General features: G+C 39.7%; 1 protein-coding gene across 1 annotated transcript; it reads left to right on the forward strand.

The window, feature by feature from the left end:
- Positions 1-37,343: 37,343 nt before the first annotated feature.
- On the forward strand, positions 37,344-57,387 carry AADAT (aminoadipate aminotransferase). Its single transcript, XM_066279198.1, has 13 exons — positions 37,344-37,732; positions 38,392-38,560; positions 39,500-39,632; positions 40,708-40,782; positions 45,913-46,122; positions 48,000-48,065; positions 49,380-49,462; positions 50,124-50,220; positions 51,068-51,129; positions 51,386-51,450; positions 53,000-53,106; positions 55,824-55,925; positions 56,894-57,387. The coding sequence occupies exons 1-13, from the start codon at positions 37,666-37,668 to the stop codon at positions 56,933-56,935; spliced, it is 1,278 nt and encodes a 425-aa protein (XP_066135295.1). The 5' UTR covers positions 37,344-37,665; the 3' UTR covers positions 56,936-57,387.
- The last annotated feature ends 14,702 nt before the right edge of the window (positions 57,388-72,089 follow it).

Raw genomic sequence — 72,089 nt, forward strand, 5'->3', positions numbered from 1 at the left:
ACAAGTAGCCAATACAATCTTGAGAAAGAAGAATGAAGTTGAAGACATCGCACTTTCTGATTTCAAATTATATTAACAAGTTATGGAACTAGTCCCTAGTATGGTACTAGCATAAATATAGGACATATAGACCAATGGAATAGAATAGAGAACTCAGAACTAAACCCTCATAAATGCAGTCGAAGGATATTTATAAGAGTGTCAAGAATACTTAATGGAGAAAGAATATTATTTTTAATAGTGCTGGGAAAATTAGATAATCATATGCAGAAAATGAAATTAGACCCCTATCTTACACCACTCACAAAAACAAACATGAAGTGGATCAAAGACTTAAACATGTGACCTGAAATCATAAAACTCTTAGAAGAAAACATAGAGGAAAAAAATTCCTTGACATTAGTCTTGGCAACAATTTTTTAGATATGACAACAAAAGTACCAGCAACAAAAATAAACAAGTGGAACTACATCAGCAAAAAAGCCCCTTCAAAGCAAAAAGAAGAAAAAGAAAAGGCATTCTAAAAGATGATAAAAAATATTGGCAAACCTTATATCTGATAGAGTTAATATCCAAAGTATATTTTTTAAACTTATACAACTCAATAATAAAAAATAATAATAATTAGATTAAAAATGGACAGAAGAACTGAATAGACATTTTTCCAAAGACATACAAATGGTCAATAGCTACATAAAAAGGTGCTTCCTATCACTAATTATTAGGAAAATGCAAGTCAAAACCACAACGACATATCACCTCATACCTGTTTAGAAGGCTACTATCAAAAAGAAAAGATTTCTGGGTTCTCTGTTCTGTTCCATTGAACTGTATGCCTGTTCTTATGCCAGTACCAAGCTGTTTTGAGTACAATGGCCTTGTAGTATAACTTGATATCAGAAAGTGGGATACCACTCACTTTATTCTTCTTTTTCAGGATTACTGAATCTATTTGTCTTCTTTTTTGGTTCCATATAAATTTTTGGAATATTTATTCTATATCTTTGAAGTATGTCATTGGTATTTTCTTTTTTTTTTTAATTTTATTTTATTTATTCATTTTAGAGAGGAGAGAGAAAGGGAGAGAGAGACAGAGACAGGGGGGAGGAGCTGGAAGCATCAACTCCCATATGTGCCTTGACCAGGCAAGCCCAGGGTTTCAAACCGGCGACCTCAGCATTTCTAGGTCGACGCTTTATCCACTGCGCCACCACAGGTCAGGCTGTCATTGGTATTTTCATAGAAATTGCATTGAATTTATAGATTGCTTTGGGTAATATAGACATTTTAATGATGTTTATTCTTTCTATCCATGAACACAGTATATGCTTCCACTTGTTTGTATCTTCCTTGATTTCCTTTATCAATGTTTTATAATTTTCCAAGTACAAGTCTTAATTTCTTTGGTTAAATTTACTCCTAGGTACTTTATTTTTGTTGTTGTTGCAATAGTGAAGGGGATTGTTTTCTTAATTTCTCATTTAAGGCTGATCATTGTTGATGTTTAAAAATGCCACTGATTTCTGAATATTGATTTTATATCCTGCCACCTTGCTGAAATCATTTATCAGGTCCAGTAGTTTTTTTACTGCAATTTTAGGGTTTTCTATGTACAGTATCATATCATCAGCAAATAATGATAGTCTTACTTCTGCTTTTGCAATTTGGATGCCTTTTATCTCTTCTTCTTGTCTGAATGCTGTGGCTAGGACTTCCAGAACTATGTTGAATAAAAGTGGTGAAAGGGGGCACCCCCGTCTTGTTCCTGATCTTAAGGGGATTTCTTTTAATTTTTCCCATAGATTATGTTGTCAGCAGTGGGTTTGTCATAGATGGCCTTTATCATGTTGAGGTATGTTCCCTGTATCTCCACTTTGCTGAGAGTTTTGATCATAAATGGGTGCTGGATTTTATCAAACACTTTTTCTGCATCTTTGATATTATCATGTAATTTTTATCCTTTCTTTTGTTTATGTGTTGAATCACATTGATTGGTTTTCAAATATTGTACCAGCCTTGTCTCCCTTGAATAAATCCCACCTGATCATGATGTATGATTTTTTTATGTATTGCTGGATCCATTTTGCTAATATTTTGTTGAGAATTTTAGCATCTAAGTTCATCGGGGATATAGGTCTATAGTTTTCTTTCTTTGTGTTGTCTTTGCCTGCTTTTGGAATCAGAATTATGCTTGCCCCATAAAAGGAGCTTGGAAGTCTTCCTTCCTTTTGAATTTTTTGAAAAAGCTTGAGAAGGATAGGAGTTAGTTCATCTTTGAATATTTGGTAAAATTTGCCTGTGAAGCCATCTGGCCCAGGACTTTTGTTTGTTGGGAGTTTTTTGATAACTGTTTCAATCTCATTTGATGAAATTGGTCTGTTTAAGTTTTCTGATTCTTCTATATTGACTTTTGAAAGATTGTATGTTTCGAGCAATTTGTCCACTTGGCTTAGGTTGTCCAATTTTATGGCATACAGTTCTTCATAATATGGTCTTACAATCCTTTGTATTTCTGCTGTGTCAGTTGTTACTTCTCGTCTCTCATTTCTAATTTATTTGAGTCCTCTCTCTTTTTTTCTTGGTGAGTCAGGTTAAAGGTTCATCAATCTTGTTTACCTTTTCAAAGAATCAGCTTTTGGTTTTATTGATCCTCTGTATTGTATTTTTAGCCTCTATGCCGTTTATTTCAGCTCTGATCTTTATTTCCTTCCTTTTATTTCCTCTGGGCTTTACTTGCTGTTCTTTCTCTAATTCTTTTAGATGTAGGGTTAAATTATTTATTTGAGCTTTTTATAGCTTCTTAAGGTATGCCTGTAATGCTATGAACTTCCCTCTCAGGACTGCTTTTGCTGTGTCCCATATATTTTGAGTTGTTGTATGTTCATTTTTATTTGTTTCAAAGAAATTTTTTATTTCTTCCTTAATCTCATTGTTAACCCATTCGTTATTTAATAACATGCTATTTAGTTTCCAAGAGTTTGAGTGTTTTTCAGTTTTTCTATGGTAGTTGATTTCTAGTTTCATGCCATTGTGATCCAAGAAGATGCTTGATATGATTTCAATCTTCTTAAATTTGTTGAGACTCATTTTGTGCCAAACATGTGGTGTATCCCAGAGAATATACCATGAGCACTTTAAAAGAATGTGTATTCTGCTGCTTTAGGGTGAAAGGTTCTGAAGACATCTATTAAATCCAGTTGATCTAGTGTGTCATTTGAAGCTGCTGTTTATTTGTTAATTTTCTTTTTTTTTTTTTTAAAGGGATGTATTTTATTTTATTTTATTTTTTTTAATTTTTATTTATTCATTTTTTAGAGAGGAGAGAGAGACAGAGAGGGAGAGAGAGGAGAGATAGACAGGGGGAGGAGCTGGAAGCATCAACTCCCATATGTGCCTTGACCAGGCAAGCCCAGGGTTTCGAACCAGCAACCTCAGCATTTCCAGGTCGACGCTTTATCCACTGCGCCACCACAGGTCAGGCCTATTTGTTAATTTTCTTTCTTGAGGATCTATCCAGTGAAGTTAGTGGGGTATTGAAATCCCCTACCATTATAGTATTGCTGTTGATCTCACCCTTTATGTCCATCAAAGTCTGCTTTATATATTTAGGTGCTCATATATCATATTAGGTGCATAAATATTTCTAATGATTATATCTTCCTGTTGGATTGCTCCCTTTATCATTATGTAGTGACCTTCTTTATCTCTTTATTTTAAAGTCTATTTTGTCAGATATAAGTATTGCTACCCCAGCTTTTTTATCATTTCCATTTGCATGAAATGTTTTTTTCCATCCCTTTACTTTCAGTCTATGTGTATTTTTTGTTTTGAGGTGGATTTCTTGTAGACAGCATATGTATGGGTACTGTTTTCTTATCCATGCAGCTACCCTATATCTTTTGATTGGAGCATTTAATCCATTTACATTTAAGGTTATTATTGATATGTAGTTGTTTATTGCCATTTTATTCTTTAATTCTACATTCCTCTTTTACTAGATTTTTTCCCACTTTGTTCTGTTTACAGTAGGCCCCTTAACATTTCTTGTAGCACTGGTTTGGTTGTATTGAATTCCTTGAGTTTTTTTTTATCTGGGAAGCTTTTTATTTCTCCTTCAATTTTAAATGATAGCCTTGTTGCATAGAGAAGTCTTGGTTGTAGGCTCTTGTTTTGCATTACTTTGAATATTTCTTGCCATTCTCTTCTGGCCTCAAGTGTTTCTGTTGAGAAGTCACATGTCATCCTTATAGGGGCTCCTCTGTAGGTAATTGACTGCTTTTCTCTTGCAGCTATTAATATTCTTTCTTTATCTCTTAATTTTTATATTTTAATTATTATGTGTCTTGGTGTAGACCTCTTTGGGTTCATCCTTAATGGGACTCACTGTGCTTGTTGAACTTGTGTCACTTTTTCATTCATCAATTTAGGGAAGTTTTCAGCTATGATTTCTTCAATCAGAAATAAACCCACAGCTCTATGGACAATTGATATTTGACAAAGGATGAAAGAGCATACAGTGGAGTAAAGACAGACTCTTTAACAAATGGTGTTGGGAAAATTGGACAGGTACTTGCAAAAAAATGAAACTGGATCACCAACTTACATCACTCACAAAAATAAACTCAAAATGAATAAAAGATTTAAATGTAAGTCATGAAACCATAAACATCTTGGAAGAAAACATAGGCAGTAAACTCTCCAATATCTCTTGCAGCAATAGTTTTGCTGATTTATCTCCATGGGCAAGTGAAATAAAGGACAGAATAAACAAATGGGACTGTATCAAACTAAAAAGCTTTTGCACAGCAAAAGACACCATTAAGAAAATAAAAAGACAACCCATACAATGGGAGAATATATTTGCCAATACGTCAAATAAGGGATTAATAACCAAAATTTATAAAGAACTTGTAAAACTCTACACCAGAAAGGTAAACAATCCAATAAAAAAAATGGGCAAAAGAAATGAATAGACACTTCTCCAAAGAGGACATACAGATGACCAATAGGCATATAAAAAACTAGAAAGGCCGGCGGTCATACAAAATGACCACTGTTCTAGATATTATAAATTGTAATTAAAATTATTTGTGCAAAGGTGTCTGCTAATTCAAACTGAATTACCCAGGGCAGGCGGCAAGGACGCCCCTTTGCTTACTGCCCCACGGGGTTTCCCCCTTCTATTTGCTTAATTGCTTAAAGTAGAGTGCAATGAAGGAAACCACTGGTGGTACATTTCTTAAGAGCCACCGCTAGCTCAATAAATAAAGGTGATTTAAATAATAAAATGTTAATTCACATGTCAAAGATCTCTTTGTACACAACATTTCTTGTGTAGATCTTTCCATTATTTTTAAGCTCGCCTTGCAGAGGACCATCAATTATTTTTAATTTTACGTCCTTTCTTTCACAAACTCTTGAACAGGCAACATAAAGTTGACCGTGTCCAAATGCAGGCTCAGGTAAAAAAATGCCAACACACTTAAGCGTTTGGCCCTGAGACTTATTGATGGTCATAGCAAAGGCAAGTTTTACAGGAAATTGTCTACGTCTCAATTGAAACGGCAACCCTGTTTGAGATGGAGCCAAATCGATTCTTGGATTGACATGTATTTCACCTTTAGAAGAGCCAGTCAAAGACTTAGCTATTATGACATTATTTTTCAATTGGAGAACCTCTAGTCTTGTACCATTGCAAAGACTACTTCTGATGTTAAGATTTCTTAACAGCATAATAATTGCTTCAATCTTTAACCTCAATTTATGAGGTGACATGCCAGAAGGCGGGACTATTTGAATGCTGTGGTAACTTCACCCCATTGGCTAGTACAGTTACACAAGCAACCAATAAGCTATCTGTGACAAACAGACACTTAAGCCACATATAATAAAGATGTTCAACATCACTAATCATTAGAGAAATGCAAATTAAAACCACAATGAGATTTCACCTCATACCTGTCAAATGGTGCTCATTAACAAAACAACACATAATAAGTGCTGGTGAGGATGTGGAGAAAAGAGAATCTTCCTGCACTGCTGGTGGGAATGTAGACTGGTGAAGCCACTGTGGAAAACAGTATGGAAATTCCTCAAAAAATTAAAAATGAAACTGCCCTTTGACTCAGCTATCCCACTTTTAGGAATATATCTTATAAATACCAAATTACTGATTCAAAAGAGAAAATGTACCCCCATGTTTATTGCAGCATTGTTTACAATAGCCAAGATCTGGAAACAGCCCAAGTGTCCTTCAGTGGATGAGTGGATTAAGAAGCCATGGTACATATATACAATGGAATACTACGCGGCTGTGAGGAAGAAGGAAATCTTAGCTTTTGCAACAACATGGATGGACCTGGAAACTATCATGCTAAGTGAAATAAGCCAGGCAGAGAAAGAAAAATATCATATGACCTTACTCATTTGAGGAATCTAATGAAATATGTGGAACAGAGGCAGATGTGAGATCAAAGGGTCCAGAGGGAAAGCAGTCAGAGGGAAAGTGGGAGAGAAGATGGGATTGGAGAAGGGAAAGAGATTAGTGAAATTATATATACATAACACAGCATTATAGAGAATAGGACAGCAAATCCTGGAGGGAAGGGGAAAGGCATTGGAGGGAGGTGGCATAGGGGGGCCGAGGGGAACACGGGGGTGGGGGAGATATATTTAGTGGGACACTTGAATTTATGTAAACATAATAAATTAAAATCATAAATATTTATATATATATATTTAGAGAAATGCAAATTAAAACCACAGTGAGATACCACCTCATACCTGTCAGAATGGTGCTCATTAACAAAACAACACATAATAAGTGCTGAAGAGAGTGTGAAGGAAAGAGAACCTTCCTGCACTGCTGGTGGGAATATATATAACGTAAAAAAAAAAAAAAGAAAAGATTAAAAGTACTGGCTTGGATACAGAGAACCTTTGTACTCTGTTAGTAGGAATTTATATTGGTTCAGCTACTATGGAAAACAGTATGGAGGTTCCTCAACAAATCAAATGTAGAGCTACCATGTAATCCCACTTCTGGTTATATATTTAAAGAAAATAAAACTGGGATCTAATAGAGACATATGTACCTTTGTGTTCATTTCAACATTATTTACAATAGCCAAGACATGGAAACAACCTAAGTGTCTGTCAATGAATAAAGTGTGGATATTTTGGAATATTGTTCAGCCATGAGAAAAAGGGAAATCCTGTCATTGTGATATTAAAGGCACTGTGCAAACTGAAAGTCAGGTGGAGAAAGACAAATACTATATTATCTCAGTTGTATGTGGAATCTAAAAATAATAATAATAATAGAACTCATAGAGACAGAATGTATACTGATGGTTGTCAAGGACTAGGGGGTAGAATAAAGGAGAGACATTGGTCAAAGGGTACAAACTTCTAGTTATAAGATGAGTAAGTTCTGGGAATCTGATGTACGCCATGGTGACTACAGTCTACAATACTGTACTACATACTTGAAGATTGCCAAGAGAGTAAATCTGAAAGTTCTCACAGAAAGAAACAGTAATTATGTGGAGGTGATAGAGGTGTTAATTCTCCCATGGTAATAATGGTAATTTTTTTTCTCAATTTATAAATGTATCAGACCATCACATGCTACACTTTAAACTTACACAATGTTACATGTCAATTACAACTCAATAAAACAGGAAAATAAATAAATAAACAAACAAACAAGTCTCTACTGCTGGGGGTTTGGGGGCAGGAGGGGTGGAGACCACTTAGGTTGAAGACAGTAATTGACAAGAGAACAATGTCAATTTTGTGCTCATTTTAAAATTCCCAGTCCAAAATCTTTGTCCTTCATCTTCATTTCTTTTCTAACAACGTCTAGTGGAAGCTCCTTGCCAAGATCTGGGTGATGGGGCACACTGATTATCACATTACCATGTGAGAGACGTTTGCCTGCTTGCTTGAGCATTAACTTTCAGAGAATCTAAATATTTTCTAAATGCTGGATGCATCCTTGGATTTAAAGTGGATAAAAATGTCCTTGTCTCAAATGATTGGCCTTTGAACATGTGAACTCAGCCAAATTATTTTTAAAACTGTAATCTCAAAAGAGTAGCTTCAGTAAGAATATGGACTTCTCTTGCTCTGTGTTATAAAAAACTCCATATTCTCTTTTCACCAAATTGATATAGCCCCTTCTTATATTACAGTGTTTATTAGAACATGCTCAAGGTACATCCTTGAGCATGATTCTAAACACCATTTAGAATCATTCCTATCTTTGCTGATTTTGTAATCCTGATTATTTTTGCCAGGAATTGGTCAAAAATCCCTACGCATTTTTCTCCACCTCTCTATAAAAAGTCTTATTAAACAACTTCTGCCTTTCAAAGAAAATTTCCATTTCTCTTTATCCTCCTCAGGGAACTATTATGCACACTTCTGAGGAAAGAAGCTTTAACTCACCTAATGGCTGCTGTCCGTCAAAACTCTTTTATGCATCTATGCATCTTTTCAAATACAACTCAAATATATATTTATTTTTTCCAAAAGACTGCAGGTTGAATAATCTCTTTTTTGCAATAATGTTTTCAAATCCTATCTTGAAGCCTTTCTAAAAAAAAAAAAAGAGGAAGATAAAACCACCTAATTATAGTTGATCTTTTAAGTAAAAACAAGAATTCTAGCCTGACCTGTGGTGGCACAGTGGATAAAAGTGTCGACCTGGAAATGCTGAGGTTGCCGGTTCGAAACCCTGGGCTTGCCTGGTCAAGGTACATATGGGAGTTGATGCTTCCAGCTCCTCCCCACCTTCTCTCTCTGTCTCTCTCTCCTCTCTCTCCCCCTCTCTGTCTCTCTCTCTCTCCTTTCTCTCTCCTCTCTAAAATGAATAAAATTAAAAATAAAAAACAAGAATTCTAGAATTTTAAAATAAACATCCTTCTTAGTCACATTGTATGAACTACAGGAAAAAAAAAACAGACATCTGAATCAGTAAATGAGTAAGAAACACTCAAAAACATACTTCATTTTATGAGGGCCAGCACCTTTAGAATTCATATCAGTGAATAGCAGTGCTATGGAAGATTTATATATTCAAGTTCGTGCTTCACCTAGAGTTTCACTATATTATCAATTTTAAACAACATCTGTGGTTTTTTGCAACAGCATTTGTCAGCGAGGTCATGACATTTCTCATTTTTAATTTTACTCACACATTATTGTATTATAGTAGACCTCAGTGGCCCTTGCTCCACCTAGCTTTGGCATTCATAACACAGACAAAAATTTGGTTTGAAAGGTAAATCAGAATTATAATCTCCTCACTGATAACAATGATGACATTGACAAAATTATGGCTGGGTAGGTTGCAAAAAGGAGACAAGCTGAAAAGAATCCCTGTTTTAGAATAAAAATGTTGTCTTCTATCTGTCCTCACATCTCTTTGTGCATGTGTTAGTAGATAATGAGGAGATTATATAAATTGCTCCACAAATCAAGATAACTGCAGGGCTATGTCTTTATTTTTCTAATTAATTAACACTTTGAATATCATTTACCATATTAGCAGGAAATCCAGTATTTATTTATTCAACAAATATTGAGTGACTACTATGTGCCAGTCATGGTTCTCTGCTTGGGACACATCCATAAACAAAACATCAGGAATCCCCGCCTACGGTTAACTTACATTCTACCAGGTCTTCCTTTGGAGGCAACTCCCATCCCCAAATCATCAAAAACCTAGAAGCTTTCTTGGTCCGAATGTGAAAATGTCAGTTCAAGTTTTACACCCAAGCATAAAGAATCCACATTCTCCTGAAAATTCTATTACTGCCATAGCTTCTTGCTGGCACATGGTAGCTGATACCCCTGGTCCCAGTTCAATAGATGATACTGAGGCTGACTCTGAGTTTGACGCAGGTAAGATGGGCGGAGGCCCCAAGTAGATCTTAAAGAGAGGATAATCCAACTCCCTGCAAATCAGAACAAGGTTCTCTATTGCCTGAATTCCCTTAGTCACTAATCCTCAGTCTGGCCCATGGGGGCACGTCCAGCAGCACCATGTTTAGCTGTCTATCATCTCCTCGTAGACCTTGAGACAATATCTCACTTCCCTGCTTAGAAAGCCACACCCTCAGACATCAGGCAGAGGCTTCCTTTTCACTTGGGACACCCAAAGTATCTAGTTATGCCTCTCCTTTTAGAAAATAGAAGTATCTTCTTCAACCACTAAAATGTATTATACTCTTCATTCGTTCGTTCATTTGTTCACTCATTTACTTACCAAATAACTTGCTGACTCTGTTGACTTCTCTGTGTCAGGCACTTCTCTCAATCCCAGCTGCCTCCAGAAAGACAATTTGAGGAGGAAGCTGCCTTTCTACCTACAAAGGACAACGAGATGACTTTCTGACCATTCTCTCCCTTGAATAAAAGGGAAAAATAATAATAAATGGCACCTTCAGCTCAGCATATTATTATATATGTGAGTTATTACAAATAATAACAAAAAACTGTCTAGAATTTTAAAATGTCCAGGTGATAATGAACACATAGACCATGGAAATTATTCATTCCTTTACAAATATATTTTTTAATATTTAGAAGTATTTATTAATTTATTTTTTTATAAATAAATTTTTATTTTAATGGGGTGACATCAATAAATCAGGGTATTTAAAGAAATATTCAAAGAAAACATGTCCAGGTTATCTTGTCATTCAATTCTGTTGCATACCCATCACCCAAAGAGAGATTGTCTTCCGTCACCTTCTATCTAGTTTTCTTTGGATCCTTCCCCCTCCCCCTCTCCCTCCTTCCCTCCCCCCACCCCCCATAACCACCACACTCTTGTCCATGTCTCTTAGTCTCATTTTTATGTCCCACCAATGTATGGAATCCTGCAGTTCTTGTTTTTTTCTGATTTACTTATTTCACTCCGTATAATGTTATCAAGATCCGACCATTTTGTTGTAAGTGATCCCATGTCATCATTTCTTATGGCTGAATAGTATACCATGGCATATATGTGCCACATCTTCTTTATCTAGTCTTCTATTTTTTTTTACAGTGATTAAAGCCTTTAAGCAAACTCTTGGCCAATACAGCAAGAATCCATAAAAGAGTAGTGTCCTTAACATGTTCACCAAGTCCAAGATGGCCCCAACACCATGCCAAGTCCCTGAAAAATGCAACCCAACCCCAGTTCAGTCTGTTAGGAGCTGTCACAAGGAGCAGGAGTCCAGGAAAAGTCCACATTCAGGAAAAGTCCGCATGGCACTGGAATTGTCACAATTCTATACTTTGCAGCTCACATCCAAGTCCCAATGACCACTGCTTCTAGCTGGTAATGATTCAGGTAGACTGGAAAAGCCATATGCAGCATGTGTGGAGATGGAGCTTCTGTTCTCCTCTACCTGGAGAGATGAAACCAGGTTGCTTTTCCCTGGAGCTCTGAGACTGTGGCATGGTAAAGAGAACCTTGGGATACACTAAGCTGGGTGGCAAAGGTAGATTCATAATAAAAGTTGGCAAAAGGGGGAAAGAGAGCTCTAAATTAGGAGTAGGTCCCAGCCTGAAATATGAGTGGGGCATTGAGGTAGGAGGAATAAAGGAAACACTATATATTAAACAAAGCAGCAGAAAATAGGACTATCAACACCCACAACAGAGATCTTTGAGGGAAGAATAAAAAACCTGACTATTAAGGCAAGACATAGTTAAGTGGCCCTTGTGCAAATGAGATCAGTTTACCTGCTTCTTGGAAGAAATACCCTAGGCTCATTCACAGTGTTGTAGATGGGGCTGACAGCCCTGGGCACCTTCAGCCTTCAGTGGCAAACCCCAGCATTCTGGGCAAGGTTAGGTCATAGGTGGCTGGAGCAGGGCTGGAAGAGACTGAACCCTCCCTTAGAGGAGCAAGGGGGAAGCCTACCTTCCAGTGTCCCTGTTTCCTCACAGCAGAGGCATGTAAGTCTGGCAGGCTTTGGCTCAAAGACCTTCCTTTCCACTACTGAAGCAGGACCCAGATGGCATCCTATGAGACCCCTTTGGGGTGCTGGAGCCTTTAAGGGCGTATCCTAAAAGCTGGTAGTTCCCCTAATCTCTATTGGGCTTTTTCTGCCTCTAGGTATCTTAAAAGCCATGCTGAGGAGATCTCGCTGAGGGGTTTGAGGATCCCCATCCACCTATATAAATCTTTTCCATATATCTGGAGCTATTTGGAAAAAGACAAAACAGTGTTATTAGCTGGATCAAATAAAGAAGGTAGTAGTTTGCAGGCAAAAAAGATTTGGTGTCTCCTGTTCATCAGCATTCAAAAGAAATTTTTAAAAAAATTTTAAGTAAAAAGCATGATATGGTAGACCCATAGGAGTTCCAGGATATGACTACCCCCTTTAAAAATTTTTTTTACCCCCTTTAAAATTTTTTTAATTGACCTTAAAATATTTTCTGGGTACACTTTAATAATACCTCAACTTTAAAGATTATAAGAATGACAAAATACAGTAAATGCTTTTGCTCCATATGCAGGAGCATTTTCAGTTTAACCAGTTTAGGAAATCCAATAATAGAACAATGCATACAGACAATGAGCTATAACATGCTTAGCAGCCTCTCCTGTTCTGACAGAGGTTACTATAAATCCAGAATATGTATCTACTGTAACGTGGACATAGGACTGTTTGCCAAATGAAGGTATATGAGTAACATCCATTTGCCAAAGTTGTCCTGGTAGGGGTCCTTGAGGGTTAATTCCAAATTAAGGGGCAGATTGTAGTATAGAACCCCTTGGACAGGATTTCCCAATCTGCCATGCTGCTTCCCGAGAAAATTGAAACTGTTTACACAGGGCTGCAGCGTACTGGTGATGAATAGTATGAGACTGAATTGCTCGATCTGTCATGGTTGCTCCACATAATTTTCTTGTGGGTAGCTTGATCAAGAAGGGCATTCCTAGGTGCTGGCTGGTTGGCTCAGTGGTAGAGCATTGGCCTGGTGTGCAGGATTCCTGGATTCGATTCCCGGCCAGAGCACATAGAAGACTCACCCATCTGCCTCTCCATCCCTCCCCCTTTCCTTCCTTTCTGTCTCTCTCTTCCCCTCCCGCAGCCAAGGCTCCACCGAAGCAAAGCCACCCCAGGCGCTAAGGGTGGCCCCGTGGCCTCTGCCTCAGGCACTAGAATGGCTCTGGTTGCAACAGAGCAACACCCCAGATGGGCAGAGCATTCCCCCCTGGTAGGCGTGCCAGGTGGATCCCGGTCGGGCGCATGCGGAGTCTGTCTGACTGCCTCCCCATTTCCAACTTCAGAAAAATACAAAAAAGAAAAGAAAAGAAAAAAAAGAGAAAAAAAGAAAACAAAAGAAGAAAAGAAAAAAAAGAAAAGGGTATTCCCTTGTGCTAAAGCTCCAGGGAGTATGGAGTGAGCAAGAGTATGTCCTATGAAACATGGAGCTCTATGTTGACATACAATTCTTTGAAGAAGGAGGAACTGCTGAAATAGTTCATCAGCATTTGTCCCTAAGACCGCAGTCTTTATAGTAGAAACACCATAAGTAAATATTTGCTGTCTGTATATAGATTAAAGGGGGAATATGGCAAATGCTGAAAAGCCATGATAATGGCATATAATTCTAGACTTTGAGCTGATTTTAAGTTGACAGTTTCAGTATAAAGTTGTACATTGATTTGCAAGAGCAATTTGCCATTTAGTGGAAGTTTCCCAGAGCCATTGTTGTTGATCCTTTGAAAAAGGAACAACAATAATTTTGAGGCTCAAAACCTATAAGCTGTAAGGGACGCCTATGTCCCTTGATAATCCAGAAGGCAACAAGATCCAAATATGGAAGTGTATTCCATGGGCTATTAGATGGTTCAATGTGCCCAAGCTGTAGCTGCTCTTGTACCAATTGAGCAGCTGCCCTAAGTTTCTCCTGAGAAAGGGGCCATTGGTCTACCCATACAGGATTATCTGATTTCCAAGTAATTGGGTCTGCACAATGCATTATTGAGGTAGCAGGAGCTACCAAGGCCCCTATGCTAAATTTTCATATTCTAATCCACATCTTCTGGTATTGGGTGCCACTTCTATGGGAGTGAGAATTCCTCACTGTTCGTTCCCTTGTCCCTTGGTGGGCAAAAATGCCTGATCAAGCATCTGAGTACTGACTAAACCATTAGGACTGACAAGCAACACTCCCATATTTTTCAAAACATCTCTACCTCACAAATTAACTGGTCATCCAGGGAGCACATAAGGCTTAAAAAATCCAGAATGACCTTCTTAATCTTCCCAATGTAGAAAACCAGAACTTTGTTGAGGGGATTTACTCTGCCCTATACCTTGTAATTCTGTGGCTGCTGCATGAGTGGGCCAGGAAGGAGGCCAATGTAGCTTAGCAATAACAGATACATCAGCTCCAGTATCTAAAAGTCCTTTAAATTTATGCTCATGTATCATTAGTTCCATTTCAGGGCGTTCCTGGCCTTTTTTTTTTTTAAATCCAATTTTGGCAAAATCAGAGGAGCCAAATCACCAATTTCCTTGTGGCCCCTTTTGCAGGATGTGGCCTGAGAAGCAGAATTAGCATCCTTATACTATTCTTCTAACTGTCTGAATTAGCTGTGAGACACATACTTTTTTTCTTTTTGATTAATTTTGATGGGGTGACATTGATAAAATTGTCTTCTGTCACCTTCTAACTGGTTTTCTTTGTGCCCCTCCCCCAACCCCCTCCCTCCCCTCCCCCCACCCTGTAACCCCAACACTGTTGTCCATGTCTCTGAGTTTCATTTTTATGTCCCACCTATGTGTGGAATCATATAGTTCTTAGTTCTTTCTGATTTACTTATTTTGCTCAGTATAATGTTATCAAGGCCCATCCATGTTGTTGTAAATGATCCGATGTCATCATTTCTTATGGCTGAGTAGTATTCCATAGTATATATGTACCAAAGCTTTTTTATCCACTCATCCTCTGATGGACACTTGGGCTGTTTCCAGATCTTTGCTATTGTGAACAATGCTGCCATAAACATGAGGGTGCATTTCTTCTTTTCAAACAGTGCTATGGTGTTCTTGGGGTATATTCCTAACAGTGGTATAACTGGGTCAAATGGCAGTTCGATTTTTAATTTCTTGAGGAATCTCCATACTGTTTTCCACAGTGGCTGCACCAGTCTGCATTCCCACCAGCAGTACAGGAGGGTTCCCTTTTCTCCACATCCCCGCCAGCATTTATTCTGTGTTGTTTTATTGATGAACGCCATTCTGACTGGTGTGAGGTGATATCTCATTGTGGTTTTAATTTGCATTTCTCTAATCATTAGTGATGTTGAGCATTTTTTCATATGCCTATTGGCCATCTGTGTGTCTTCTTTGGAGAAGTGTCTATTCATTTCTTTTGCCCATTTTTGGATTGGATTGTTTGTCTTCCTGGTATTAAGTTTTATAAGTTCTTTATAAATTTTGGTTATTAACCCCTTATCAGATGCATTGTCAAATAATCTCCATTGTGTAGTTTGTCTTTTTATTCTGTTCTTATTGTCTTTAGCTGTGCAGAAGCTTTTTAGTTTGATAAAGTCCCATTTGTTTATCCTGTCTTTTATTTCACTTGCTTGTGGAGACAAATCAGCAAATATATTGCTGCAAGAGATGTCAGAGAGCTTACTGCCTATGTTTTCTTCTAAGATGCTTATGGTTTTACTGCTTACGTTTAAGTCTTTTATCCATCTTGAGTTTATTTTGGTGAGTGGTGTAAGTTGGTGGTCTAGTTTCATTTTTTGCAGGTAGCTGTCCAATTTTCCCAACACCATTTGTTGAAGAGGCTTTATCGAAATTATTTTAGGAAGAAAATACACATGAATTCTGAAATAAGACAGTTTTGCAATTTGATTTTTTTTTTGTTGCTGCTGCTGTTGTTTTTTGTCAAAACCCTGTGTAAGTTAATTTCTATAAACATAAAAAAAAACAAATATTACCTAATCGGGTGTTCTTTTATTACAAAAAGTTTCTGCTTAAGACAAATCATTGACTCAGAAGGCTGGAAGGGTCCAATCATTTTCAGCCCTGAAGACCCTCAACCACGTTCCCCTGTAAGTGACCATGCATTTGTGCCTGTGCCTCCGAGTTCAGGCCACTCTTTGCCTGAGTCACTCTTGTCTGAGTTTCTGTAGCCCTGGCAGTGACAAGTGCTTCTGCATAAACACCGTCTCTCTGTAACTTAAAACCATGGACACAAAATAGTGTGTCTGTAAAGTCATGGTGCACTTTTGACTGGTCACAGGAAAGCAACAAAAGATGATAGAAATGTGAAATCTGCACCAAATAAGAGGAAAACTCTCCCAGTTTCATACCTATTCAGTGCAGTTCGATGTGGGCTCACACACAGATTTTTTAGGGCTCCTTAGGTAGCTATCCCGTATAGCCTCTACAGACTCGTCACTGACTGATGGCCTACCAGACGGAGTTTCTCCACCAAACTGCTGGTGTCCTTCAACTGCTTATCCCACCGAATAATGTTATTCCTATGTGGTGGCGCTTCGTATAAATGTGCCGATATTCACATTGCACTTTGGTCACGGATTCTAATTTAGCGAGCCACAGAACACACTGAACTTTCCTCTGTACTGTTCACATCTCGACTGGCATGGCCGTGGGCTGCTCCACTGTATACAGTGTTACATCATCATCTGCGCATGCGCACATGCTGCCACATCATCCTACAGAAACTGGGAGCGTTTCCTTTTACTTGGTGCAGCTTTCACATTTCTATCGTCTTTTGTTGCTTTCCTGTGACTGGTCAAAAGTGCACCATGACTTTACGGACACACTGTATTATATTTTTGTGGCATATAATTCCTCTTCTTTTTATGGCTGGCCTGAAAATATGTGAAGAAGCTTTAACTCCCACTTTTTCTCCTTCAAATATTTTCTTGTAATGTTCTCAAATGAAACAGTTTCTAGTCCCTTCATAAAATAAAATAAAGCCACTCTCTTCTGAACATATTTTATTTGTCCATGTACCTCTTAAAGAATAATACCAAACACTGGGGAACAATTTTTTTTTCATTCTCTGTTGCATGAGGTTTTAGAACATTTTTTAATATATTCCTGCATCACTGATTCCAAATCTAAAATCTGATTTTTGGTGCATGCTCTAGTTTTGATGCAATTTTAATTTCTTTTTGTTACAGTTAATGGCATGCATTGGTTTTTAAACTGGAGTTAAAGGGCAATGACTCTTGGATTGAACATAAAACCACAAGGCAATTAATGTTTTACAAACATCACTTTTACATAATTGTAGTTGTTTTTAAATGTAAAAAATTATTATCTGATAAAAACACCTTCTCATTTGTTTTAAGATTGAATCATGGCTTCTTCGAGTAGGTATAAATGTAAGAATAGTCCTGACACCTTCTGTTATATATGTGGCTGTTACACACTTCAACGTCAAAGGCACAATATTTCATCATTTGTGACACGTGCATATATTGCCTATTTTCAAGTTCCCCTTGGCAATCAAGACAAGTATTGGGCTCCTCATATTGTGTGTCATAATTGTGAGGAAATGCTTCGTGACTGGACAAAAGGAAAATGCAAAGGAATGCCTTTTGGTATTCCCATGGTTTGGTGTGAACCTAAGGACCATACCAGTGACTGTCATTTCTGTCTGATCCATACAAAGGGCATTGGCCAGAAAAAACGGCATATGACCACATATCCTAATATTTCTTCAGCAATATGACCTATCCCACACTCTGAGTTCCAGTTGTCAATGGATTTATTTCTTCTAAGAATGAAGAAAGTGAACATGGTGATCAAATGTATTTTTATAAGATGCATGAGGAAATGGTTGTAGAATCTCAAGGGTCTTCTTCTAATGCCAAGCAGTCATTAACCCCTCAGCAGTTTAGCCAACCCGAATTGAATGACTTAGTAAAAGATTTAGGCTTATCAAAGAAAGCAGCTGAGGCCCTGGCCGGTTGGCTCAGTGGTAGAGCGTCGGCCTGGCGTGCAGAAGTCCCGGGTTCGATTCCCAGCCAGGGCACACAGGAGAAGCGCCCATTTGCTTCTCCACCCCTCCCCCTCTCCTTCCTCTCTGTCTCTTTCTTCCCCTCCCACAGCGAGGCTCCAATGCAGCAAAGATGGCCCGGGCGCTGGGGATGGCTCCTTGGCCTCTGCCCCAGGCGCTAGAGTGGCTCTGGTCGTGACAGAGCGACGCCCCGGAGGGGCAGAGCATCGCCCCCTGGTGGGCAGAGCGTCACCCCCTGATGGGCGTGCCGGGTCGATCCCGGTCGGGCGCATGCGGGGGTCTGTCTGACTGTCTCTCCCTGTTTCCAGCTTCAGAAAAATACAAAAAAAAAAAGAAAGAAAGAAAAAAAAGAAAGCAGCTGAGTTATTAGCCTCCAGGCTTCAAGAAAAGAATGTACTTCACCAGTCAGCTAGAGTATCCCATTTCAGGAAGCGTAAACAAATTTTTGTGGACTTTTTTTCCAAAAACAAACACTTTGTTAACTGTCATGATATCAGTGGTCTTCTCAGCCAGCTAGGTGTTACCACTTACAGTCCAACAGAATGGCGGCTATTTCTTGACAGCTCTAAGTGGAGTCTGAAATGTGTTCTCCTACACTATGGTAATGTTTATGCAGCAGTTCCAACTGGTTATTCAACTCATCTGCGAGATGATTAAAATGACATAAAAATTGTCCTCAACTTACTGAAGTATGAGGAGCATAACTGGATCATTTGTGTGGATCTTAAAGTGGTAAATTTCCTGCTAGGACAACAGAGAGGTTTCATGAAGTATCCTTGCTTTCTGTGTTTGTGGGACAGCCAAGCTCGGGAGAAACCCTGGACACAGAAGGAGTGGCCAGAACGTAAAGCTCTGGAAGTAACGAAGCAAAATATTGTGAATGAACCTGTAGTTAATCGAGACAGGATCATTTTTCCCCCACTTCACTTCAAACTTGGCTTAATAAAGCAGTTTGTTCAGGCTTTGGATAGAGAAAGTGAATGCTTTCAACATATTCTTTCTGCTTTTCCTACCTTGTCTTTCAAGAAGATAAAAGCAGGTGTATTCGATGGACCTCAAATTTGAACCCTCATACGTGGTGAAGAATTTGCCAAGAAGATGAATAAGGAGGAGAAAGCAACATGGTAGTCTTTTGTGGCACTAACAAAGAACTTCCTTGGCAAAAAAAAAGCAGAAAACTATAAACTTCTGGTTCAAAGGATGCTGTAGGCTTTTCACAACATTGGATATAACATGAGCGTTAAGATTCACTTCCTGAACAGTCACTTTCATAAGTTTCCCAAAAATCTTGGAGCTATTAGTGATTAGCAGACTACTGCTGGAACATCAAACAAGATTGTCCTCAACAAGTACACAAATGCAAGAGCTACAAATGCAAATTTTTGCCTGAATAGAATTTAAATACGTTTTGTGCAAAGTTTATGACTGAAATAAGTGTTTTAATATGTTCCATTTTGAAATTGTAGACAAATTCTGAAGCAATCATATCTTTTAGTGTATTAGTGTATTTACTGTATTATATATATTATATAAATTATTATATTTTCACAAAGATGATGCCCAAGAAGACATTCTACTTCATTATGTTAAACTAAATGTTGAAAATTTTACAATACGATGGAAACCTAAAATCTTGAATTGCAAAAAATACTATAGCTTATAGAGAAACACTAATGTCAGATTTGAAATCAGCACACTCAAATTAGGTAAGAACAAATGTTTTTGTGGGTGCAACAAAAATTTTTTTCTGGCCCTGGCCAATTGGCTCAGCGGTAGAGTGTCGGCCTGGCGTGCAGGGGACCCGGGTTCGATTCCCGGCCAGGGCACATAGGAGAAGCGCCCATTTGCTTCTCCACCCCCAACCCCCTCCTTCCTCTCTGTCTCTCTCTTCCCCTCCCGCAGCCGAGGCTCCATTGGAGCAAAGATGGCCCGGGCACTGGGGATGGCTCCTTGGCCTGTGCCCCAGGCGCTAGAGTGGCTCTGGTCGCGGCAGAGCAACGCCCCTGAGGGGCAGAGCATCACCCCCTGGTGGGCAGAGCGTCGCCCCTGGTGGGCGTGCCGGGTGGATCCCAGTCGGGTGCATGCGGGAGTCTGTCTGACTGTCTCTCCCCGTTTCCAGCTTCAGAAAAGAAAAAAAAAAATTTTTTTTCTCCAGTGTAAAACTTTTATTCAGAATTTACACTTCTAAGAACTTTCTTTAAATAAATAATCAGGACTATGAGCAAATATTTATCTGTCATAATATTCATCACAGCAGCACTTACAGTATTTAAAAATAACAGGATTGTATAGTATACTTACATGACAAAAATTAAAAAGTATGTTGAAAAGTAATTGAATGGCATTAAAATGTTTACTATATGTTGTCAAGTGTGAGAAAAAGGAGACTACAAGATATGTATAAGATCGTTTATGTGTATGTATTTGTGTATGTGTGTAAACCTGAAAAAATATAATACAAAGTATAACAGTAATTCTCTCCAGTCAATTGGATTATATACAATCTTTCCTTGATGTATTTTTTTTAAATTTCAGATTTTCTGCAGTGAAAACCCATTATTTTGTAATGAAAACAGATAATAACTGTTTTAAAGAAAATTGTTTTGCTATAAACTGAAAGCAAAAAATGAAAGATGGAAATGGATTGCCACCCCTCACTCCGCATAACACATTGATGGGTTTGCAGCCACACTCCACAGTTGATTCATTCTGAGGATACTCTTAACTAGAACCTCTAAAACATTTTCACAAATATGACTGCTAAGCCATCTCATCCTAGCATCCTAGGTGGTCCTTTGGGGGGGGGGGGGTGTTGTGTGTGTTTTGTTTTGGTTTTTTTGTAAATAATAAAATGTTTATTCTTAAAATAAGTGACTTCCATTCTCTTCCTTGCACCCTCACCAACTCAACTGAGCCTCACCATACCCAATGTGGTAGGATTTGGTAGCAGCTTACTTCAGGACCTGTCCCAGAAATGAGGAAAGAGATGGGCTTGGGTCTCAGCAAGGTGATCATCAAGAAGTTCAGCAATCAGGACATTCAAGTTGAGCCAAAGCGTAAGAGAGAAAGCTGTCTATATCATAGAGAGTGATTGAGAAGAAATTTAGGATAACGCAGTGGAAACTATCATCATGATCATCACTAGCAAAGTTGTATTGTCATCCAAAAGGATGCTTCCATATGCCCAACAAGATAAAAAACAAACAAACAACAACACAGACACATACATACAAAACAAACAAAAAACAGGAAAACAGGAGCCAAGCTTAAATTTCTGCAACACTTGTAACCAATACAGTTTTGGTAACTAGGGAAAATACACACTTCTCAAATACACATATCTCAGACACAAAGTTGTGGGTTTTTAAAAAATATTTCTGTGGATAGTTATAGGCAGAATCTACAGACTACAGTAGATTCAAGAAAATGTTGCAGAGTGCAAAAACTGTATCATTACTTCCCCTCATGCAAGTGGTTCCAAAAGCGGTACCTACCTACAGGTAAACAGATTCAGTGCTGGATGTACTTTGATTCACAAGAGAGAAAGACAGTCAGTGATATAGAAAGGGTGGTTTTGTTTGGTGATGTCAAAAACTGTGTGAAGCTCTAGCCAGTTGGCTCAGAAGTAGCGTATCAGCAAGGCATGTAGATGTCCTGAGTTCGATTTCCGGCCAGGGCACACAAGAGAAGCGCCCTTCCTCTTCTCCACACCTCCCCCTCTCAGTTTTCTCTCTCTCTCTCTTTCTCTCTCTGTCTTGCCTGCCTGAAGCCATGGCTCGAAGTGAGTTGGCCCCAGGCTCTGAGGATGGCTCCATGGCCTCTCCCTTAGGTGCTAAGAAGAGCTCAGTTGTTGAGCAACACCCCAGATGGGCAGAGCATCACCCCCTAGTGGGCTTGCTGGGTGGATACCAGTGAGGGAACATGTAAAAGTCTGTCTCTTCCATTACTCCTTTCATGGATTAAAAAAAAAAAAATTTAAGTGTGCTTAGTAACCTTGTGAATGACAAGAGTGATCTTGCAGCCAATATGCCACAATGTAGATAATACTCCTGACTGGAATAGAGCAAGTTGAAGATATTCTGACTCATGGAATCTTCACTTGCCAGCTATTTCCAGAGTAAATAAGGCTGACTTTGAGAATATTATTGTCAAAAATAAAGTTCCCAAAGAGGACAAAATGAAACAGTCTCCCAAGATCCAGGCTGTTGCTATTTTAGTGATGTTGGTGAGGAGACCTAGAACACACAAGGAGAATCTATGTATTACCTACTTAGTCATGTCTCATAGTACATGATGCGTTTTGAACTATTTTACTAATATAATAACAATATTAAATGTGTTTTATTCATATAATCATGTCTTTATAAATACATATGTTTTGAACTAATGTACTCTGCTATGTTTTGCTTGTTTTTGTTTTGTTATGCTTCTAATGTTAAGACTCAATAACACTCAAGGAAAAAAATATTATATAATGCTTGCTATTTATCCCTGTCAACTGTTTTTAAAGTTTGGTTCATCTCTATACCATGTTACGACCTCTTTCATCTGCTTCTGTCACTTAGTTTCTTTTTTATTAATCCTCTTTACTCTGCATCACTCACAAATTTGATGAGTGTGCCCCTCAAACCTTTATTAAATCCCTGATGAATATATCAAACAGAGTACAGGTCCAGATAAAGCCATGACATCCACAGAAAGCTGTCATCAGATTTAATACCTTCTAGTTGCAGGTGTTCAACCAGAGACGCATCAAGTTAGCAATATTATGATTCAGAATATAATTCTTCTTCTGTGTAATATCATATATCAACAAAAGACTTTATATTTGACTTTTTCAGGAAATTTAGAAAGTGACCATTTTTTTTCCACACATATACCAATGACATCAGGTCAAAAGTGTATTAAAATATAGTTGAGACCTACCAGAAGAGAGAAAAGACGACAAAATCTCGGTTGCGATAATTGTCTCAAGTAGGCAAATATTTCACCTAATGCATTCACTTCCTGACCTGACATTTCATCAGGGACCCACAGTATTTCTTCTGCCCCATACATATGATTTGGAAAGAAGGACCAAGTCTTAATCATCTCCATTTATTCCACAATGCCTAAACACAGCTTCATACACGGTAGCGTGGAATCTACTCCCTGTCTTTCTCACGTCAGAGGGCTCCTGCCCCAACAGAAACTCCTGCTACTACCCATCCCACTAGTGGTCCAGGAGTCACTCAAGCTTTCTGTTCTCACGGCATTGCAGAGAGAAGCACATATGTAGGTTACCCAAATATGTGTCATACTTGACATATGGGGCATAACACTAATGCTCTCCCTACTTAACAGTCATGAGATAACTCCCTGTGTAAGCAGGGAGATGTTGCTACTGCTATCTACTTAACATCTTAGTTGTTGATATTAGCTGTAGGAGACTCTGAATGAAGCACAAGAATGCGCCCATTAAATAAAATAATAACCCTTTACCCGAGATGGTCACCACAGCCAGGTCATCCCAGAACCACAAGGCTTGGACACAAGAATGGCATGTCCATTTCAAGTAACCAGTCACTATCAGACCACGCAGGGGTACACGTCCAGGATCTGCCTAGCCAAGCCCATTCCTCTGCCTACTCCCCCTCCCCTTTGGTGGTCTCTTCTTGCTCTGTCCAAACTCTCATTATCCCTCCCACAGAAAAGTTCTCCTTCTGTTACTTTTTTCCCCCATGGTAGAATTCAGTGTTCCCACTTCCCAAAGCATTAGCAGTACAGAATGTTTCTTCTTTTCTAAGGTAGAGAATAAATATTATAAAGAAAAAATGTCCAATCTACACATTCTGGTGGATAAAGAGATCATTTACTATGGCTTGTAGAGTTTTCATTTTCCCCAAAAATTCTTCTTAGTGCACGAGGAACAAAATCCGTGTTTTCACATCAAAATATAAGATGAGTTGGACCTGGGGGATATTATGCCAAGTGAAATAAGCCATACAGTGAAAGACAAATGCCATATGAGTTTACTTATACTTGGAATCTAAACAACAAAATAAAGAAGGAAAATAGAAATAGACTCATAGATACAGAGCACAGACTGACAGCTGTGAGAGGGAAGGAAGTGGGGGGGGTGAAAAAAGGATAGGGTCACATTGGCAGTTACAGAATAGTCACAAAAATGTAAGTACAGTATAGGGAATATAGTCAATAATATTGTGATAACTATGTATGCTGCCAGGTATCCAAAGCATGGTGGAAGGAGGAACCACTCTGTAAAGTATATCATTTTCTAACCACTTTGCTGTACATCTAAATTGAAAATCTTTAATTCATTAAAATTATTTAAAAATATATTCACATATTAAAAGATTCAGACAAAGGGGGAAAAAGGATGAGCCTATGCTGCACACAAAACACAAACTTAGTAAATGCTCTGTGACTGAATCAATGATGCAATATACTTCTTTTTTTAAAGAGAGGGACAAACAGGAACAGAAAGAGATGAGAAGCATCAATCATCAGTTTTTCGTTGCAACACCTTAGTTGTTCATTGATTGCTTTCTCATATGTGCCTTGACTACGGGCCTTCAGCAGACCGAGTAGCCTCTTGCTTGAGCCAGCAACCTTGGGCTCAAGCTGGTGAGCTTTTTGCTCAAGGCAGATGAGCCCGCGCTCAAGCTGGTAACCTCGTGGCCTTGAACCTGGGTCTTCTGCATCCCAGTCCGATGCCCTATCCACTGCACCACCGCCTGGTCAGGCGCAATATACTTTTTTCATGATATTTTGGACCTAGTCATTTAAAAGAACTATGAATGGAAGTCTAGGCATGTTATATGGACTGATACTTCTTAGAAGTGAAATAGGGAAAATAAAGGAGTTCTCTCCTTCAATAGGCCACGGAGTTGAGAGAATAGAATGGGATTTAAGCAGGAAACTGGCACAAATGTCAGAGAAGAATGTTTAAGTGCAGAGGGGGAAATTCAGCACATTATGAACCAGACTAGCTGAATGCTACCCCTAAAAGCAAGTGCGGAGAGACACCTAGTGGTCTAGTGCATTAAGTGCAACTCGGTCTCAATGGTTCTTTTCCACATAGGAGCACATCAGTATACAAAAGATACGAATTAATGGATTAGAATTTAAGGCGTCAGACGTGTCTTGAACCCGTCCCATTTCATAGCCTAATCACTCTCATTAGATATGGGAAGCAATCCAAAAGAGAAAACAACTGTCCTGGTGTTAGTTAAACATCGTCCCCCTTCACAAAGGTTGCCAATTCGATCTCCAGTCAGGATATCAATGAGAGAGAGATAAAGAGAGAGAGAACAACTTGCTAGATAGAAGTGAGACAAGAAAACCGCAGGACCAGCCTGATCAGGCGGTGGCACAGTGGATAGAGCATTGGACTGGGACACGGAGGACCCAGATTTGAGACCCCGAGGTCACCAGCTTGAGCGCCAGCTCATCTGGTTTGAGCAAAGCTCACCAGCTTGAGCCCAAGGTTGCTGGCTCAAGCAAGGGGTCATTCAGCCTGCTGTAACTCCCCGGTCAAGGCACATATGAGAAAACAATCAATGAATAACTAAGGTACTGCAAGGAAGAATTGATGTTTCTCATCTCTCTCCCTTCCTGTCTGTCCTTATTTCTGTCTCTGTCACAAAGAAGAAAGGAAGAAGAAGAAGGAGGAGGAGGAGGAGGAGGAGGAGGAGGAGGAGGAGACCAAGACCGTGGGACCAGAACTCAGAACGTCTACCCTCGCGTGCCCTCAACTTTTTGCCTCTTTACTGGATGACCTCCAATACTCAAGTAGTCTTTCCAAATTGGTCGGCCATGAAAAGTAATAACAACAATAAAAAGCTGATAAAATATATTTATATAAAAAAAATTTAGGCCCTGGCCGGTTGGCTCAGCGGTAGAGCGTCGGCCTAGCGTGCGGAGGACCCAGGTTCGATTCCCGGCCAGGGCACATAGGAGAAGCGCCCATTTGCTTCTCCACCCCTCCGCCGCGCCTTCCTCTCTGTCTCTCTCTTCCCCTCCCGCAGCCAAGGCTCCATTGGAGCAAAAGATGGCCCGGGCGCTGGGGATGGCTCTGTGGCCTCTGCCCCAGGCGCTAGAGTGGCTCTGGTCGCAATATGGCGACACCCAGGAGGGTCGCAACATGGCGACGCCCAGGATGGGCAGAGCGTCGCCCCCTGGTGGGCAGAGCATCGCCCCCTGGTGGGCATGCCAGGTGGATCCCGGTCGGGCGCGGTCGGGCGCATGCGGGAGTCTGTCTGACTGTCTCTCCCTGTTTCCAGCTTCAGAAAAATGAAAAAAATAAATAAATAAATAAATAAAATTTAGATTTCCTCTCTTGAGCTCACCTTGAAAACACATGATCAAAACCAGAATTTTTTTGTTGATTTTTTATTTTTAAATTACTGTATAGTTGACATACAATATTATATTAGTTTCAGATGTACAATCCAGTAATTAGACATTTATATAACTTATGAAGTGCTAACCCAATAAATCAAGTACCCATCTGATACCAATATTGTAGTTACTACAATATTGTAGATTACATTTCTCTTACAGCAGCCCTGCAAAGCAGACATTAGCCTCCATAAATTTTACATGCGGAAACTGAAAGTTGAAGAGTGTGAGTCATTTACCAAGACACATTCAAAACTGCAGATTTAAACTGAGATCTGTCTCTCAAAATTCAGGTGACTCCCATAATGCCCTGCTTCCTGTCTGGACCTATTTCAATGTGGGAAGACTCGTATATGAAAAACGTTTCCTCAGGAACATTTCATTATCTCCTTATTAGATAGATGAGTTTCTCTCTTAGTCATTCCACTTATTTCTTAACCTCCAAATCAGTCTATTATTTTAACAACTATTATTTTATTAGCACTTATTTCTATATTCATTTTCAAACAAAATATTTCTCCTCTATTAAGTAAGCCCTCACTTCAGCAAAACAATGTATAACAGACCCAATCTTAATATAAGCTAATTGAAACAAACAAGAATTGAGTTCCTAGAGCATCTCATCAATGGTATAACAAAATGTCATTGAACAAAGCAACATGATTCGAGAACCAGCTGGACTCTGTACTTCCCTACCTGCTTCTTTTCATATACCATGATTCTTGTGTGACTTCTCTGTCTAGCCTCTAATTTTCTCTGTGATATGTTCTACCCCATCTATTAATCCAGTTGCTAAATACAGTATAATGATTTATTTTTCCAGAGATAGTGATGTACTGTTTCAGATGTCCCAGGCACTAAGCAAAGCAGTTAATTCTAAAAACAAAAGGAAAGGATTGAAAACAGAGTGGCCGCCCTCCAGGAATTTACCAGTTGTGGGACAGGTGCAGACCTATATGCAATGTAGCGGGTACTATGTTACATACGCAAGGGGTGATGGCAGGAAGTGGTGAATGGAAGGGACATTTATGATAAGCTTCAAGAAAGCAGGTGATCTTTGGGATAAATAATCACACATCTGTCCTTTGCTTCAGTAAGTCGTCTTTCTGGGCCACCTCCCCACACAGACTTCTTTTCCACCTCCTTATGCCATCATCCCCTGCTTCCTTTCTCCTGTTCACACATATCCTACCCACCCATGTGCAACAACTGCCTCAGATATACTCCGTAGGGTTTTAAGATATTCCCTAGCAGTTCTGTTCTCAGTTTTCAATGCCACACTATTTAAGGTAGACAGCTGCTGTGAGTAACTGTTGCAATAGTGCATGCATTTCTAAAATCCAGATGACAGACTCCATCCAGAAAAGCCCAAAGAAATGCACTCATCCATCTAAGAAAAGTCCCAAGCTGAGTCAACATGCAGTGTGGGTACTGATGACTACAGCATCTCCATGTGGCACGGGCACAGCACAGATAAGCACCAGCCTTCCTGAGAGGTTCTATGCACTTTTACAAATAAAAACACACAGACACTGGACTCTCTTCACAACAGACAGCTGCCACCATGTCCAGCACGAAGCAGCTAAAAAGGAAAAGAAACCCAAATGTGCTGCCAGCCGAGTCCATCAAGTCAAACCCGGAAATCAATGCAACATATTGATGAAGCTACGCCTGCCAGCACTCAGACATCCAACTGAAACAGCCACAACAAAACCCTAGAACCAGGCAAGTAAGATTACTTTCCTATTGTTCAATAAATCCCTTTGTTGTCTACATGCAAGCTGTTCACATGGATTAATGCCACGCTCGCATCGCCGGTTTTAATTTCCGCTATTGCCTACATGCAAACTCACGGAGGAGATGAACAAAATACAAATGGATCATCCAGCCGTTTTACAATAATAAAAGTCACAATGTGCATTTCTGTATTCCTCCCAGGTATTGTTACAGTATCCCTTATTCCAAGTTTTAGCATTTTCCCCCCTACATTAGTTAAGCAAACTGTTTTCAGAGTTGTGTCTGAAACATCAATTAAAACCTATGAAACCACATGACTAAGTCCAATAAGTTGTAAAATAACAACACCTTTCATTGTTAACCCAAATGTTAGCCAACACTCTCCTAATCATCATAGAGCATTTTCTTCTGCTAAAGAAAAAAACTGTATGCATTAACAGTATTTTTTGTATATTTAATTCTGTTTATTCCAGTTTTATTGAGATAAAATTGATATATAACATTGTATAAATTTAAGGTATACAACCTGACTCGATATACATATATATTTGCAAAATGATTACCACAGTAAGATTACTTATGTCCATCACCTCACAAAGTTAACTTTTATAACCTGTTTGTGACAAGGCAAATAAGTTTTGTCGCTGAATAAAATATAAAACTCAGCAAGGTAAGTGACCATGTCAACCCATTTTGAATGTTTTATGGAGTCCCTCATAATGAATTAAATAAGATACTTGACATGTGCTCACTTAACATGTTCGTGAGCATCATGATTTTTTACCTTTTTGGAAATTACACTCTAACATTAATGAAATCCCAGGCTCCCCTGAAGTAATTCTTTTCTTTGACCTGTTGTGCATGCCGGCAGGCACTCACCACGCGATTCGTCACAATGTGACAACAGTCAACTATTTCTAGTTTTTCAGAAGTGATCTATCATCATCCACTGCCTACCATTAAGCCAATGTCATATATCTTAGATCAGTGGTCCCCAATCCCCGGACCGCAGACCGGTTCCAGTCCGTGGGCCATTTGGTACCAGTCCTCAGAGAAAGAATAAATAACTTACATTATTTCCGCTTTATTTATATTTAAGTCTGAACGATGTTTTATTTTTAAAAAATGACCAGATTCCCTCTGTAACATCCGTCTAAGACTTACTCTTGATGCTTGCCTCGGTCACATGATACATTTATCTGTCCCACCCTAAAGGCCGGTCCGTGAAAATATTTTCTGATATTAAACCAGTCTGTGGCCCAACAAAAGGTTGGGGACCACTGTCTTAGATCTTTGTTGCAGCCACATTCCACTCCCATTATCAATTTCTATATCAGGGAAAGAGGGGCCTTCTGTAATTTTTGTTTAATGTAGTAGCTTAAAGAACTTAATGGTCTGGCCATTCATGTGGTATGGCGCTTTGCTTCCTAATGACATTCAAGGTCACAGATTCATTTTCTTTTTTGTTTAGCTTATGTTACAGCAGAAGTGGGCAAGCTTTTCCTGTGAGGGGCCAAATAGTGAGTATTTTAGGCTCTGCGAGATAACCCAGATAATCAATTTAAAAATAGAAAAATGAAAGAAATAAGCATAACTGTGTTCCAGTAAAACTTTATTAACACTGAAATTTAAATTTCATATCATTTTCACATGTCACGACATCTTCTTTTGAGTTTTGTTCAACCATTTAAAAATATAAAAATAATTTGAAAACAGGCCAACGGCCAGATTTGGCCAAGAACTGCATTGGTTTGCTGACTCATGTGTGACAGGGTGTCCTCGTGTCTATGACCTAGCTCAGGTGGTGGGCGAAGAGGCTGGTATCTTCCTTTCTCCCAAAACCGAGTCCACACCAATACTCCTATATCTTCTTAGAAAGCTCCTGCTGCCTTGAGACTCATGCAGTCCAGCTACACCTCTGTCTTCATGCATGCTCTACCACCACCTTTCCTGCCACAGTCAAATACCAACCTTCTTCATGGCCAGTGGCACTCAGCTCCAAGCGTCACTTCCATGCCATGTCCTGCTGTTACTCTGTATGACTTCTCCATATGTCCATGTGGGTGAATGACTTACTCCCTGACTTCTCATGTTCTTGACTTCATCTCTTCCATCACTTCAGCTACCACCCCATCACTCCCTGGACCTGAAAGCACTCTGTGTCAGATGTCCCTAATTCAGACAGCTCACTCTCTGCCCACAGTCTCCCATCCTTCCAGCTCATAACTTTTACTACATGGGTTCTTCAACTTTCAGAGCATCTCTGGTTCATAGGACCCTCTACTTTCTCTTTATCAGCTGCTTCATTTCATCACTTCCCTCTTACTATTTTTTTCATTCAGTAAGAGGAGAGGAGGCAGAGAGACAGACTCTCGTATGCACCCGACCAGGATCCACCTGGCAAGCCCACTAGGGGGTGATGCTCTGCCCATCTGGGGCCCTTGCTCCATTGGGACTGGAGCCATTTTTTAGCACCTTATGCGGAGGCCATGAAGCCATCCTTAGCACCTGGGGCCAACTCACTCCAATCAAGCCATGGTTGCAGGAGAAGAGAAGAGGGAGATAGAGAGAAAGAAGCAAGAGCAGGAGGGGTGGAGAAGCAGATGGGCGCTTCTCCTGTGTGCCCTGACTGGGAATAGAACCCAGGACTTCCACATGCCGGGCCAACACTTGACCGCTGAACCAACTGGCCAGGGACTCATCACTTCCCTCTTTGTTCTTCTTAGTCACAATCTAAACTCCTCTTTCTCTAATGTTCTGGATGCTCTTGCTACACAGATCTCTCATTACATCAACATGAAAACCCTCAATCCTGGAGGGATTCAAACTCCCTTATCTTTTGTGTTTGGGCCCTAACTGCTAAACATTGATAAAGACAAATCTCATTAACAGTGTAGGGTTGGTCCTGGCCTATAGTTATCAACCTCAAATGGGACTATAACACTGATAAGATTTCTACAATGCTTCTCTATTCTCTAAAACAAGTATTTAAAACAAGTATTTTTTTTTTACCAAATCACACCATGAATTCTCCTTCATTTTCTTTTTTCTTATCAAACTCCAGTACATCCACATCCCCTTTCTCTCTCAGTATAAGGCCTCCTAGTTCCCTAGAAAGAGATAAACCCTCCCATACCTACACTAATATTTCCCTCCAATTCCCACACCCATTTGCAAAAGGAAAGGTGGACCGCTGTTCACAGGTGGCCAGGCTGTGCAGCTAAGGTTAAAAGGCAGAGAAGCACCACCTGACGAAGAGATCAGTGTGTAATTTAAGGTCACTGAGAAAAGACAACACGCAGCCCAGGCAGAGGCGGATTTAAAGGCAGGTGCACCAGGCACGCGCCCCAGGCCCTGACTTCCAAAGGGCCTCGCAAAACCCCAACTATACACTTTTTTGTAATGACATCAAATTTGGTTTCATATGTGCAATTTTAACATTAATAGTACATAATATTTTTTATTTATTTGAAAATATGGTTAATATGTATTTTTGTTTCCCTTGTTTCTCTCTCTTTTTTTTAAGAGACTCAATATTTTCTTCTGTGCCCAGGGCCTCAACCAACCTTCACCCACCTCTGACCCCAGGCTTAAGTGGTACAGTGCTTACTTACAGCAATAGGAGCAAGACAGTGCCCAAGACCCAGCCTCTTGCAATGCGTTGATCCCTGATGGCCAGCCCATCCAATCTGCAGTGAGCGCGGGCAGTGTGATGCATACACCCCATGCCATGCTGCGGTGAAAGGACCTCGTCCTTCACCCACGGGGTCAGAAATACAGAATGCGTCTGAGGGCCATTGAGGCAGGCACTCGAGCAGAACAAAGGATGTACATCAAGCTCAGACAGGGAAAGACATCCCCTCACAGGGCGATCAGCGCAGCACAGGCTGTGACGGCACTCTTACCGGCCATGCACAGGGTGAGAGGTTGTGCATGACCGCCTTCCCAGCAAAATTCATCCGACCTCCCACATAGGGCCAACCACTCCGTCTTGCTCTGAACAAAAGCTCTTTCCATCCCCACGTAAACTCACAGGTCCTGCTCGGTCTCCCCTGCCCTTCGATTCATTGAGTAGTACAAACGTTCATGTATGTCCTCGTGCCTCCTGACCGTCCAGAGTACGATCGTACAAAAATTTTTATTTCAAAAATGTGTCAGGTAACATTAAAAAAAGGCAAATGTATGTTCTTCTTGTTTTCATAAATTGGTCAAAAAAACCCTCACTCCCAGGGGTCAATGAGCATGAAAAGAATCACTACTCAAAGGGTTAAGCTCCTTGAAAGAGTTAGCAGTCTCATTCCACAACATACTACTCACCTCCACACGCTCCAGTTTTGCTTCAGCACAAAACACTCCACCATGTTATCCAGGCCAATGTCAGCAATGACTTCACATCACCAAATTCCAAGGAAACTTTCCTGTTTTATCTTAGTTAAAACTGCCTCCCTGGCGGTCTTGACCGCCCTCTCCCTCCTCCAAGTTCTCCCTTTGGCATCTGTGCTGCCCCCTCGTCCTGATTTTATTCCACCTCCCTGGCCTTGCCCCAGGGTCCTGTGCTAGCTTTTTCTACTCTACATGACACTGACATTTTAGAGCCCCTGAAGGCTCTGCCCTTTTCTCAAGCCGATTCTAATACTTCTTGTATCTTCCAATTCTTTTATTAATTGATTCAGTCATTCCACCCAATGTTTAATGAGCACTTTCTCTGAGGCAGGCGCTAGATGAGGCAGCAGAAGTCAAGGCCCCGGCTGCTCCCTGCAGGACCCCCAAGGGTGCGATTCCCCCGGAATGTCATGCAAGGTAGTGGCACTCTTCAGTGGTCTGCCAGACAAATGTGATGCCTACTCTTGTGGGCTTCACACGTCTATGGAAGAAACATAAATATGAAAAAAATAATAATTTCAAAACGAATTACTCAATTACAGCTGGGAATAGCACGCCAAAAGAAGAGTTGGAAGGCTTGGCAGAGCGTGGAGTTCTCAGGAGAGAAAATAGCCTGTGCGAGGTCAAGAGGTAAGAAGGGGCCTGTTATAGGGGCAGACGTGTTAGAAGGCCAGCATGGCCGGAGGGAGGGTGGAGAGGGGAGAAGTGCTGAGAGATGAACCTGGAGGGCTAGATCAGCGGTTCTCAACCTGTGGGTCCCGACCTCGGCAGGGGTCGAACGACCAAAACACAGGGGTCGCCTAAAGCCATACATATTTTATTTTCCGATGGCTTTAGGCGACCCCTGTGTTTTGGTCATTTGACCCCCCCCGCCGGGGTCGCGACCCACAGGTTGAGAACCGCTGGGCTAGATCATGTACATTCTCAAAGGCTGCCTTAAGTATTTTACTCTCGACCTTAAGATTTTGCAGTGGATTCCTAAGGAAGTCACTGAAAGACTTTAAGTGGAGAGAAATATAATCAAATCTGCCAGTTTACTTTGGCTGCAGTGTGATTACAGCAGACACAGGAAGGCTGATTTAGAGGCTACGAGAGAAAGATATGATAGTGACTTGCAGGCTGTTGCCAGCGACTGGAGAGAAGTGGGCATGTTGGAGATACAATTTCAGGAGGGCTCCTGTCAGACCGTTCTGCTTGCTCAACTGGCCACACAATGGAACCATTGCCTAACATGAGAAACACTGGTAGAACTTTCTTCCCCGGAAGAATTCTTCCTCTCTTTATAACTAACCTGATAACTAAGCTTAGCTGTCTAACTATTTGATTCCTCCTTTCTTGAGTGTTCACTGCCTGACTCTAGTATTTATAACAGGTACAATCTCTATGGCGGGATTCCTATCTTGATCTTATTCCACTATCCTGACCGATATTCCTGTCTAACTTGACCTAACTCTGCTTCCTTTCTGAGCCGGTTTTAAAATATGTTCAAATCACATGGCAACATTTCTCCAAGAGATGGAGCCTGTTCTCTTCCCCTTGAAAATGGACTAGCTTTAAATATTCGCTTAGAATGAACAGAATACATCAGAAGAGGCAGTGTAGTTCTGATGCTAGGTCATAAAAGGCATCAAGGCCCAATCCTTTCTCTCTTGAGTCACTAAACTGGAGGGAAAGCAGTTGCCTCTGTTATGAGGACATTCACAGAGAGGTGCATGTTGGAAGCAGCTGAGTCCTCCTACAAATAACCAGCAAGAGGTCTTCAGCCAATAGTCATCTGTCCACACACACACACACACACACACACACACACACGCACACACACGGAGTCTTAATTTCAAGCACTTAAGAATATGATCTTTGAAGATAAAGTCTTTACAGAGATAATCAAGTTAAAATGAGGTCATTAACATGAGCCCTACCCTAATATGACTGGTGTCCTTTAAAAAGTGGGGGGGTGGATTTGAACACAGAGACATGCACAGAGGGAGAACAACGTGTAATGATGAGGTAGAAATCAGGGTGATGTAAGTGCAAGCCAAGGATCATCAAAACCTGCCAGCAAAATACCAAAAATCTCGGAGAGAGGCACATTACAGATTCTCCCTTTCAGGTCTCAGAAAGAGCCAACCTTGATGACTCTTTGATCTTGTATGTCTAGCCTCAAGAACTGGTAGACAATAAGTTTCTATTGTTCTAAACCACCATCTTTGGCACTTTGTTCGAGCAGCCCTAGGAAAAAAATATAAGGTCTACTGGAAAGTTCTGTCCGTTTCTATCACAACAAGTTTCAACATGTAAGCACATGTTTATTTGGCGCATGTGTGCCTCTCTATTTTTATCACTTAATGTATACATACTGACGTAGCAAATTAACTAAAACAAACTTGATTCACGTTAGTCTTATGTGTGAAGCGATAGTGTACCCATGGCTACTGATAAAGTTCATTTACGCCACTGTAATTTTTACGAATTTCAATAAGAAAGAAATGCTACAGAAGCATATCTGTCGCATCCACCATATTCCCTGGACTTAGCACACTCCGACTATCACTTATTTTTGTCCTTACAAAATTTTTTGAAGGGAAAAAAATTCAAAAATAAAGACAATATCAAACAAGCACTGGTTCAATTTTTCGCATCAAAAGATAAAACATTTTTCAAAAATGGGATATACAAATTGCCCTCATACTGGCAAGAAATCATTAATAATAATGGCAATTACATTATTTAATAAAGTTTATTGACGGTAAGAAAAATTTGTATTTTGTTTTATTCCAAAAACGGACAGAACTTTCCGGTAGACTCTATATATATATATATATATATATATATTATATATATATATCATGTGAATGAATCACTTTGAAAGCAGATCATCCAGTCCCAACCAAGCTTTCAGATGAATGCAGCCCTGACCATTATTTCAATTGCCACTTCTTGGAACACCCCAAACAAAAACCACCAGGTAAGCTGCTCCTGAATTCCCAACCCATGAAAATTGTCAGATTCATGCCTGATGTTCTAACTTCAGTTACAGACCTAAGTATGTCTCCCAAAATTCATGTGCTGTGGCCCTAAGCCCAAGGTGACTGTCTTTGGAGCTAGAGCTTTTATGGAGGTAATTATGGTTAAACAAGGCTGCTAGATGGGGCCCTAATCCTATATGACTAGTGTCATTATAAGAAGAAGAAGAGATACCAGGGACACAGGCACATACAGAGAAAATGCCACTGAGGACACAGTGAAAAGGTAGCCATCTGCAAGCCAAGAAGAGAGGCCTCAGGAGAAACAAAACCTGCTGACATCTTGACCTTGGACTTCCAGCCTCCAGAACTGTGAGAAAACACATTTCCGTTGTTCCAGTCACTCAGCCTGTAAAGTTTGTATATGTGATGTAACTAAAGAAACAATTTGCCTTAAAAGTTGCTACATAGTTTCTCTAGCCATAACATTTGGAGGCTGAGTCTCAAAGTTTGCTAAAATCATTGTTACTGCTCATAGTAATAGCTAACATTTACTGAGTGCTTTTACGATGTGCAGACCACTATGCTAATGAGCCTAACATAGATTATCTCATTTAGTCTTACCAATGGCCTTGTGAGAAAACTGATACATAGAAAGATTCAGTACCTTGTCCTAACACATCCAGCTGGTAAATCAGGTGGGACTTAAATCACTTCACATCTCTGAATCCAGAAGTCTACTGTCTGCTGGGTTGCTAGCAGCTTTACTAAAGATATTCCTGTTACTTAGGTGCTGGCATGAAGACTGACTGGTCATCTCATCTTTCTGTCACAAAGATTTACATTACAGCAGTTATTTAGGTCTTATCTGGATCAATTTATTTATGTCTAGAAGGCAGCCCTTTTGCAGGGTGTCAGTACTCATCCAGGAAGTACTCAATAAATGTTTACTGAATGAATGAATCCAGTTTTGAATTTGCTAAAAATAAAGACTTTGAAGAATAAGGAGAGATTGTCTCAAAATCATCTCACAAACGCTCCTATGGAAACCCTGTGCATTGCATGTTAGTGATTCAAGCAGGAGAAATCACAGAGAAAATGGAGTGGGGAGGTGAGAGGTGGAAGATGAGGAGGATTATTCAGTAAGAAAAGAGGACTGACTCAAATAGATGAATGTCTATGGACATACACTTCCAACCTAAGTCCACAATGAATGATCAAAAAATCCAAGATAGACTCTAAAATTTGAGGAGATCCTCAGAGTGGTTCTTCCAAACTTTTTATCCACATTGCACCCTCACTCTAAAAAGCTCAGATCTTGGAGAAAGTGACTCTGGAAATCATCTGGGTCGCCGTGTTGGCTTCCCAGACAGTGCCTATAGATGTGTTACAAAAGGACAGTATTTTACACAGCATTGGTCCGACTGGCAAAATGCACTCTGTGTTGCCAGGGGCCGGCCAGGTAACCACGAGCGAGCGTAGGTAAACTCCGTGCGGGAAGCGCCAGGCTGAATGCATTTTAGGAAACCCGTTGCAATGGACCAAAGCAGCCGCCAGAGGGTACTCATGAAGTGGGATCGCGGTGGACTTCCGGGCCCCACACCCACCAACCCCTGCAAAGTCTCCGACCCGGTGCACCCGGAGGGACGCTCCGTTGCGGAGACTCCCAGATGCAAGGTCAAGAGTTGTATTCGCTTTGCATTGATTCGGGCCCGGGCCCAGGTCTGCAGGTGCCTGGCGGCGTGCCCCAACCGCACCGGCCCGCGCGCCCCGGGCGATGACCCGGGCGGGGCGGGGCGCCCGGCTGGCCAGCGATAGGCTGCGGCGCGGGGCGGAGGGGGGCGGCAGCCAACCGGACACTGCCCCTGCCGCGGCCGGAGCACGTGGGCGCAGGCTCCGGACAACGAGCGGATCGCCCCTCTGTGGATAGAATTTGCTGGTCTCGCCACCCGCTCCGGGCCGGTTCGGGACCCAGGCTCGCAGCGCCGCCTCCGGCCCGGGGGTTTCGGCGACACTTTCCCGGTGCTGCGCTCCCGGTGCTGAACCCAGACTCAACCAGGAGATCAGCTAAGGTGACGTTTCAAGAGTGCGGCTATTTGGTTGTTCAAATCTCCAGCTACTGAAGAAGGTGTTCGGTGCTTGGGTCTGAGACATGAATTACGCACGATTCATCACCGCCACGAGCGCAGCGAGAAGGCCTTCTCCCATCCGAGTCTTGAGTGAGTGCGGGGGCAGCGTCCCTGTCCCTGGGCGGGGGTGGCCCGGTCCTCGCACAGCCTCTGTGGGTGGCGCCTACAGGCCGCCTGGTTGCAATCATTCATTCAGCTGTGGAAGCGCACTGGGAGCCAGGCTCTGCGGGCAAACCTGCACTCGGGCTGGGGCTGGGGCTGGGGCTGGGCTGAGGCGGGGCATCTGGCGTCGCTGCTCCGGTGCAGTAGGAGCCGCAACCGGGAGGAGCAGGCTGTTGTGGGACGCAGCCCTGGAAGAGAGAGGGCGTGCTGTCTAGAAAGGTTTTCCCAGGAACCTAAGTAGGGACTAGACATAGAGTGCAGACAGACGTGTGCGGAGTGGGGGTGCCTGGTAACTGGGAGAGAAAGGGGTGAGCCCTGAAGCTTGACTGGCAGGTAGGGGCTTAATGGAGCCGGGTTTTCTGTTACTGCGGCTCTTTCCTTATCTTCCCGGTCACTCTGCCTTCTTAGTTGGACATCTCTATCTCTTAGTTCCTCCACCAGTGAGGTAAGTCCACAGTTATTTTATGTTTATTTTAGCATCCTAACACTAGAAATTGCTAAACTTGACAGTTTTCTTTACTGTAATGCCACATACTGAACTATCACTGTTTAGAAAAGTGTCACTGCCTCTCCCGTATTTATTGTAGCTGAGATCATGAACAGGGCACCGAAATCGCTCATCTCCTTGGCCACTGGATCACCAAATCCGAACACGTTTCCCTTTAAGACTGCTGTTATCACCATAGAAAATGGAAAGACCATCCGATTTGATGAAGAGACAATGAAGAGAGCACTTCAGTATTCTCAAAGTGCTGGGTAACTAGAGATCATGTCATTTTGTTGGATCGTTTTCATGAGCAGTATTCTAAAGGCCACTGATTAAGTGACAGGAAGGTTTGGGGAAGGGTTTTCCAAGGAGAATTAAGAGCAACAGGATATTGAATGCTTCACACTCCTCAGAGACCTCTCCCCCTTACCTGACTGGGAGAGTTAGTAGGCTTCTGGAGGTAAGAACTATATTGAGTTGAGACTGAAAAGAACCAGGATGTAGCTAGGCGAAGAAGCAGCTTAAGAGAAGGGAGGAAAAGGATGACCCAGGAAGCAGCAAATTTAAGACCTAGGGCAGTGTTTCAAGAATTCTGTTCCCTTCCCAGCTATGTAAACATGTTGCCCTCCATTCAAATATTTTTAATTCTTAAAGGGAAGCTGGAACACAAACCTTAAGAAGATTCTCCTTAACTGATGTTCTAATGATAAAGGTTAATTTATGGAGTGTCTGTACATTCTCCTTGACTGAAGCCTACTTTTTTTCTGTGATGGAAAACTATTGAAATATAATACAGTTTTTGTATGTATGAATTATATGTAATAAACACATAAGCTTTTCCTTCTATGATACAAAGAAATTTTGGGGCTCGATCTTCGAGGTAACTTATGGAAATTTTTCTAAGAAAAATAAAGAATTAATTATTAACTGAATGCTCTATTGTAAAATAAAGACTATAGGTTTTCAGACTAGATGTATTCAAATATTAGCTCATTTAATCACTAGCTGATTCAATTCACTTTATGTGAATTTCTTAATCTCTAAGTCTATTGCCTTATCTTTTGAATAGGGATATTAATATTGGCAAAAAAAGTGTTTGAGGATTTCAAAATTGAATATATAAAGTAACTAGTATATAGCTATCATTTAATTCCTCTGTTATTAAGATTTTAACTACTATAAATTTGAAAATACATTTTATGCTTTAGAATCCCAGAGCTGTTGTCCTGGCTAAAACAGTTACAAGTAAAATTGCATAATCCTCCCACCCTCCATTATCCATCCAGCCAAGGACAAATGGATATATGTGTCACAACTGGCAGCCAAGAAGGTCTTTGTAAGGTAAGACTGAAAGAAAAGAGTACCCCACATTAAAAATCGTCACACCCCTATAGTCCATAATTACATTGTTGGTTTTGATTTCTGAAACCTCTCTGTTCTCCTCTCCAGTTCCACCATCCTTACCCTAGTTCAAACTCCCCTTCTCTGCCCCAAATAATCATAAAAACTCCCCAAATTTTCCACATGTATTGGCATTCCTCTTTAATTCTTCCATATTACAACCAGAATGATCTTTGCAAAATACATATCTGATCATGGGATTCCCCCTTCCCACACTCTTCTTAAAATTCTTACTGTCCCCACTCGGCCTAGTGCCTGCATGGACAGTTTCTGCCCATTTTTGTCTGATCTCACTCCACTCTCTCTCCACACTCTGCCTCAAGCCACAGAATTCTTTCAGTTTCTCAAACTGTACCTATTGACACCCTGTCCCAACTCATCACTTCCTCAGGGAACCTTCTCTGAATGCCCTGCCGTTTCCTGAATGCCCAGATCCTCCCACAATGAGCTCTTATAACATTGTGCACCTATACTTAATAGCATTCATCACTATTTTTAAATATACATTTATTTAAGTAATTATTTAATTAGTGTTCTAGTTTTTCTGGACTAGTACTTGTATGAGGGAAGAAACTGTGTCCTTATGTTCATTTTATCACCATACCTTATACTAAAAATTTAATACATTTTCAAAGAAGGAATAAAAGGATAAAATGAATTTGGGGAGCCAAACCAGTTACGTTATCTTTCATCTAACCCTAGAACAGAGGTTGCCTTTCTGTGGCTTGAGGGGCAAATCCAGCCTTCATCTGGTTTTGCAAATAGAGTTTATTGGAACTCAGCCAGACCCACTGGTTTCTATATTGTCTGTGGCTCCTTCTCGAGATGGAGGCAGAGAGAAGTAGTTGCAACAGAGACACTAGGCCCACAAAATATGTCCTAGTGGACACTTTACAGAATATTTTTCAACTTCTTTATAATTCTAGTGAGCTAAAACTTAAAAAAAAAAAAGGTGGGGGGGTATTTCTAAGAATGGAAACAATACTATCCAAGCTCACCTGTATTCTTTTGTTAGGTGTTTGAAATGATCATTAATCGTGGAGATAATATCCTCCTGAATGAACCTGTTTATTCAGGAACACTTCAAGCTGTAAGTATACATTTCTACAAACGGCAACTCTTTCTTCTAATAAATAGGAAGAAACCATTGCACCTTTAGAATTATCTGTCCACTAAAAAATAAAATAATATCTTTCATCTGTAAATAGAATTTTAAATGATATATGCAAAGTATATTAAATATACCCTCCACTTTACATATTTCTTTTTACCAAATTTAAGTGAACAGGTGCTAAAATTAGGTTATAAAAAATGTCCAATTTTCTTAATATTTCACTTGAAAGGTGACTTAATTTATAAAAATTTATTTTTTCATTACCCTCTTTAATTATCCTACGCCTAAGTAAAATCACTTTTATGTCTATTTAATATAACTATAAACTAATATGGTATAATTAGGACTTTTCACTCCAGTGTTAAATTACTGGGACCATAATAACCAGAAAGAGGAAACAGACCATCTGGCTCTGCTGTGCACTGGTCAACACACCACTGGGAATGAGGTTTGTTTGGAGCAAAACGCTTTAGTATAGATTAGGAAGACTGGAAACCATACTGTATGATCAATGATTTTACAAACTGTGGCTGTTTTCCCCCAAAACAAGAGACTCAACACACCTGAGAACTGCTCTCAAATACATAAAACTTAGTCACATTACAGAGGGATTAGATCTGTCTGTGCATATCCTTAAGTTGAGAGAACTGAACCAAAGGCTGGAAACTACAGGGAAACAACTCCAACTCAAGATAATTTTCTAACCTGACCTGCGGTGGCATAGTAGATAAAGTGTCGGCCTGGAATGCTGAGGTCACTGGTTCAAAACCTCAGGCCTGCCTGGTCAAGGCACATATGGCAGTTGATCCTTCCTGCTCCTCCCCCCTTCTCTGTCTCTCTTTCCTCCTCCCTCTAAAATGAATAAATAAAATCTTAAAACAAAAATAAAAATGATAACTTTCTGACCATCAGCCTTACCTGACACCCTAAGGAGGTAAAGCAGTGCCCATCACTGCAGGTGCTTGGTCACTCATGATTGCTACCTAAGGCAAATGTTACAAAAGTAATTCTAGCCTAAAGTAGAGGAGTTGAATAAGATGACCTTTATGCTCTATGGATTCTAATTTCACCGATTCTCTTTTTTTACTCTTTATAAAAATCAATATATAAAGCAATGAGCTAGTCTTAATGAAAGATGTCTTTTTTCAACATCCCTACATAGAGATAAGATCAATATCATTAAAAAAATTTTCCATAGAACAATCTGAAAAGAAAATTAAAAAATAATTTTCATTTATAATAACCTCCAAGAGCCTGACCAGGTGGTGGCACAGTGAATAAAGCATCGGACTGGGATGTGGAGGACCCAGGTTCGAAACCCTGAGGTCGCCAGCTTGAGCATGAGCTCATACAGCCTGAGTGCGGGCTCACCAGCTTGAGTGTGGGGTCACTGGGTTGAGTGTGGGATCAGGCATGATCCCATGGTCGCTGGTTTGAGCCCAGAGGTCGCTGGCTTGAAGCCCAAGGTCACTGGCTTGAGCCCAGGGTTGCTGGCTTGAACAAGGGATCACTCACTCTGCTGTAGCACCCTAGTCAAGGCATATATGAGAAAGCAATCAATGAACAACTAAGGTGCCATAAGGAAGAACTGAAACTTCTCATCTCTCTCCCTTCCTGTCTATCTGTCCCTATCTGCCCCTCTTTCTGTCACACACACAAAAAAAATAATAATAACCTCCAAGAGAATAAAAGATATCACCTATTCATGGATTGGAAGACTTAATATGGTTAAGATATCAGTACTGCCAAAGCTTTCTACAGATTCAGTGTAATCCCTATTGAAATGCTAATAGCCTTTTGCAGATATAGAAAAGCCAATCAAATTTACATGGGATTGGAAGGCTCCCTAAAAACCATAAGAATCCTGAAAAAGAAGATGATAGTTGGAGGCTTCACACTTGCCCATATCAAAACCTACTGCAAAGCTATAGTAATCAAAGCAGTGCGGTACTGGCATAAGGATAGACATATATTCCAACAGAGTACAATTGCGAGTCCAGAAATAAACCCATACATCTGTGGCCAAATGATTTTGACAAGGGTACCAAAACCATTCAATAGGAAAAGAACAGTCTCTTCAACAGATTGTGGTGGAACAACTGGATTTCCACATGAAAGGAAAGAAATTGGACTCTTACTTTACATCATATAAAATTTTGGCCTGACCTGTGGTGGCGCAGTGGGATAAAGCGTCGACCTGGAACACTGAGGTCGCCGGTTCGAAACCTTGGGCTTGCCTGGTCAAGGCACATATGGGAGTTGATGCTTCCTGCTCCTCCCTCTTCTTTCTCTCTCTCTCTCTCTCTCTCTCTCTCTCTCTCTCCTCTCTCTCTAAAAAAAAAAAAAAAATCAATAAATAAAATATTTAAAAAAAAAAAAATTTTTTAACTCAAAATGGATCAAAGACCTAAATATAAGAGCTAAAACTATAGACTCTTAGAAGACGATGTAGGGGCAAATCTTAACCTTGGATGAGGTGCTGAATTTTTAGATATGATTCTGAAAACACAAGCAACAACAACAAAAATAGGTAATTGGACTTCATAAAAAAATTAAGACTCTGAAGTATCAAAGGACATTATGAATAAAGTGAAAAGACAGCCTAAAAAATGGGGGAAAATATTTGCCAATCACATATCTGATAAGGGCTTAATATCCAGAATATATAAAGACCTCCTATAACTCAACAACAAAAGAGAACTAATTTAAAAATAGGGAGAGGACTTGAATTAACATTTCTGCAAAGATGATATACAAATGGCCAATAAGCACATGAAAAGATACTCAACGTCACTAGTCATTAGAGAAATGAAAATCAAAACCATAGGAAGATACCTACTGGGATGGCTCTTCTTTTTTAAAAAATAGAACATAGCAAGTCTTGGTGACTATGTGGATATACTGGAACCCTTGTACATTGTTAGTGGAAATTAAAATCATGCAGCCACTGTGGAAAGCAATTTTTCAGTTCCTCAAAATTTTAAACATAGAATTGCCATGTGATTCACCAATTCTGCTTGTAGTAAATACCCCAAAGGAATTGAAAAGTGGGACCCAGACAGAAACACAAATGTTCATTATGGCATTATTCACAATAGCCAAAATGTGGGAGCAACCCAAATGTACATCAGCAGGTGAATATAACAACAAAGTGTAGTGTGTATAGACAATGGAATAGTATTCAGCTGTAAAAAGAACAAAATTCTGACACATGCTACAACATGGATAAACCTTGAAACATTATGCTCAGTGAAAGAAGCCAGACTCAAAGGGCAAATGTAGGAAATATCTAGAGTAGGTAACGTCATAGAGACAGAAGTAGATTAGAAGTAACCAGCATCTGGGGAAGGGAGGAATGGGGAGTTATTGCTTAATGGGTACAGAGTTCTTGTTTGGGGTGATGAAAAGGTTTTAGCGATGGATAGTGATGATGGATGTGCACACTGTGAATGTAATTAATGCCACTAAACTATACAATTTAAAATGGCCACAGTTTTGTTACATAGATTTTTACCACAGTTAAAAATAAACTACAGTAAAATAACTGATTTTTCCTAATGATTTGACACTAGTTATTAGTTATTTTCCTACAGTTCTAAGGCTTAAGATTGCATAATGCCTATAAATATAAAACATGTCTACATAAACAGCACATGTGCACAGACACAAAGTGCTCTCATATACCCAGACAGAAACCATGTGCCAAGTTATGAGGAAATATTTATCTCATGGCCCGATATTGATTTATTTTATTCATGGTACATGTGCCTTTTAAATCCAAGACCTTTTATTTTATTTCTCATTAAATATATTAGAGTTGCCTGACCAGGTGGTGGCACAGTGGATAGAGCGTAGGACTGGGATGCCGAGGACCCAGGTTCGAGACCCCGAGGGCGCCAGCTTGAGCACAGGCTCATCTGGTTTGAGCAAAAGCTCACCAGCTCAGACCCAAGGTCCCTGGCTTGAGCAAGGGGTTACTCTGTCTGCTGAAGACCCGCGGTCAAGGCACATATGAGAAAGCAATCAATGAACAATTAAGGTGTCGCAATGCACAATGAAAAACTAATGATTGATTCTTCTCATCACTCCGTTCCTGTCTGTCTGTCCCTGTCTATCCCTCTCTCTCTCTCTCTCTCTCTCTCTCTGTAAAAAAATAAAATAAAAAAAAAAAATATATATATATATATATATATATTGGAGTGACACTGGTTAATAACATTATATGTTTCAAGTGTAGAATTCTATAATATACCACCTGTATATTACATTGTGTGCTCACCACCCAAAGTCTAGTCTCCTTCCGTCAAAGACCATTTAAATTTGTCATATGGGCAAAATATTTAAATACTTCCACACTTCTTGGTAAGTTGCTGCTCTGAGCCCCCTCAGTGCCCCATCATACTCTGTTCTCCCTGACCCCTTTCCCAAGACCACCCTAAACCTCCCATGGTACAAAATTAGTACTAGCACAGATGAAAAGCCTCCAAGACCTACTTCAAGCTTGCAGATATAGCTGATGTTCTCATTATGACACCACTTGTTAAATATTTGAATATTACCTCTGCTTGTAACTATTTTATGTATTAGCCTAACAGATGCTTTATAGGATTAATTTACTCTGTCACAACACATTTATTAATAAACACCGATTTTATGAACCAGTTCTAATTATAATGATAATTCAATCAGAAGAGACTAGGTTGTGCTGTATAACAAATGACCCCATACCTTGGTGGCTTACAGCTACAAAGACTTATTTCTCTCTCACGTTGTATGTCCACTGCAAGGCACTTGGAAGGAACACTCGTCACCTCTGCCCACAGTTTATTGGCCAGAGGAAAACACATGACCAAGCCTGGCGGGCATACATGAGCAAGGAAGTATAATCCTTCCTCTGGAAATTGATGGGGTATATTTGAACAATAGTGGAGTTGGCCCCAGAGCAACAATAGAATTAAAATATACAACCTAAACCCTCTGGAGGTAGAGTTGAGAGGTTATGTTTAAGGGTATAAAGGGTAGCCTTCTCAGGACACAAAGAATCAATGACACACTTTATAATCAGGTCTGAATCTTGGGCTTTCCTTTTTTCTCTGTGCTCAACAGCTGCTGCCATTGGGCTGCAATATTATTAATGTTTCCAGTGACGAATATGGGATTGTTCCAGACTCACTCAAAGAAATACTTTCCAAATGGAAACCAGAAGATTCAAAGAATCCCAAGAAAAACACACCAAAATTGCTTTATACTGTCCCAAATGGCAACAACCCCACTGGAAACTCATTGACAAGTAACCGCAAAAAGGAAATCTATGAGGTATTTTTAAAGAATGTGTTACATGGCTATATTCTTTTTTTGCTTTTACTTTTTAGAAGAGTACTATGCAAGTTCCCTTTCTTAGTGGCCTCTTGCTTTCAGAGAAAATCATTTTTGGTAAGAGAAAGTCATCTATGCCATAGGTCCTAATAAATTTAAACACAAAAAATTACTACATCCTTTGTTAACTATGAGATTTTTCTTTTCCTTTAACTGATATTTTCACCAAAATAGCATTCATGGCCTGATGTTAAATTTTATGAGGTTATTTAATATTTGATTCCAAGTTTTGGCTTTCATTATTTTATTTTTATTTTCAACTTGTCTCTTTTCTTTTTCACTCTTTGTCCTTCCAATTCACAAAGAAATTCTTTGTTAATAAGAGGCATGTTCCTTCTGTAAATTCCACTGTAGGAACCTGACAAGATTCCTAAGCTTCTCACCATTAACATTTTTTTAAAGTATCAAACAAATATGGAGCTATACAGAAACCTTTGAAAAATAAGAAAAATGCACCTTTTCGTGAAGTCTTTTTTATGTACCTGACTGTAATCCCTAGCCTTTCACTACAAATAGTTTTTCAAAATAAGTCCCAAACCCATGTTAAAATAATACAGAATTGAATCACTGCAGTGGTGTCACAAGGTTTCAAAACAGTTCCTTTATCTATATATGATATATATGTGATCAGATTCTAATTTTCCACACACTCCTGGCTCTGTTCTGAGTTTCTCTTATATACACAGTCTCCCAAGATACCCTCATCCAGTTTGTGGCTGGAAATGGCATTCCATAATGGAAATACCTGAACTGCAGACTTCTCTATCCCATTTCTGTATCCAGCATCCAACATAAAGGTCTAAGAGGCATTTGAAGCCTTACATGGAAACACAGGAGTCTTGACTGTGTCCAGACACACCCAGACCTCTCACCCGCAGCCCCTCCCATTCTTCATCTCCATACATTGGGCCAGCGTGATCAATTACCTTTTATTCCATCCCCCCCCTTCCCCCACCCTCCACCCTCACTGCATCCAATCCATCCTGTGGACTCTACTGACCAATTGATCCAAACCCATTCTTTCCCTCCACGACCACTGCTGTCACCTTCTCAGACACCACTTTTTTCCCTCACTGGTCTCTGAGGATGTTTCCTCCCCAGACCTCTGATACCCTCAGCTCTTGGTCTCCAACCGTTCACACGGCAGCCACTCCAGTCCCTCCCCTGCTGCAGTGTGAGTGCACAGCCAGGCTCCTGGTCCTCCAAGGGCTTGCCATTGCAGTTAAAATGACATCCAGGTTCCTTGACCGGCCTTGCAAAGCCAGGTGAGCTGGTCACTATTCGCAGGCTCTCTCTCACCATTCGTTTTGTAGCCCCCTTGCTGCACTCTCACTGGACTTCTCTCTCACCCTTAAGTATGCCAAGGTTTTGTCTCACCGAAGGGCCTCTGCTCTTGCTCATCCCTCAGTCTAGAAGCTTCTTTCCTGATACTGGCACAACTGGCTCCTCCCTGTCGTTCTGAGATCTTGTGTTACCTTGTCAGGAAGGGCTTCCCAGTGATTCAACCTGAAATAGCTATGCTGTTTCTCTCACTCTTCGACGTCACCCTGTGTAATGTTCTATGAGCTCATAGGTCCCCCGTCTAATATTTCTTCTGTTCATTATCCGTTGGCTTACGTATATTTTGCCTTTTCCATACAGTGTAAGTTCCATGAGAGCAAGAGCCTTGAGCAGCTCATCTCTTTACCTCTATTGTTTGGTGGACCATAGGCACTCAATAGCTTTTGGAATGAATGAGTACAAAGAACGAAGATTCCAAATGCTTTTAATTTTAGATAGCTCTTAAGAAATAAATGTACTACTTTAACCTTTTTTAGCTCGCAAGAAAATATGATTTCCTCATAATAGAAGATGATCCTTACTATTTCCTTCAGTTTAACAAGGTAAGTGACGATGTGAACCTATTTCACAATTAGATAAATTGTTGTAAGTTATTACTCTGCATTTGATTTTAGCCTGGCTGCCAATCCACGGTTATGCAGTAATTAAATAAATGACTGTTAATTTGCTACCACTTGAACTTTTAGTCTTTTAGTTCTATTATGGAATTAGTAGTTTTTATTTCTGGTTTTACATCTCTTTCCAGATATTACTTACCTTAAAAATAGTAGCTGACTCTTCGTTCCATACATTTGGACAAACAGAGAGAGTCAGGGCTAATAATGGTCTTGAACTCCAAATCCTAATTCATAGCTCCTCAATCATTATACTAGGGATCTGACATGGGTTTCCCCTTGGGTGTCAACTACAGTCTCTTGGTCATGGCTGACTGGAATGATGTCCCAAGGAGGATTTGGAAGCAGAATTCAAGCTGAAAGAGAAAATGGGTTGGGCTCAAGTAGTGATGATGTCCATATGGACGTAAGATAAGGCCTTACCAACAGCAGGATACATATTTGCCATCCCTGTCATGATGGTCATACCTGCAGAAGAGTGCGATTTTAGATTCCTTCTATGTATATATATTTTTTCACAATCATTTTTTCTTAATGGACAATAGCAGTGATACTTAATGCCAGATTTTCCAAAATCAAATATTATTATTCTGTATTTGCTCTAAGGGTTGCAGAGAACATGTACTTTGATTTGGTCCCTTCTTTGAATCTACAGAAAAGAAAAACTCTTGATTTTTCAGTATGTGTTGCCTGAGTGAATATCATGTCTGCCTCTCTACATCCCACTCTCAACATGACCATGGCCACCTTTCTTGTATGCATCTACTCCTTAATGAAAAGCTGAAGTCAGTATTTCATGTTGACTAAATTTCTCACCTTCTGTCTCATTGTTTTTTAACTTTCTAGTCCTAAAATTAGTCAGCATTTTCTCTGTAAACAATCCTGAATGCTGCTGGTATTCTTTGCTTATATTTTATACAACTACTTTTTCTTGACTCCTTCTTCTAAATCTCTTCATCTTAGATTTCAATTCTTGGGGCAAGGAGGGCCTAAATTCATAATAATGGCACCTTGAGCAAATGAGTAAACCCTTGTGTGCGTTTTTGGAAAGGTCATAAAGACAGGCAGACTGGTAAAAGAGCGTGCATCTCCATTTTTATCCCATTTTAAAGGGTTGAGATAAAGGTAATGGAAAAGATGCTTGTATCTGAGTTCATACCCTTGCCGGTCTCTACACGAATTAATTACACAGTCACTAACAGAGTTCTCAAACCAACAGTATTTATTTTTTTCCATTTCAAGCCCTGGGCACCAACATTTCTTTCCATGGACATCGATGGGCGTGTCATCAGAGCCGACTCTTTTTCAAAAGTGCTGTCCTCTGGGTAAGGCCCCGTGTCTCTAACTTAAAGCTAGATCCAAAAGAGATAGAAACTGCCTCAGTATCTTTTAGTCCAAGAGAATTCTTCTCATTTAAGATGCTTGTATACTACTTACCTTACAACACCATTAAATTATTAATATGAATTATAGACCTTTCTCTCTGTTCATCTCTAGTGGTCAAAGGAACCTGGACATTAAAGTGGTAGAGGTGTGTTTTTCAACTGCCAGCCCGCGGACCCAGTCCGCCAGAAATTTTGTTCCAGTCGCAAAAAAGTTAACCACCCTGGTGTTGTATGACGATTACGGACCCAATGATCTTAGTTGAATTTACCTATGCTCAGGGTGATTTCTGTCTTAGCGGTCCCTGAATTAATTCTCCTATTTTTACCAGTCCCTAAGTGTAAAATGGTTGAGAACCACTGCTGTAGAGGAACTGGTCAGGTTTTCAGTTTCATATCACATTTAGAAATATATACTTGGACTTGTTTTGTATTTTCAGTGTACACATAAATTTAAATGTTAAATAAGAAGGGATTTTATCAGACTGAAGTGTCTAGGTCCACTTGCCCAGGTCACCACTCTCTTCCTAATGGAGTCAGGAAAATGACATGGACTCATTGTTAATACAGGAGTGGAATTGTGCCTTTTCTCTTTTTTGTGTAGGTTGAGAATAGGGTTTATAACTGGTCCAAAACCCTTGATAGAGAGAGTTGTTTTACACACACAAGTCTCCACATTGCACCCCAGCACTTTTACACAGGTAAGGACAACTTAGAAAATAGATGTTCGTGGGTGAGATTGAGTTAAGGTGGCAGGGAGGGAGATCACTGATATTGAATCTCTAGTTCCAGTACGCGCTGACACTGTAGATGTTTACTCTAACAGACATCTGAGAATCGAATTAACCTGGTGTTATTTTGTGGCATAAACTAAACTCCTTGAGTGTCAGGCTGTCTTGTTCACCTGGCATCCTTCAAAATGCATAGAATAGGACAAAATGCATTGATATTTTACATTCCATAAAGTGCTTTATCAAGTTGGAGACTTTTTCCTTTTCTTTCTTTAAACAAAACATATGCCATTTCATTATCTACTTATGACATTTAAAACATTTTAGATAAAAAAACTTCAAATACATTATTTAATTTTATACATTATAACTACTATGCATTTTTTGTATCTGGAGAAGAAGTGCAATATATCATAGTAACATAGTACTTAGCACTGATCTGGAGCTGGGCAGCTCACTCGAATCCAGGCTCTGTGACTGGCTATATGACCTCAGGAAAGTTAACTTAACCCTTGCAACTCAGGTTTTTATTCATCAGAAAAATAGAAATGATAACCTGCCTAAAAAAGTTACTACAATATTAAATTAACTAAAATGTATTAATATATTATAATAGTTTCTGGCACATAGCAAGTATCATATAAATATTTGTCATTATTATTGTTATTAATTAACATTTATGCTAAATTATTGGCCATCTAAAACTTGGTTCACCCTTTATTTTCTTATGGTGGTTTATATGTAATCAAGGGTGACTGGCAGAATACACATTTCAACGCATGAACCGTGACTTTTGTTATTGCCTTATCTCTTTTAGCTTATGATATCCCAGCTTCTTCACCAATGGGGAGAAGAGGGCTTCCTGGCTCACATAGAGAGGTATTGTATTGTAGGTCCCATTTTTAACATAGAAATGGACTTTGCTTTATAATTTTCTATTTTTTAAAATTATTCCATAATAAAGGAGAGAAAACATAATGGTATAAAGTTTACCGCCAGACAGAACTAATAAATGTGCTCCATTTTCTTATCAAGTACTCAATTTAATCAGGATAGAAAACAGAGCCTGATAGAGCCTCTTAGTTTCTGCAGTCAATGTACTAAACACATCTTTCTCATTGTTTTCTTCTTCCAGGGTTATTGATTACTATAGGAAGCAGAAGGATGCATTATTGGCTGCTGCAGACAAGTGGTTGAGCGGTGAGTGGAACATGTATCATGAACAGCAGCACATACATGAGTGGCTGATAAACACTGCATAGTATTGTTAGTAATCCTGAGGGGAGAAAAAGAGGCATCCAGGAGTATTCTTGTCAAGAAAACACTGCCCTATAAATAACTGTAAGAAGTATCATCTGCAAACTCTGGCATATTTCTACCTATCTCTATTTTACCTGCAGCAAAGAATTTGTGGTTTAAAAAAAAAAAAAAGACTAGTTAATACAATAATCAACCAGCACTAAATTACTTAAAGGTAAATAACTTGTATACTCAAAAGTTGTTAGAGTTGTTTCAAAATTTTCCTCTAATAGAAGAGGAATTGTAAAACAAACAACATACTCCTTTTCTAACTAGATTATATAAAGACAAAATAGTATAATCAATGGAGGATTTCTCACTACAAATGATTTGCCTTTTAATCACTAACCTCATTTATCTGTCTAATGGTATCTATTGCTAATACGATTACAGGATGGTTTGGATTTAATTTTCTATTAAAAATAAAAAAGTAAAATGAACTACATGCCTTTAAGAATATTAAAATGCCTTTGGTATGAATATTAGTAAGGAAGAACATCAGTCCCCTTCATTCTCTCATACCTTGTTCCAGAATTATCTTTTTCATAAAGAGTATTTATGCTACCATTTGTTAGAGTGGAGTTGAAGAAAAGGTTTTTATTAACAGCAGCTTTTACAAAAAGATGATCATTAAAATAAAATAATTATCTTTCCTTCTTGGCTTTTCTATCCTAATACTCAGTGAAACATAAAGTCTATAACAATACACCTGGAATTCCTGATTTTAAGTACTTCTTTTTATAATCAATTACATTCCAATCAAAACTTTATCCATTGGACTTCTAAACTATTACATAAGTGATAGGACTTACTGAACCACTCTAGGAAGAGTTCAAAAATCCATTTAATCAGGATAGAAAACAGAGCCTGATAGAGCCTCTTAGTTTCTGCAGTCAATGTACTAAACACACTGAAGAGTCGTGTGTGGCCTAGGTGCGGCTCTAACTAAAGGAAGCAGACATGCGCACTAGAGTTCTCGCACCGCCCCACGACTGACTGAAATTGTAAATACAATAAGCACACGAGTCCCCATCCCCCCGCCCCCTCTCTCACTTATTTTTTGAAATAAAACTCAAAACATCAATTTTTAGGACTAATAAAATTATATGATTTTAAAATGCTATAACTGAGCCTGACCTGTGGTGGCACAGTGGATAAAGCGTCAACCTGGAAATACTGAGGTCGCCGGTTCGAAACCCTGGGCTTGCCTGGTCAAGGCACATATGGGAGTTGATGCTTCCAGCTCCTCCCCCCTTCTCTCTCTCTCTCTTCTCTCTCCCTCTCTCTCTCCTCTCTAAAAATGAATAAGTAAAAAAAAAAATTTTTTAAATGCTATAACTGAAGGAACTTTTACAGAAATTATATCATTAAATGCAATTATATCATTAAGTGATATATGTGATATCAAAAATAGCCTCAGGAAATATTTATTCCCTTATTTTATTTATAGGTTTGGCAGAATGGCATGTTCCTACTGCTGGAATGTTTATATGGATTAAAATTAAGGGCATTAATGATGTAAAAAAACTGGTTGAAGAAAAAGCCATTAAAAAAGAGGTAAAGGGGGGAGGTTATACGTTTTCCTTAACTTGAACATAATTCTTAAATAAAAATGGGGAGAGATGTTTATCATTGCCCACAACCCTAACTCATAATGTTTTAATATCCGATATGTTACCTCATGATTAAACTCATAATATATTTTTGGGTTAAATAATTGTTCTGGTCTAAATTAATAGAAATATAGTCATTGATCACAGCTACTGGCTGCTTTAGTGTTATTTCAAAATTTACACAGTACCCGGAGCCACACGCCTTGGGTTTCAATCTCAGCTCCACCCTACGGTGTGGCTTTGGGTAAGGTACCCTCCCCTCCCTGAGTTTTATCTGGAAAATAGCCCTCCCTGAGTTTTATCTGGAAAATAGTAATAATGAGACTTCTTCCCTCATATGGTTGCTATGGAAATTGAGTCAATATGTATAAAGCACTTAAGACTAGTAAATGCACAATAGGTACTAACCATTAGTATTTAAAATAGAATTATTTTCCCCCCTGCTTATGAAAGTAAATTATACTCATGGTAGCAAAACTTAGAAAATGAAGAAAAGTATAATGAAAAATTTTTAAATAGCCCATAACTTTACCATTCAGATTTTATATCCATTTGTGGAATATTTCCTTAAAGAACTTGTATATAGCTGGTATTTTGGCTGTGCAATTATTTTACATGGTTAAAATTACACAGAAAAAGTTAAATGCTGCTTGTTTCACTTCAAAATGGGCCTATGAGGGTGTCTATGTTTTTTTTAATTCTCCTTTTGTACTTAAATCATTAAGTCTATTTAGATTTCATTCAGAGGCATTAATTAAGCTCAGAAATCTAAATAGTTTTTTGTGTACCTTTCCAATTTACCAAATAAATTATCCTTTCTCCATTAATTAATTCAATTCTCTTATCATGTTTGTCAGTCTTTTGTAAACACTAAAATCTATTTCCAGTATCAATTTTGTCTTGAACCAATAGAATAGATTGTACAAAAGAACAGATTGTGTTGACGTTGGCCTAGAACTCTGCTAACACCCGAGAGATGAAGCAGTTGAAAGGCAGACCTGGCAACTGGCTGGACTTCAGTGCTCCCTTGGGGAAATCATTCATCCTGTCCAACCATCTTACTGGAGGGCAGGACTCATGCTAAGATAAGAGCATTGCTCTAACCCTAGTTACAGCACACACTAGCTACTTAATACTTAACTAATTATTTCAAAGAAACACATTTTAATATAACAAATCAATATCATTTTTGTTTGCTTTTCTATTGATGTCATTATCTTTAAGAACATTTGATAAGTGGCTATTTGTACGTATCTCTGAGCTGCATGCTAGGGATATAGACTTCATACTTGGGAGTTTTTTCTTAAGTCCTCTTCATTTAGTCCATAGATCCTGGTTGCATGTACCTTTGCTTTTTCTAAATAATCTCCAACTTTATCACCCCTGCCTTAGCCCAGACTTCGGTCATCGTGCACACAGATTTTTACCACTCCCTCCTTCTCTTACAGCAACTTGCTTCTAACATATCCCAAACTTTTATGCTATATGGGGGGAAATGGTTTTCATTTTATCGTTACTAAAAACACAAAAGCCTATCGTCTGCCTGGACATCTTTTCCCCAGAGTGCCCCCAGTCATTTCACTCCCTACTTATCTGACTCTAGCAGACAGTGCCCAAGTTTACACCACATGACAGCAAGCAGTTACTTAATGCTTTTGAGTATCGTGATTGTACTACATAACAATCTCGAAGACTTAACACAACCAACATTTATTTCTGACTCACGTGAAATGTTCAAACGTGTGATCTGCAGGCGGCTGTGCTCCAAGCAATGATTCCGAGACCCTGGTTCCTCCCATCGCCTTGCTCTTCAGTCTTCAACACATAGATTCCACATGGCTACAAAATGGAGAGAGCATGGCGTATCACACGGGAAGAATTTTACAGGACAGACCTTGACATAGCACACGTGACTTCACATCCACTGGCTCAGATTCAGTCATGTGGGCACATAAAATTAGAAAGACACTGGGGAATAGAATATGTCTGTATGTCCAGGAAGCAGAAGAAATGTAGTTTTCGACAGTGAGCTATCTCACCGCTGCACCTTGACACCTTACTTAACGTTGGTATTCCCTTGCTTTATGTATTAAATATTTTACTTTCTTTCAGTTCTTTGAGGTGGACAATTTTCTTCACATCTCAGGGCCTTTACACTCTGTATCTTCTACCTAAAATATTCTTCTACTACTTTTTTGCTTGGCCAACACCTACCTGTCTTTTGGACCCCAGCTTAAAAGTCACATCCAAATCTATAACTTAAAAACGGTATCTCATTGTTTGAACTGACATTACTTTTCTAGTTAGGTTAAGCATTTATTCATGTTTGTTACCATTTCTGTTTCTTTAGTAATCTGCCCTTTTCCCATTAATCCTAGAATTCTAGTGCTTTTCTTCTGTTTCTGGGCATTGTTTTTATGTGGAGAAGAGGTGGCCTGTGCCATACTTATTGTCAACATTTTTCAAGGTTCTCTGCTGTTAGTTTTGTTTATTATGTGATATACAGAATATTTACATATGTTTATTTTTTCTTGTGATTTGTTTAATTGCCTTTAATTTTAAAATGTCCTTCCCCATTCTGAGGTTTGATTTACCTATATATTTTTTCAGTTTTTCTTTAATGATGTGTCACTTATTTTTTTAATATCTAAACTCTCTTAGATATTAATGGTTCCTGGAAATGCTTTCTACATTGATAGCTCAGCTCCTAGCCCTTACTTTAGGGCATCCTTCTCTCTGGCTTCTCCAGAACAAATGGATGTGGTAAGTACAGTGTTTTGTTCAGAGCAACAATAGATATTAATTCAGTTTTTTGATGCATGTGTTCTTTTTGTGAGTTACAATATGCTTGAATGGCTTCTTGGGTTTGTGAAAAACAGGTCGTAGTTGAAAAGTCATAAAGTACCATTAAAAAACATATTTTACTTTGTTGCTAGACTTCTGTATACAAATGAAGAGACTGACTTGGCATTTAATTTTATTGTTTTTATGAATAGTGTTCAGACAACTAAACAGTGTTCATTGATTACCAATGTTATGAAGACAATCTCTTGCCTTTCTTGGTAGAATTAATATGAGCCAAAGTATAATATACATTGAAGCGATCACGTCTCTTTGATTGGCAAAAGCATATGAGCAAGTCAAAGAGAATAATATTCTCAAATTAAGCACAAAGTCAAGCTGTAACCAAAATAACAAGAAGCAAAGGAAAACATTCCTAGGAACTGTGTGTCTGGGAATCCAAATAAAAGACCCATTAATTGAATGGTACCATTAACCTTAAGATGAGTTTAGACTTATCTCTGCAGATAAATTGCTACTTTGTGGGTTCTTTATTTAATTGCTTTCTTGTATCATTAAATATGCTTTTCATAAGTTATTTTTGTTTTCATGTAATAGTATTGGATAGTTGAAACTATATAGAATGTATATGTGCAGGTGTGAGATTATATGAAAAAATAAAATAATATGTAGAGTGAAGAAAATAGAAAATGATGACCTCTGAGAGCTACAGGAAAAATAACACAAAAATCCTGGGAATCTAATATGCTTATAGCTATATATATTATGACATTGATGGCATCCTACCATGATGAAAACTGATGTTAAACTTGGTTTTTCATTGCCTTATCTCAAGCTCAGAAGGATATACTTTATTTGAATTTTTAAAGTTTTGGCAAACTTTTCCCAAAGAGTCTCCTAATTTAATTCTTATCTATTTTCTATTTTAGGCCTTCCAGAGATTAGCTGAACTTATAAAAGAATCTTTATGAAGACATCAAATTCTTCATAGTATTCATGGTTTTTTTAGATAAATTATTTCTATGTTTTAGCAGCAAGAAATGATTATTGGTGTTAGAATTATGGATTGGGTTTCATCAAATATGTCCTATCTGTAGTAATTTAGACAACTTTAAAAGTGCCTTTAAATTCACCAGATTGCCAAAATATACTTATAATCCACTTATACCTTTTGACAAATTTTCAACCTGCAAAAAAATTATTTTTACTGTGAATTTTATTATAAAGAACACTGTAGCTGCTTTATAATTTTTCATACATTTCCTTTGAAACTAACATTTACAGTAAATTATTTTTGAAAATGTAAGAAAATAAATCCAAAATGGTATATAGTATAAACTTTTTCTATTTTTTAGGAAAACTTAATGAAATCTTGTTGTAAAAATTGTTAAAATTTGACTATAATAAATGATTTTAATAAGAATGCCACAGATATTATACTATGCCTTAAAATCCCTTTAAAATAAGTTCTGGAACTAAAGATACCTAAAGGCAGCAGACATATTAATTCTAAGTATGAAGGAGAGATCAGGATGTAGAAAAATTTACTACTACGTACATTGTTTTTTCGTAACACTACACAATTTACAAAAACACATTCTTATCAGTTATATTGATATCATTTGAATCAGCTACTTTGAGGTACTTTTGGATATACTATTTTTATACTTTTCTTTCTCACCTTTAAAGAGGTTTATCTTTCCCATATGAGTACTAAAAATATATGCTTATCTTAAAATTTTCAAACAGTCCAGGAAATCTAAGGAATAAAGATTTATCATTCATCCTTTTAGATGTTTTTTGTGTGTATTCTTGTAACATGTTAAAGAACAGGTTCTCAGTATGATAATGTATCTTAAATACCTGTATTCATTTTTAATGCCATGTAACAAATTACCACATTATTCCAAAATCCAGTAATTTGTAAAGTTATAAGCTCCTTTAAGGAATCAGGAAATGTATTGTCATTTCTGCCATCCTTTATGCATATAAACATCTGTCTCATCGCTATTATTTTCCTGGCATCTGGGTAAAACATTATTATGTCTTCTAGCAGTTGACGTTCTTGAGCACAGATCTCACCTCAGAGCTCAAATCAGCTGACTTAAAGCCCAAGTTTCTTTTTCTCAGGCAACCAGTGGTGGTTCCTTAGAGAGACTGGAGAGATGGGAAGACGCAGAGCCTGGAGGAGGGCTGAGATGGGAACCGGAGAAGAGAGCGTAAATTAGGGAGATTAGTAAAAGTAAAAGTAAAATGAGTCTTCCACTTAACTTCATTCAGTAGTTTTCAACAATAACCAAAATGGCTTTAGCATATATTACATGCCTTTTTTTTTGTTTGCACATCACCAACATAGAGTCGTTGATTTATAATCTGCAGCGTTCAAGCAGCAGATTGCCTCTAACCACAATCTATAGGCATCTGTTTCTTCCAAGGGAAACAGAGTGAGAGACAGGCAGGAGCACAGGTGATGATGAGGCTGTCCTCTGTTACTCAATATTCGCTTTTGTCCATGGATATTACCTTCCCCTGATACTTTAAAGTGCTGGAAAGCTGGAGCCTCACTTGTCGTTGCCCTTGTAAGTTTTTCCATCCTTTTAAAAAAGCAATTGGGCAGTATCAAGAAACATTCAAAATGTTTATATTCTTTTTTGTTGGTGGTGGTGACAGAGACAGAGAGAGAGACAGACAGGAAGGGAAAGATGAGAAACATCAATTCTTCATTGCAGCACCTTAGTTCATTGATTGCTTTCTCATATGTGACTTGAAGGGGGGGAAGGCTACCGCAGAGCCAGTGACCCCTTGCTCAAGCCAGCAACCTTGAGCTTCAAGCCAGTAACCTTTGGGCTCAAGCCAGCAACCTTGGGCTTCAAGCCAGTGACCTTTGAGCTCAAGCCAGCAACCATGGGGTCATGTCTATGATCCCATGCTCAAGCCAGCAACCCTGCACTCAAGCCGGTGGGCCCGCACTCAAGCCAATGACCTCAGGGTTTCAAACTTGGGTCCTCTGCGTCCCAGTGCAACACTCTATCCATTGTGCCACCTCCTGGTCAGGCAATGTTTATATTCTTTAACACAATGTATGAGATACTGTGGATTGACTCAGCTGGCATAAATTCTGATTTCCTTCTCTTGTCTTCGAGCAGTGTAAAAGTGAAATACTGCATTTGCAACTGCCCTTGCAGGTGCAGATCCAGGTATGACTTAAATTCCTTCATTCAGGTGCCTGGATTCAGAACTGAGTTAAAAGGAGACCAACACGTGCGACACAAAGTATTCATTTGCTGGCATAGCTAAGGCAGCATGATTTTATAGCAAGTAGCTTCTTGGTGGTTTCTGCTTCGGCAAGAATGAAATTCTGGGGCTAGGATTGTTTCTGGCATCTTCTACTTTTTCAGCCATTCCAACCATTTTAGGAACCACAGAATACATGATAATAAACACGTTTTGCTCAAACCAGCTAAAGTAGTTTTCATTATCTGCAACCACAGGCCAAGTGGGCCAGGTGTGTCGGGAGTCTCCAAGACCACCCTCAAGCTTGATGTTTCTCTAAAAGCACTCAGAGGATGCAGAAGTTGTATGCACAGGTACAGTTCATTACAGCAACGGGATAAGAGTGAGATCTCTTATGGAAAAGATGCACAAGGCAACATCTGCAGGGAACCAGCTTCTAAGAATCGCCCCCACCTCCAGCAGAGTCACACAGGATGTGGAAGACCTTCAGCAACTGCGTGACAACACATGCAAAGTCTTGTGAACAAGAGAAGCTCACCTGTGCCTGGTTGTTCAGGGCTTTTATTGGCGGTCAGTCACATATGGATATAGTGCTTATACGACTAACCTGACTTACTAAAGCCCAAAGCCAGAGAGGGAAAGCAGATATCCAGCATAAGTCACATTGTTAGTATAAACCTTGTGGGAAAACTGCTATAGCATCGTGTCTCCAGGAATGCAGAACACTCTTGTCAGTCAAAATATTCTAAGAGCTCAGTTTCCAGGAGCCAGCTAAGGGCAGATCTGCACACATCTGACATAGCAACTTTAGTCCCAAGAACTGATCGTAAGGACTTTCATTACAGCACACATTAGTAAATGCAGATCTATTTGAGATCTCATTCAAGAAGTCAACAGTATTAGAAGCACCTCAATATAACATGGTCTGCACGTGTCTGGCAGCAGGCATGATGGCAGTGTGCCATCTTAAGTAGGGAAGTTAGCCTAGTCCTTTGAAATGGTCAGCAGAGACTCAAGAGAGGGAGTTATCCAAGCAGATAACTGGGGGAGCAGCAACCCTAAAGCAGGTTTGAGCCTCACCTGTTCAAGGAACAGCCAGGAGACCAGTGTGGCTGCAGCACAGCACATGGGGGTGGCATCAGGGGGCAGGGGGCTGGCTACAGCTTTCACTCTGTGAGGGTTGGGGAGCCATCGCAATTCAGACCTGAAGAGAAATGATCTGAAGATTCAGCCATCGCGATTCAGACTGAAGAAAAGGCAGAATGGATGGTTAGGAGAGGTTAGTGTCCAGAATTTTTAAAAAGAGAGCCAACAGAACATCCTAATGGAGTGAATGTGAAGCATGAAAGAAAAAAATCAAACAGTGTTTTGGATCCAAGCAACTGGGGGATGGGGTTGACAATGACAAGGAGGAAGGCAGAGGATGAAGCCATTGAAGAAGAAAGAATTGGAGGTCAGCTTTGGATGTGTTATTTTTGAGAAGTCTAGACGTCTGTCTAGTTTGTTCTCAACTCATTATCAGTGGCACTCTCTTCTAAAGTACAGCAGGTCCTCAAATAACATTGTTTCGTTCAACCACAGTTTGTTATTATGTTAATGAAAATTGTTTCCTTCTGGTCTGGGACCACTGTCTGTATGGCGTTTGCAGTCTCCCCAAGTCTACCTGGGTTTTCCCCAGGGTCTCTGGTTTCCTCCCGCAACCCAAAGATGCATGTGTTAGGTGACTGGTGGGTCTTAATGGTCCCCGACTGAGTATGAGAGTGGGTGTGAGTGTCCCCTGCAATGGAAGGGCAGTCTGGGTGGGTCCACTGTGCACCCTACATTGCTCAACTTTACCGAGGAAATAAGGCAAAGATGAGAAATTTCAGGCACTTGGTACTTCTAAGACCTAATAAAAGAAACCATGGGACATCCATATATGATCATATATAACACCCAGTCAGGTTACCTTGTGGTTGAGGTTAAAGCAGCTAGGAGAATTTTGTGAACTGCTGCTGGGAGGCACTCTTTTCCTTATCTTGTATGCCCAGCGCCCCTCCCAGTAGCTGCATGTGGTTATGGTGGCACTTCATTAATATTTATTGAACTAATTACCTCACTAGTCTTCTTTACGGAAGTCATGATGATTATCCCCTCTTTCCAGCAAATACAAAGTTAGGCTTAATGAGCACACACTAATTAACAGGAGTTATGCTAGAAAAGCTTCAAATGTTCAAAGGACGACCCAGGGGGCCATTTCCCTCGGGCCCCTGGATGAGTTCTGTCTTGTTATGTTGGTATGCTACATTTCTAGCCCCTGGGATTCCTAAGTCTGTCTGGCAATGAAGGGAGTCTTCAAAGTACAAGAGGGAAGAAAACAAGGATTAAAAAAAATGGATCAGGCAATATGGATGAAAAGTCATCATATCTTGGCAAGTATTCTAACTACTGATGACATTCACGTATCATAGAGTCTTCTAGGGCTAACGAATAATAATGAATCTAAGTGCTTTTCATGCATTACCTAATTTAATGCTCAAAACAACTGGGAACAGAATTATTAGCTCTATTTTACAAATGTGAAAACTGAGGTCCTGGGATGGCCTGAGTATGGGTAACCCCAGGGCTGTACTTAGAGCCAGAGGATTGGCAGACAGGACGGTTGGGTCCAAGCAGGGGACACAGCAGCGTGACCAGCATGTTTGCTCAATAGGTGGTCAGAAAAAGAAGAGGCAGAGGACTATAGTTCTGAAGGAGATTTAGGAGTACTTAATGACCTCTCATCCATATATAGGTTCTTGGCACACAATTATTCAAGAGAAAAAAAAATCCTGAATCGAACTTAGACTCAGAAATATAGCCATACATTTATTATCGATAATCAAGAGCCAAGAATAAACCTGATAGCCATGTGCTTATGACAATTATTAGAATGTTTATCTTCAATAAATTGTAACACCTAGGAAATCTCAAAATTCTGTATGTAGGATTGCTTCAAATTGTATTACATTCTTATACTGCAATAGAAAATGCCGTTTATTTGAAATGTAACAAATCTTCACCAGCAGGTGTCAGGCTTACCCTATAATTTCTTTAAAAGTGTACAGAAAGGATTACAGCCCATTTTTTTATTCTGAGCGATATCATTACAAAAATCCAAATATATCTCGTATGTAACATGAATTGTGACTACAGTATTATTTAATAGTACAATTGCCTGGAGTTTCATGACTAATGTTGACTAAATGTTATTTTAATTAAATGCAGGAGTACAAAGTAATATGTTTAGTTATTAAATCATCAAGACATTTCTTTACAGTAAGTATAAAGTATGATGTCTAAATCATTCTAAGTAATAATGAGTAGAATGTAATATGTTTAAATATTTATTTTCCCATTAATATATTTAATTTATATAGTCTTCTGTGACACCTATATAATTTTATATTACAGACTTGTTTCATTTAATTCTTTTAAAATGTTTAAGTTTTCATTCATTTTATAGAAATATTAAAATTTATTTTTAACTTTTTAGAAAGGTTAATATGTGCTTTCAATTTTCACAATATTTTAAAATATATTTCACATACTGTTCAAAATCAAAATGGCAAATCCCATTGGATAAGCATGTTAAATTTATGTTTACTCAAAATATTTGCTGAGTCTAGTATAGTAAGAGAACACATTGTTGTCTACTGATCTTATTTGCATGAAGACAGTCTCTGGCTGCAGAAACTAAGACAATCAGTTAACAAGCATGGCCCACCTAAGCATGTGGGGAATGTAGAAGGAAAAGAGATAGTTCCTGCCTTCAAGGAGCATAGAACCTTGTTAGAGAGACAAGAGCAATAGAGTTTGCTGTCCCTGGGAACTTTTCTAAAGATGATTACACATTCATTCCCAACAAAAGGTTTAATTTATATTATCAAAGTAGGAAATGGCAGCTAGTTTGACTTGGGGAAAGGAACGGTCCGCTAGGCACTCATTAACTCAGCTACTCTGACCACCTGACTCCACAGCCCGACCCCCACACATTCACGCATCTACTCGGCAAAATTCAGGTGGTGAAAACTTGTATCTCAGAACAGTCTCCTGTGCCTCACTGCCAGAGTTCCTTTTAATAATAGAACCAGAAATTTTTCAATCGACCAATGCCAGGAGCCTAATAAGTACGTGACAAGATAAAAAACATAAGGCGTTATGGCCTGACCTGTGGTGGCGCAGTGGATAACGCATCGACCTGGAAATGCTGAGGTTGCCAGTTCGAAACCCTGGGCTTGCCTGGTCAAGGCACATATGGGAGTTGATGCTTCCAGCTCCTCCCCCCTTCTCTCTCTCTGTCTCTCTCTCTCTCTCCCTCTCTCTCTCCTCTCTAAAAATGAATAAAGAAAAAAAGAAAAAAAAAAGATTTAAAAACATAAGGCGTTATGGACGTCTCAAATGGCGGTTAAGGAAAATCAGGAGGCAGAATGGGCCACGCTGCTGAAGGCTGGTGGTACAGATGACAAGGGCAGAGATGGGCAGTCTGCCGGTGAGAGGAGCTAAGGAAGGTTTTCCCATGGTGAGGAAGGTGAGCTGGAGCAAGAGGGTGGGGGAGATCAGAGAAACAGAAGGGAAAGAAATACATTTGTGTTGGGAGATGGACATGGGAAAACACAGAAAACCTGTAATTATTATGAAACATTTGGAAGACCCTTTACCTAATTTAATTATTAAAATATGTAATATGTCCTTTAGTGCCCACTTATCTTGTGTGCAAAATAACTCTTTCAGGATCTTACCAGTGCAAACACTCCCTAGTTGATTACCTTTACGCCAATCACACTGTTAGAAGCTGAACGGTGCCACCCCCTCCCCAATTATATGTTGAAGTCCTTACTCTAAGTGCTTTAGAATGTGACTTCATTTGGAAGTAAGGTTGTTGAAGCTATTATTAAAGATGAGTCACAGTGGAGTAGGGTGGGCCACTAACTCAATATGACCAATATCCTTATACAGGGGAAATTTGGACCCAGACAGACACACAGAGAATACTGGGTGAAGGCTAGAGTTATGCTGCCACAAGTCAAGGAGCTACCCGCTGCCAGAGGGGTCTAGGACAGATCCCTCCTTCGCACCTTCGGAGTGAGAATGGTCCTCCTGCTCATGCCTTGATATTGACTAGTTAGCCTCCAGAACGATGAGACAAATTTCTGTTTAAGCTACTCAGTATGTGGTGCTTTGTTACAACCCTAGCAAATTAATAATACACTCCAACCAAATTTCACTGTCATTATCTCAATATTTTATATGTATAAACATATACCATGAAATCCAACATAAGTAGGATTCAAATGTAGTCAGCTCATTGGAATTGCAGATTGGGAGGAAATTGTTTGGTGCAGAGGCTGTATAAATTCACAGACTGAGTAAGATCCTCTTTTGCCAACTTAAATGTTAAGTCTGGCTGCCGACGGAGGCCAGTGAAATAGCAAAAGAAACCAGAGGAGGCTACGTTCTCGGTTTCAAACAGTGTGGAGGGCTGGTTGCATTGCTGCTCCACCAGTCATCAGCTTGTTTGGAGCATCAGCTCAACTCGGTATTCACTGGTTTTCTTGAGTCATTCTTCCTGTTCTTGGTCAAACAGCATGCCCACTAGCAGAGGGATCCAGACTGTTCCTAACCTTGGTCTCTGACTCTCCATCTTTGGTGACAATACTCTGCTGATCTGAAAAAAAAAACTGTCCACATCTCTTAGTTTGGTGACTTATTTCACTGACATCCCTGTTTTCAAAAAGGACTTGAGGTGACTTAAAAACAACATACAGATCATGTTTCATAGAAATGTACCCTTGAAACCTGTGTGATTCTACTAACCAATGTCACCCCAATAAATTTAATTTAAAAGACACCTGGCCAACATGCACATTATGAACTGTGTGGTCTGAAACGAACAGAATAGTTACATATTCTATAAAGTCTGCTCTTTTGGAACTGAAAGGTCTTCTCAGATACCTAAGTCAACATGTGCTTGTACAAGGCATGTGCTTTCGAATTCTGAAATAACGGTTTTTTTCTGGTATGGTGTTATCTTTTACACAGAGCAGATAAGCAGAGGTAAATTGGTCAATATAAGCAGCAGAGAAAAGGTAGGAAAAAGTTCTCATTTCTCATTCTTATTATCTGCTGACCACATTTCCCTTTGACAGGCTCAGTGACACAATATATATAGCTCCCCATGCCATTTGGTGGAAATGCTTTCTTTTTTTGTGTTTCTAATTTGTTCTTGTACAAATGCTAAAGAGGATAGAACTTCTAAAAAGAATATAAGACAGAAAAAATTGATAAACAAATTTGTAATAGAAAAACAAGGAATATAAATAGCAGGAGAAATAAAAGTAATTAAGTGAATAAATACTTTTTCTAGAAAAATAACCATTTGAGCATTACAACTCCTTATAAGGTTTTTCCACAAAGAAATGCAATTCAAGAAAAGAGTTAGGGATGGAAGGTGACTTAAAATTTTTTGAATTTTTCCCCTGGCAGGATAGCTCAGTTGGTTAGAGCATCATCCTAAAGCACAGAGGTTGCCGGTTCGATCCCCAGTCAGGGCACAGATAGGAACAGATGTTCCTGTCTCTTTCCTGTTCTCTCCTTTCCTGTCTCTAAAATCAATAAAATAAACATTTTAAAATTTTTTAATTTTTAATTTTTTTTTTATTTCAAGGCAATATTTTTCATGTCTAAGCAATATTTTTTTACATAGTTTGATATTTGTCACAATCTCTGGCAGGAAGAATTAGGCGTCAAGTGATAAAGCATCTGGTTGTCCCCCAGGACTGTGGGATAGCCAGGGCTTGAAGGGGCCGGGAAGGGGCTGAGCACCAGAACAGTCCGTGTACAGCCGTGTACCTGGCGGGATCTGTTTCCACACTGGCCCTGGTAGCCAAGGTGGGGTGTGGAGGTGGGGATGAGCACTCAGAGTGGACCTCTCTTCCTTATAGCCCCTCTCATTCCAGCTGCTTTGAGAAAAACAGAAGATCTGTGGTTGGGGTGAGTTTGCAGGAGAGAGGACCCCGGCTTTAAATATCAACTCCTGTCCTCGGATGATTAGCTTTAAACAGGGTATCTAAACTTCCTGAGATGCCTGACCTGTGGTGGCGCAGTGGATAAAGCATCGACCTGGAATGCTGAGGTCGCCGGTTCGAAACCCTGGGCTTGCCTGGTCAAGGCACATATGGGAGTTGATGCTTCCAGCTCCTCCCCCCTTCTCTCTCTCTCTCTTTCTCTCTCTCTCCCTCTCTCTCTCCTCTCTAAAATGAATAAATAAATAAAAATTTTTTAAAAGAAAAAAAATAAACTTCCTGAGAATCATCTCAATATATATATTAAACTATATATATATACATATATATACACACATATATACACATATACATATTAAACTATATATATAGTTTAATGTTTATTATATTGATTTGAAAGAGAGGAAAGAAGAGAGGGAGAGAGAGACAGGAATATTGAGCTGCTCCTGTACGTGCCCTGACCTGGGATCAAACCGGCAACCTCTGTGCTGCCAGAGGATGCTCTAACCAACTGAGCCATCTGGCCAGGGCCAGTCATCTCATGTTTTAAGTAGAGAAAGAATATCTCAAAGATTACAGTGCAATATTGCAGGGCCTTTGATAAGTAGCTGGGATGCAAGCTGTCTTTTTATTATAAAAATATCCACTCCCCATTATCTCGCTGTTCAGCATTCATGTGCACATCTGTTTCCCTTTCTTGGCTCCAGGCCCTTTAAGGACGGGGATTGTAAATGGTTATGCTTTCCCAAATTCACAGGATCTAGCAGAATCATTTATGCATATGCTGTTTGCAAGTGTCCACTGAATGGGTGAAGTTTAAAATATTACATATATTTCTTCTTAATCTTTATAGCTTTGTATAGGAAAAAAAATCCCTTTAAGAAAATTTTAAATAAAAATCAGAGTCCAGAGCCTGACCAGGTGGTGGCGCAGTAGATAGAGCGACGGACTGGGATGTGGAAGACACAGGTTCGAGATCTCGAGGTTGCCAGCTTGAGTGCAGGCTCATCTGTTGTGAGCAAGGCTCACCAGCTTGAGCCCAAGGTCACTGGTTCGAGCAAGGGGTTACTCGGTCCGCTGTATCCCCCCCCCCAAGGCATATATGAGAAATCAGTCGATGAACAACTAAGGAGCCGCAACAAAGAATTGATGTTTCTCATCTCTTTCCCTTCCTGTCTGTCTGTCCCTATCTGTCCCTCTCTCTGACTCTCTGTCTCTGCCACAAAAGAAATAAAAAATTAAAATTAAAAAAAATAAACCTTAAAAAAAATCAGAGTCCAAGAATTTTGGTGAAGACAAAAAAATGCTCATAAACTTTTTCTGTAGGTGACCATCTAAATTGTCCTAGTGTCCCAAAACAAACAAACAAACAAGAAACAACCATTTCTCCAAAAAAAAACATTTATACAGTACAGTTGCATTCGAATCACAATTCTCTATATACCATGTACAAACTACTCCGTGGCAACACAGTATGCTCTTATCTGAAGCTGCATTAAACAGCCTCCTTACAAAAGGGAAAACTTCTCCGTCCTTCATCATGGCAGCACACCGCACTAACGTGTCACGGATGTTGGCCCCTTCTTAGACTGTTACTCAGTGGTCCTGGTGTAAGCTGACTGTGCTGGGAGACACGCGTCAGGGTGAGGATGACACTGTGTTCCAGACAAATGTTTTCTGGAACCGCACCGTCTTGGTCAGTGCAGGTGGCTATAACAAAATAATGTAGGCTGGATGACTTAAACAACAGACATTTATTTCTCATAGATCTGGAGGCTGGAAAGCCCATGATCAAGGTGCCAGCAGGGTTAGGTTCTGGTGAGATCCCTCTTCCTGGCTTGCAAAGGACTGCCTTCTCACCTGATCCTCACATGGTAGAGAGAGAGAGAGAGAGAGAGAGAGAGAGAGAGAGACCTAACTATAGTACTTTCCACCGCAGCCACCTGATACCATCACCTTGGGGTTTAGGACCTCAATATAGGAATTTTGAGGCCACAACTCAGACCATTGCACAGTCACAGGATTTACCCTGTCTTGCCTGCCCCTTCAAGGTCCTCCCTTTCCCATGTAAATTACTTGTATGTGCACATTGGACACACCAACCTAGCAGAACTCAAACCAATGGATTTTGGGTCTGCACCTCTTCTAAGATGGTGCTACACATATGACCATAAACATAATGTTCACTGTACATGTAAACATTGTATACAGTTGTGGACAGAGCTTTACAGTGAGCATTTATACACCACACAGCATGTTCATACGCAGGACCACCAGCCCTTGAGGAAAGAACCACTATGTCCATTTCATAAATGAAGAGTAACTCAAATGGTAGGCTTGCACAGGTGGCAGGAGAGAAGCAGCCATGGCAGGCCCCCCAGAGGGCACTGCCAGGGGTCACAGCACGGAGACAATACTCTTACTCCTGAGTAACTCAGCAGATGGAGGTCCAGCTACTCTGCCACCTGGGAATGCCAGGCCTGTTGGACAGAGGTTCAATATACTCCACTCCAGGCTCCAGGTATTAAATGGAATTAAATGAGAAGAGCACAAACATTCATGAAGCTTGTGGAGTCCATGCTCTTCGTCATTCAGTCTTTACTCAGCAACATGGCAAGTATCGTGTTCTTGTGACCCCCATAAAACTATTCTGTAGCTAAAGCTCTCTATAGTATTGTCAGAAGTAAATTTCGTCGCTAGAATAAGCCAGCATGACCACTGACATTTTGAGCCTGAACTTAAGTCAGCATTTCCTGCATCTAAACTGTCAAGCTGATTTAGGATAAACCTTGCCAGCACTTTGATCGTCCAGGTTCTTTAGGCAGGTTACAAACAGGCCTGGCACTTATATTAGTAAGGATATTATTGAAGGAAACGCTGAGAAATGTACAGTGCACTTACACCAACAGGACAGAAACACTAAATACTCTGCTCAAAACCATTACTAGTGATGAACTTCAGACATGTAATCAACCTCAGACAGCCCACCAGACTTCACATTTTTTTCTGAAAATGATGACAAGCTGCGCTAATCCACTATGCCTCATGCAACCTGTCTTGTGAGACTATCTTAGAACAGTTAGACAGTCTTTCTACAACCAAAACAAAGTGAGATTAAATTCCAAACATAAAGGATATCTTGGTTTTACTGTCCCACTGTCGTGCACTGTGATCTTAGAGCAGTGACCAACCGAGCAGACCTTCTTCAGACAACTCAAACTGAATCAAAACCCCTCCGTGCCAACCCCATGCCATAGTGGGTACAACGTGGAGCTCCAGCAACTCTCAAATCAACCAATGGCATCAGAGCATTGCCAGGGGCTTCTCCCTTCACAGCCTAAGGAAACTCTGTAAGACAGAGGCAGTGGGCTCTCTGACTTCAGCCTCTGACCCTACCCTACTGCATAGGATACAGAAAACATGATTCCTTATCAGGCTGGACCCGCGTAGAGATATGCATTAAAATTTTCATGGTTTACCACTAAGACAGAATGGAGGAAATCCTGTGGGCAACAGGAACTCCTGGATGTCTCTCCGTAGCCTCCCTTTACCTGGGATCTTGATCAGTACCTTCAAACAGATGGATCTGAGTCCCCGGGGAGTTGTAAAGAGACTCTCATTTCATCCCTCCCTCTGGAAATAGATTATATACTCAAACAGTATAATGTTAAATTTTATGGTCAATGTGGGGGATTTTCTCAGTTAATTTTGACTACACACTAATTTTAGAATCGAACCCTACATGAGAAGCTACCTCTCCAAATACCAACTTGCTTCCAACCAAATACTCATTCTTTTATTTATTTATTTTTTTGGTAAACAATGATTCAAAGTGAAGTCATTCCTTCCCTACCATAGATTAGTTTATCTGAAAACTGTATAAATCCCTATGACGTTCATATTGTATTCAATAGACATTAGCAAGTTCCTACTATGTGTAGGATAATAAATACCCTGGACGCAGAGGTTGGATGTGGCCTCTATCCTCAAGGGGTCTGGACTAGTTTGGGAATACAGGCAATGGATGTTAAAGGTAGTCTACATGATAAGACTATTTTAATGTACCAGATAAAAATAAAATTGCTTAATTTGCTGTTTCGTGAAATTCTTCAGACTGATTTAAAATGTAAAATTCATTATATTTTTATTATGGCTGATATTTATTCCTACTATAATCCTGTCATGGATAATTCATTCATCATGCACAATGTTTTTATTAATCTTCCACTATCAATAACTCATGGGATAAGAATCACTCTCCCATTTGTTTTATAGCTTTGTCTTTTAAAAAAAAGGTATCCTAGTTCTTTCGTTAATGAACTGTCACAATAAATTATGCAATGTTCTCAAATTGTTAAACAAATCTGGCATATTTATTTTACAAGAAATTAAAATGTATGCATTAGACTTGATTTTCCCATCCTATTTTCAATAACAGTTTTACTGGTCGAAAATACTGCATCTAATCCATTAGAAACCTCATGAATTATATGGCTAGTTTCTTGTGATGACATTAAGAGCCAACCATACTGGAGCTCATAGAGCATTGCCTGATTTACTACCTCATCACAGGAGTGCTGGTGACCTACAGTCATCTTAATGCATAGGACGACACAGGTTGACAGTTAATGCAACAGATGACAAATATTCTCACTCTAAAACTATCAATATACATTTATAGATATTAAAAGCATTGATTTCACTTCAAAGTTGCATTCAGCTGACAAGAGTATGAAGTGAAGATACACATTCCCCCTTCTTAAATTCCCATTTCCTGTCGTTCCATGGTCCCACCTCTCAAGGAACTCATGGCTCGAACTGTAACTCCAGACAGAGCTGCAACTCTGAAAGGCCTCCTGGCTTTTGAGGAGCTCAGAAGAGATCCACAGCAGTGGTCCACAGGAGGCCAGGTAGCTTTAGCAGGACCGGGTCAAGGGTAACAGTGCCTGAGCACCAGAAAGTAGCAGGTGCTTGATGAAGCAGAGATGATGGAAAGACGATGGAGGAGTCATTTCAGCCCCGATACCAGGCTTCAACCTGGTGCCACCATGAGGGGTTGGGAGGTTAGAGGGAAGTTAAGGCGGTGGTAAATAACCACTATATTCTTCCATCACCTTCAACCCCACTAATAGTAATCAAGAACCATAAAACAGCCAGATCATAAAGTAGGATGGAACACTCTTAATCCAAGGTGACCTTGGGTACCCAGAAGATCCTCGGACCCTGTGCCTTTGGTTCAGCTTCTTGGCCCCCAGGCACTGACTGCAGAGAGGTCCACTTAGACCAACCATGGCCTTCTGCTCTATAAAGTGAGACTCTGAGGGTGTGGGGGCTGGGGTGTCACTGGGGAAAGTTGAACCAGGAAAGCCTACGAAGGCATTTGTCAGTACAGAGGCCTCTTGGAAGCTGACAATACTGATTTGCTAATGTGTTTCTACAATTAAAAGCATTTGTAAGTAGATATCACAAATACAAAAAGAGTACTTTCATATAAAATGCTGGTGTTCACAAGTCAGCAATCCTTCAATTACATAACTTCTGTGACTTGCCTGTCATATCACATTTTTAAAAATCAGGTTAGATGCTTACTATTTGAAGGAAATCTAGGCCTGAGTCAGAATCTTACAAGAAATGAATCAATGCAACCATTCAAGCATGTGGCGCTGGGGAACTGTCCTGGAAGTCACACCAACAGGAACGCTGTCTGAGGGCTACAGCGTGGCTTCTGACGAGTCTCTCGGATCCTGCCAGTAATGACTTCGGTTCCTCATTTCCCCGCTGGTCTTCTGAGAAGTCTTCCCATAATATTATGAAAGAAAAGCAAATAACAGTCTCAAGAAAAATAAAC

Source organism: Saccopteryx bilineata, chromosome 1, assembly GCF_036850765.1.
Source record: "Saccopteryx bilineata isolate mSacBil1 chromosome 1, mSacBil1_pri_phased_curated, whole genome shotgun sequence".
Lineage (NCBI taxonomy): Eukaryota > Metazoa > Chordata > Mammalia > Chiroptera > Emballonuridae > Saccopteryx > Saccopteryx bilineata.

Bases quoted from the DNA above. Each gene is read 5' to 3' on its own strand.
- AADAT (XM_066279198.1), top strand. From the start codon at position 37,666: ATGAATTACGCACGATTCATCACCGCCACGAGCGCAGCGAGAAGGCCT. The intron at 38,561-39,499 runs GTAACTAGAGAT...TTTATGCTTTAG, and splicing joins CAGTATTCTCAAAGTGCTGG to AATCCCAGAGCTGTTGTCCT. The intron at 49,463-50,123 runs GTAAGGCCCCGT...TTTTTTGTGTAG, and splicing joins TCAAAAGTGCTGTCCTCTGG to GTTGAGAATAGGGTTTATAA.